This window comes from Ziziphus jujuba, chromosome 2, assembly GCF_031755915.1.
Source record: "Ziziphus jujuba cultivar Dongzao chromosome 2, ASM3175591v1".
Taxonomy (NCBI): Eukaryota; Viridiplantae; Streptophyta; class Magnoliopsida; order Rosales; family Rhamnaceae; genus Ziziphus; species Ziziphus jujuba.
In genome coordinates, this window is record NC_083380.1 from 1,410,517 (window position 1) to 1,482,605 (window position 72,089).

The 72,089-nt window shown below is 33.3% G+C and overlaps 2 protein-coding genes, 1 long non-coding RNA gene and 1 pseudogene across 5 annotated transcripts; 3 read left to right on the forward strand and 1 right to left on the reverse strand.

Annotated features, from left to right (window-relative positions):
- The first annotated feature begins 2,259 nt into the window (after positions 1–2,259).
- LOC125422373 (putative disease resistance protein RGA1) lies at positions 2,260–5,498 on the forward strand. The gene is made up of 2 exons (XM_060814451.1): positions 2,260–4,649; positions 4,763–5,498. The coding sequence occupies exons 1-2, from the start codon at positions 2,260–2,262 to the stop codon at positions 5,496–5,498; spliced, it is 3,126 nt and encodes a 1,041-aa protein (XP_060670434.1).
- Positions 5,499–18,214: 12,716 nt separating this feature from the next.
- On the forward strand, positions 18,215–24,469 carry LOC107417549 (uncharacterized; annotated as a pseudogene).
- A 697-nt stretch (positions 24,470–25,166) lies between these two features.
- On the reverse strand, positions 25,167–27,458 carry LOC125422346 (uncharacterized). 3 transcript variants are annotated; one of them, XR_009635685.1, is made up of 4 exons: positions 27,173–27,458; positions 26,940–27,014; positions 26,369–26,657; positions 25,167–26,110 (listed from the first exon to the last, which is right to left on the reverse strand). It is a non-coding gene; the product is annotated as an uncharacterized LOC125422346 (long non-coding RNA). The 3 variants fall into 3 exon arrangements; XR_007240948.2 differs by having other exon boundaries at positions 25,167–26,487; positions 26,577–26,657; positions 27,173–27,454; XR_009635684.1 differs by having other exon boundaries at positions 25,167–26,657; positions 27,173–27,455.
- A 41,173-nt stretch (positions 27,459–68,631) lies between these two features.
- Positions 68,632–71,259, forward strand: LOC107417527 (putative disease resistance protein RGA1). Its single transcript, XM_060814452.1, has one exon. The coding sequence runs from the start codon at positions 68,632–68,634 to the stop codon at positions 71,257–71,259; it is 2,628 nt and encodes an 875-aa protein (XP_060670435.1).
- The last annotated feature ends 830 nt before the right edge of the window (positions 71,260–72,089 follow it).

The window sequence follows — 72,089 nt, forward strand, 5'->3', positions numbered from 1 at the left end:
TGAGAACCCTCCTAGTTAATACTGTTAATCAGGATACTTTTTTGCCTTTTGAATTTTGGTATTGGCTTTTTTGGTAATCATTCCCCAACTCATTTAAACAGCTAATATTGTCCCCTTTTTTAATAATATTTTTCATCATATTTTGGATAGAAGTTTAAGATGCATGACTAGCTAAATGACCCTAATGGGACTGGATTTCTCGTATAAACGGGGACGGGAACGTACCCTATGATTTGGTGTGCGTGAGAGGCACAGTGTTGAACCAATTTTACTTGTCAATAATAAATGAAAGTTTTGGTCAAAATAATAAATGAAGGCTACAAGGATGATTTATGTCATATTCATGTGAAAGGAGATATGCAAGAATAGTTCATCTATCAACACACTCGCTTCATGTGTTTTCATCCATGTAAAGTAGGGTTGCAAGAAGAATTTACCAAACATGGTTGATTAATTCTTCTTCGTTGTGCAGAAGGAGTGAGAATTGCTAGAAAAATTTTGTGTCATAATCCATGTGAAAGGAGGGTAGCAATTATAAGTAATTTATGTCATATCCATATGAATATGATGGTTACAAAAATAATTTACTAAACCTACACTTTATTCTTGTTTGTCATTCATGTAAAATGAGGATAGCAAAAGGTAATTTATGTCATCCACATTTATATATATATATGAATGCGGGTTGCAAGAATAATTTACTAAATGTACGCTTTATTCTTGGTTGTCTTTCATGTAAAACGAGGTTTACAATAATAATAAACTAAACACGCAAAAAAAAAAAAAAAAAACTAATTAACATGCTTGATTAATTCTTGTTTGTCCACCAAGTCAAGAAAGGGTTGCAATAATAGATTCTACATATGCACGTACACTTGGTTTTCGTTTGATAGAAGGGATAAAAAAAAAAAAAAATGGAACGAATGAATAAATCTTATATGTATGTACATGAAGATTTTTTAAAAAAAAAAAAATGGAAAAAAAATGAAAAAGTGTCATACAATTAATAATGAAACATCCAAAAAAAGAAAAGAAAAAAGAATAAGATAGAAAATCAATTTGTCATCTTCAATGAAATCTGTTGATTGAAATCCTCAATGTAACAATTTTACACTTTTTCAGCATGTAAAATGCACGTACAAAATCCTTAATGTTATTTTAGACTTTGCTTTAAAATAGTAAATGAGAAACAAAGGTTAATTAGTATTGTTCATGAATTTTGGTTTTGGTTGTGGATGTAAGGGGCATAATATTGAGCCTACCTCACACGTCAACAATATGTCAAAGTTAGAAGAATAATCTTTATCCTTGTGAATGGAGGGTTCTTTATTCTTGTTTGTTGTTATTCATGTAAAGTGATGGTTGTAAGAATAATAAACTAAACACGCTTGATTAATTTTTGTTTGTCAATCAAGTCAAATAAGGGTTGTAAGAATAGATACTAAACATGTGCACTTTATGTTTGGTAGAAGGGACGGAAAAGCGAAAGGAAAGAATAAATGTTATACATATATATATGTGTCTTTTTTTTTTTTTTTTTTTAACAATTAATTCCCCATGGTCTTCATCAGCAAGACGTGGTTTATATCAATTCCTCTTGTGCTTATTTCTTGATGTAATGAGTGTTGGTTTCGTAATCAGAAGATGATTTTATATTAGAAGATGATAATTCATGATAAAGTGAAAATTATGAAATTACATCCATCTACGAATAATTAAGAAAGCAAAGAAATTGGATCTGGCGACCAAAGGATCAAGTGTTCTATACTTATATGATGTTGGAATTTCATTTAATTATAAGGAAATGTAAAACAGAGAAATTAAATATCTGATCTGATTTTATAAAAGAAGATATCGAACTTCCAAAAGTGATTCTTTGGCGCTTGACAAAGAAAAGCTAGCTAGAGAAAGAAAGAAATAATTAACATATACCTTATATTTGATTTTGTTATTTTTCGGATCAAGGACTTAAATCTGAAATGCAAAGCAGGAAGGAATGAATACGTTACTTTTATGGCAATCAAAGCTTTGTTAGTGTTACTTTTTGTTTATATGGCACGCAATAGATTCCTAGCTTTTACTTTCTTATAGTTACTTACGATTGAAGCAAATTTCTAATTAGCTCCATGTATATATTTGGCAAAGGGAGATCATATCCATCTCTCTCTCTCTCTCTCTCTCTCTCTCTCTCTCTCTCTAAAACTTTGAACATTATCAATACATTTAACTTAACCTCCATTCTACCTGTTCAACCAACTAATGGCAGAACCAATTGTCTCTACCGTTGTTGGGAATATCATTGGACGGTTGAGCTCTGAAGCTGTGAAAAAAATTGGATCTCTATGGGGAGTAAATAAGGAGCTCGAAGATCTCGAAAAAGCCATTTTAAGCATCAAAGCACTGGTTGTTGATGCAGAGAAGAAGCTGCAGGATGTCCATGACAATGACAGAAATCAAGTTAGAAGGTGGCTGAAGAGGCTAGAAGATGCTATTCTTGGTGCTGATGACTTGTTGGACGAATTCTCCTCCTATGAGGCTGAACGACAAATGGGGATCATGGTTGATTGTAAGGAGGTGACAAAGAAGATATGTACCACTTTCTTCTCAGTCTCGAATAAATTACTAGCTGGCTTGCGTCATGAAAAAATCAAAAGTATGCATGATAGACTAGTTTCGATTAAGGATGATAGAGAATTCCATTTGGAGGAGAATAATACAATTAATGTCACTCTTTCTGACGATGAGGGCAGAGAAAAGATGGCAATCATGGAATGTCTATTGGATCCCAAAATTAATGAAGAAAATAATGTATCAGTATTTGCCACGATTCATTACTGGTCGTCCGACAAAAATGCACTTGTTAGGGGAGTGTTTGATGATGAGAAGGTCGTAAATCATTTTGATTTAAGAATGAGGTTTGACATCGCTGATTTAAATTTGAATGAGAGAAGAGTCATTGGAGGAATATTAAAATTTGATTATGATGAGAGCATAGAGATGGATCAGTTACATAAGGTACTTTGTGAAATAATAAAGGGAAAACGTTATCTCCTTGTACTCAATAATATAGATAAAAGCAACGGTGAAATATGCGGGAAAAGTTTGAAATCTTTATTATTAGGCGACTGTGCAAATGGGAGTAAAATAATAGTAACTTCATTGGGAATAAAAGCTGTTGCAGATTTTGTGAGTGCAGTGGAACCATATATTTATAAGAGACCGTTAGATCCCGAAGAATCTTGGAATCTATTTAAAAATGTGGTTTTTAAGAATAATGGACAGGAGGAACAGGAGGAGGCAATGATAAATAGTTCCAAAATTGTGGAAATTGGAAAAAGTATTGTTGAGAGATGTAGAGGGAATCCTTTTACCATAAGGACGATTGGGAGCATGTTGTTGTTGGATATGGAATCTGAGAATAAGAATAATAATAATAATAATCCTGCAGAAGCAGAATATTGGTTCTCCAGCTTTCTGGAAAATTTCTCAAAAATCCCTCAACAAAATATTAATGCGTTACTAGTGCTAAAACTTGGTTGTTATGATATTCTCCCATTGGCTTTGAAACGTTGCTTTCTCTACTATTGTAGATTATTTCCTAAAGGATTTGAAATAGAAAGTGAAACCTTAATAAATCTTTGGGTGGAACAAGGGTTTATTTATTCTGACTCATCATCAGAAAAATCTCTGGAGGATGCGGGTTATGAGCACTTTGAATATCTCTTGCAGAGGTACTTCTTTGAATTTACCAAGAGGGATGAATATTTCCGGTGCAGCTCCTTTCGCGTGCCGGACCCTATGCATGAGCTTGGAATTCTTGTATCGGGAGCGACAAGATCAACTCAATGGGTATCTTTTGAATTAGTATCATCATCAAAAATTCCAACTTCAGTAGCGTTTCAAGCAAAAAGACTTCGAGCATTAAGTGTTTTGCCTAACGATCAGTTGCGCAGGAAAACTGAAGAGGGACTAAATCAGTCGATCTGTGATAAGATTATCTCAAATTGTAAATTGGTACATCTGTTGGTTTTGCATAATTCAGGAATGGAAATGATGCCAGATTCTATTGGTAAGTTGAAGCATCTAAAATATTTGGATATTTCTGGGAATCCGGATATCGAGGCATTGCCCAATTCAATTGCAATGCTTCATTGTTTGATAACGCTGAAGTTGTCCTCATGTTACGGACTCAAAGAGTTGCCAAGAGATATTAAGAAACTAATCAGCCTCAAACATATTGAGATTGATTGGTGCTACAGTTTGACTCATATGCCTCGTGGACTGGATCAGCTAACTCAGCTTGAGAAGTTATCAGAATTTGTGTTATTGAATTATAAGAAGGGTAATATTGGAAATTCATGTTCCCTAAAAGACTTGGTGAAGCTAAAAAATTTGAGAGGAGAGCTAAAAATTAGAAGTTTGGGAAATCTAAAAGAAGATTATTCTGACAAAATATTGAAGGCAAAAAAGCATCTTACATCCTTAACACTGTTTTGGGATTTCACTACTAATGTGGGGGTCGATAATGCAGCAGTTGAAAAGCAAATGGAATGCCTGGAGCCACACCCAACTATTTCAGAATTAGCTTTAATGGGATATAAGGGTATCAAGTTTTCTGATTGGCTTTCTTCTCTAAGAAATTTGACACGGTTTTCATTGAGGAAATGTAATTGCCAGCATCTATCTCCCCTAAGTCAGCTCGGATCTCATGTTGTATTAATACTAGACCAGATGACTAATTTGGAGTATATCATCTCCAAAGACGTCGCCATAACACTAGTAGTGCTGGAAAATATTTATTAAGATCCCTGGTAGAAATTAGGCTTACAGAATTGCCTAATCTAGAGGGATGGTGGCAAAAAGAACATTCTACATCATCATCATCACTGCCATCATTTGGCAGACTGGACAAATTGGTCATTGAAGATTGCCCCAAGTTGCATTCCATGCCACTCTACGTGAATTTGAGGGATTATCTAGTGTTGGATAATACTAGCTTCGACACATTCCAACACACAATCAATGCTCCTCAGAGTGATAGCACCTTGTCTCCCCTTTACCAGTTGAATACTTTGTGTATCATTGGGATCAAGAAGCTTGACATTACCCAGTGTGATAACATCACGTGGGAACGCCTTCAAAGACTACGCTTTCTGAGATTGGATTATCTACCAAAACTAGACAAGCTCCCTGAAGGCCTGCAACATCTTACTGCACTCGGAGAACTCCATATTTGGCGCTGCAATATCAAAACTCTTCCAGAATGGATAGGGAATTTCAAGTATCTTGAAAAGCTTGGAATTTCAGTTTGTCCTTATTTGAATTCACTGCCTCAAGCACTAGAAAGCCTCCACGAATTAGAAACACTGGAGATTGATGATTGTCCCATCTTATTCCAAAGATGCCAAAAGGAAACCGGTAAAGATTGGGATAAGATCAAACACATTCCAAATATGAAAATCCACCGACCTCAATCTTCTCTCTCACCTCGATTTTAAATTTTAATTATAAGGTACGTACACGTTTTCTTTTTAAAAAAAAAAAAATTGTATTACCTACTTTTTTTCTCTTATAATTTCTTGTTTTATTTGTACTCATTACTTTGATTTTATATATCTCTCTAATTTTTATTATATAACTTTAGTTAATTAATTAACTCTTCTGTACCAGCTTCAACAATGATCTACCGTAACACCATTACCAAAGGACAAAGATTGACATGGAGATGGAAATTAAGAAAAACAGAGGAGGTGAGAAAGCTATTTTTTCACATTGACAAAAACAGAGGGAAGTTCTCCCGCAGAAAAACCCAAAGATCTCAAATAGATTTTTCTAAAATTAGCATCGTATCCTAGCCTTACATGTGTCAATTTCTTAGTCACTATACACAAAAATTTGATCAACTCTAGTTAAGGTTACAAACCCATGGTTATTTTAGTTTAGTCCCTTTATTTTATTTTCAGGTTTCTAATCTTTATGAGTGTATTGATTTGATGTGGTAATACAATTCTTACACGAATTAAGTATTACTATTAAAATTTAAATATTATTTGTGATTATATACTTCTTTGATTAAGAGTTTCAGTGACCACACACTTTTGTTGATGGGGGCCTAATTGTATATATTGTATCAATTCAATCATTATCATAATTGTTCAGGGGTTGCATATTTGAAAACATGTTAACTTGATCCTCTGTTGCAGACTTGATGACCTCAAGAATTCAACCATATTTTCAAAATTTTTTGGTGTTGCCATAGTGGAAGAAGTTAGTTAACTAGTAAGATATACATTTACAGCTTTTCTTCCCATTAAAATTTTCCTTGTGCTAGTGATAGTGATTTCTTCATGCACTGAAGCATAAGTTTGTGTATTATTAATTTGTTCATATACTAAACATTTACAAGTCTGATCTCTAAACAGGTTGATGAATTCTCAGAAAAAAAACTGTTATTAGCTCGACTAAAAATGATTGATTTATGTGCACCAAAGAGTGAATGTCGACACCGATGATGATTGAATAGAAATATGAAGGTGGACAGCCAACTTACCTTGGTAACCATACTCTTTTTAAGGCCCTAAATTAGATTTACTATAATTTTTTTCCTAATATTCCATGCAAATGAGGAGCTTATGTATTCCAAATTCTACTTTTCTTTTAGCTCTCCATACATGATGAGCCTAAAAAAGATTCAACTTACAACTATTCTCTTATATCAATTCTGAAGAATGCATATAGACTAATTTGGTAACATTGGAGAGGGTTGTGCTATCTTATTGCAAATATGTCAAAGGAAGAGGGGCCTCATTATTCCTACTTGTTCTGAAAATTTTTGTGCCTTTAGTAAAATTTATCTCTTATTAGCTCTACACTATATACTTGGCTGAATCTATTAGCTGCCTGCATTTTGACTGAATTTCTTTACTAAAGTTGTTTCATTAATCAAGTTGTTTGATAAAGAATTTCAATGACCACACACTTTTGTTGATGAAGACCTAATTGTATTTGTAACGAAGACCTAATTGTATTTGTTGTATCAATTCAATCATTATCATAATTGTTCAGGGGATTTCATACTTGAATAAAGTCTGATTTAATCCTCTGTTTGCAAAACTATTGTATAGAATTAATCGAAGTTGATGACCTAAAGAATTTAACTATATTTTCATTGTCGTTTGGCACCACAAAGGTGGTACAAGTCAACCAGTAAATTTAGTTATACTTTACTTCTTTTATTCCTATTAAATGTTTCATTCTGCATGTACTTCATGAATCTTAAGCTTAAGTTTGTGTATTAATTAATTTGTTCAAATACTAAGTACTTGCAAATCTGATCTCTAAACAGGTGTTGAAATCGTTGAAACAGAACTGTTACTAACTCATGTGAAAATTATTGATTTAAGCACCAAAAAGTGAATGTTGACATGGATAAATGAAGAGAAATATAAAGGTGAAGGACCAGCTTACATTGTTAACCGTACTCTTAAAGTAGAATTTCTATAATTTTTATTGATATTGCATGCAAAGGAGGAGCTTATGTGTACCAAATTCTTACTTTTTTTTAGCAAAAAAGGTTCAACTTCAAACTACTCTGTTTTATCACCTCTGGAGAATGCTTTGCTTATCTTGGTAACATTTAGACAGGATTGTGCCATCTAATTACAAATATGTGAGCCTACTAATTCAAGAGGTTCTATATAAACATTGTTTGAGCTGCTCATTTATCTCTGTAACATTCCTACTTATTCACAAAATTTGTATGCCTTTAGTAAAATTTATTTCTTATTAGCTTTACTTCATATACTAAGCTAAATCTGTTAGATGCCGGCACTTTAACTGCCAATTTAATTAGTCAAGTTGTTTCTATAATCTATAAGTATTATAATTTGCTTGTAAAACTTTTGGCTTGAGCTTAGTGTGCTTATAATTGTGGTTTTTCATGCCTTGTTCAATAATATTGTTTGATTGATACAAACTGGTTTAGCTTACTTTCAACATTTCCATGTATTTTGCTTCAAAGTCAACCAAATCAAGCTGCAATATGCATGGCTTTTAGTTTTGCAAGATGTAGATGCAAGGAATTTCGAAGAATTGATTTGTGGTCTTCAAGTCATCTATGAGGTTAAAAGCATAAGTTTGCTTTATTAAGTTTACATATGTGCTGTGCATGTATGACAACATGAAAATTTCTCATAATTAAGCACTAAAGAATATTTTGTGACCATTTGAATTTGTGCACAGTAACGCCATAATTAGGGGTGTGCATATGGATCCAACTTCTTCTAATATTACAGTGCTGCACCAAGTGACATGGTTTGCATTATTATCTTGAGAGTATTGTATGCTTTATCTTATTTTACTCTGAAACTTAGAAGCATACCTAATTAACTGATTTTTCAATTGAACTTTACGGAATTGAGGCTACTGGGGATGATTGTGCAGCAAGTTGATTGAGTCTGTTTGTATTGATAGACAAGTTGATTTCCATGCTTTCCAGCTAAACCAACTCACTTTGGTAACAAGTTCTTTTGGTTTTTTTTTTTATTTATTTATCCTGATGTATAAGCTTTGAGCATGTTCGTTTTGTTTATATAAGTTATAACCTCAAAAATCACTTTGAAAACTTCGTAGTATGGTACTGTACATCTTTACTACATATTACCATATACATAAATAATTTTGGTATGTTACTATACATTTTTAAAAAAATTTATTTCTAGGTTGCTAATCTTTACAAGTGTATTGAACTGAAGTGCAAACAGAGGTTTGAGATGAAACATATATATTCATTGGTAACACAATTCTCATATGAAATAAATAAACTGTTAAAATTTAAATATTTTTTGTTATTATATACTTTTTGATAAAGAATTCCAATGACCTTACACTTTTGTTGATGAGTAACTTATTCTATTTGATGTATTAATTCAATCGTTACCATAATTGTTTATGGGTGGCTTGCATAGTTGAACTCATTCTAAATTAATCTTCTTTTGCAGAACCTGTTAAAAAAATAGGACCAAAAAAAAAAAAAATTCAAATTTGATACCTCAAGAATTCAACTATATTTTCAAAATTGTAGCGCCAACAGTGCAAGAAGGCAACCCGTATGATGTAGTTATACATTTACTGGTTTTCTTCCCATTGAAGTTTTCCTTGTGCAAGTGATAGTTATTTCTTCATGCATGGAAGCATAAGTTTGTGTTTTATTAATTTTGTTCAAATACTAAACAATTACTAGGCTGATATCTAAACAACTTTGTCAAACTAAAAAAAGCCTATCAAAAGTTGATTTCTATTCAAATGCTATTTTTGGATAGGCACACTCAATCCTCTGGGGGTTTGTTTGTTTCATTAGACTGGCTAGGTCAGGACAGGACTGTATCCCAGTCCGGTGTTTGATAACAACATTTACTGCATGGGACAACTTGACCTATACAGTGAATGAGTCCCACTTCCGCAGGACTAAACTGACCCGTCTCCCCCCCTGGGTCAGTTTTGTCCCAAACTCACCGTCCCATTCTCTCCTCTTTCGCTAGTGTCTCTTGCCAAAGAAAGTCCACCAGATCGTGTGTCTCCTGTGACCGATCATATCTGTCCTGGTGAACCGTCCTCTCTCTCTCTCTCTCTCTCTCTCTCTCTCAGATTTGCTGTCAGGACCCGTCTAAAATTCTTCATCGGAACCTTAGACAAGTCCTGATTCCAAGGGAAACCCTGCCGTAGGAAAATCCGACAGCATCTACCTTAAGGGTAGAATATGCCAAAAAAGAAATTACCTGCACGAAAATGCACTCCTATATGGTACCACCTTGTCTCTTCCACCTTACTATAAATAAGTTCCACAACTGACAGCACTTTGATAACAAATTATATAAAAGGCATATAATAGAATTAATTTAGTAAATAATCAATTAAAATATACCATCATAGATTCTCGTCTGCTCACACCACCCACTTAGCGCTGCACATGTCAAATACACTTCAAATATTGTTTTTACAAATATGCCAATGCGTAACATAGAAAGAAAGGTAAAACAACATCACATTAACAATAAAAAAAACAATAACAAATGTTTTAATGATAATGGTATTAATGTAACTTGCTTGAGGGCTATCATATTCCCATACATGCCCGAGGGCGATCACCTATCCAAAGGCTATCACATAACCACACGTACCCAAGGGCTATCTCACCTACCCAAAGGCTACCATTTGTCCGAAGACTATTATACTTGCCCGATGGCTATCTTTCTTGCCCGTAGGCTGTGATATTTGTCCGAAAGTACCATATGATAATAATAATAATAGGAACAATAACAAAATTAATATTAAAGATCTAATAATAATGTTAATAAAAATAAAAATAATAATCAATATTATTTATTAAAATCTCCATAACTAAGAATAGCAACTACGATAATACTTAATAATAGTTTTGTTAATAAATACCATTGATAATAACAATGATAACAACTATAATTATAATAATGATAATAATAGAAATTGGAATTATAATAAAAATAATCATTATAAATAATAATAACAATCCCGATAACAATAACAAATAATGATTAAATAAATAGTTAAATACAATTAATAGTAATAAGAATATAATAACATCGATTAAGAATATTAGTAAGAAATTAAATCACAAATAGATAACATAACATAAATACATAAAATCATATCTTAAAATCCATAGCATAAAATAAAATATGTACCCTCGTAATGGAGATACGTACGATACCTTCTAACGTGCTACGTAATCCATGAGTCCAGCTGTCATCGGCACTCTGCTACCAATACAAACCAGGGTGGTTGCCTGTATTGGCCGTCCAATCCCCTGGACTTGTAGGCAACATGGTTAGGAGGCTAGCTCTACATGGACCACATTGGTTCGCCGCCTCCGTATGGTGCGGTATATACAGTATAATATCAAATAATATAACATACAAATATGTGTACAAACATATAAAAAATACTTGTTGCACCATACTATATACCAGTGGTGCCCGAAGGTACCCAACGTCCCGAGCACCGACTGACGGGAGGTTAAAGAGAGAAACCTGCATACGGTCGTTTCGATGTCCTGACAACGCCCTGCTTATAACCATCATCCTGGCTATGGAGGGGGGCGGCTTATGGCCACTATATCAAACTTGCCTGCCTTCAAGTCCATAGCAACTCACGGGAGACATTACAACTTGCGCGCTTATCATAATCACATATACAGTACAGAACACCGGTACGTATATGGATGCATCTTAAAAAAAACTGTAAATTTCGTAATATTATAAAATATTAAATTTAGATAAAATATAATCCAATTCATATGCTTTTATCAGATACATAAACAATAATAATAAATAATTAAATATACGGATATTCTTGATCACAATAATTTAATATAATGATTTTTTTTTCTCAAACCTTCAATTCAATTTATACCAAAATTATCATCAAGGCCACATACAATTTCACATACAAGTAAATATACAGAAATACATTAAAGACATAGCAATACAGTTTATGATAACTCATCCATAGATTCTACGTATATATTCGCAAATATATATATATATATATTTATATTTTCACACATTTATATATATATATATATACGGTAAAACTTTTAACAAACAATTTAACAAGCGTAATGTCCAGATACCTACGTATACATACATTTTGATATGCATAAACAAAGGCTTCAACAATACATATTTATATATATATATACCCATTCACACATCTCAATACATATTCACATATCACCATGTATTTATATACATTACCGCATATATATATATATATAATGCATGTATTTACCAATATTCCCATACACATGTATACAGAAAAACACACACACATATATATATATATATATAATATACAATTTAATTTAAATCTTCATTTTTCATATTTAATTTAATAATTTAATAGAAAAAAACAACAACTTCTCAAATACACATCCATAATTTACAAACAAGATATCAATGTGAAGCTGAAAAAGATATGGAGAATACAATTCTGACCTTCGATTGGCTTGAAACCACCGGCGGTGGCCGGGATTTTCATCGGAAGCCGCTGTCGACTTGCTCCACCCTGATACACCATGAACGAGCTTGAATTGGAGAAATTGAAGGTCACCATCAGCTTCAGGGGACTCAATTTAGGGGGAAGAGACCGGGGATGCAGCCTGAAACGGCAGGAATCCGGTGGCCGAACGGGGTGCCTACCATCGGCTTCCATGGCTGTTTCCCAGTGCATTGGCAACTTCCCCAGCGATCGGAGCACAACTCGATGAAGTTTACATAATGGGCTACTAGATGGTGTGGTCGGTGCGACTTGGGTGACCGGGACACGTGGATTCGGCCGGAGAGAGAGACGGTTGCCGTCGGCTTCCACAGCCCGATTTAGGCACGTCGTCAACCGGCCGGCCACAAAGTTTGGCAGCTAAGCTCACCGGCGACTGGGTTACATCGGTGGCCGGCGCGTCTGAGCAATCGGTGGTCAACAATTCAAAAAAATTCGGCCAACTGAGAATGGTAGCGTGAGAGAGAGAGAGAGAGAGAGAGAGAGAGAGAGAGAGAGGGGAAAGGGGATGATGAATAGTACCCCCTCTTTTTTTCCTTTTTTTTTTATATTTTTAATTTAAATTAGATTGGAAATTTGTGTTGATAGGATACTCAAATGGGTTGGTTGTTGGAGTAGCTCTTGGTGACATTGTGATCATAAGGAGGCATGGATGGTTGGTTAAGATGCAACGCAAAGGAAGAAGGTGGAGGAGATATTGAAGAAATTGAAGATCTTACAAAGCTATGAAACTATCTTTGCTATGCATGTTGTTAGTTTTGTTTTTCTTCTTCTAACTCCTGTGTACATATGCTGCTGTTGTAAACTTAGTGTAACGTTTCTATGTTAAAAAAAAAAAAAGGAAAAAAAATTAAAGGAAAAGAAAAGGAAAAGAAATTTTGAAAATAATGTAAAATAAAATAATGATGTACTAGAAAATTTTGTAGATCCATAACTTTCCAGCGAAATGTCCAAATCAGGTGTGCCACTAGTCTATGGACTCGTATCAACGAGTACTTCACAACCGTACATGAGTCAAAGCTCATTTCTATAAAAATAAAAAGTCAACTCCGGCACCCTCGGACAATTTGGACCTCAACTTGTTTTGTCCATAACTTTCAAACCGAAACTCCGTTTTCATTGAGCTACTAGTCTACGAACTCGGGTCGATGCGAACTTCGTGACGGAGTCTTGGTCAACCTAGAATTCTTGCCGAGTCAAAAAGTCAAAATTTGACCCTTCTTGGTCAACGACGGTCAAACCCGATCAACTTTGATTAACTTGAGAAATTTTCAGCATATTTTGGGACGGGGTGTTAGATTCGCACTCTGTCAATCTCAACTAGTTTTTGAAATCTTCGCATTTACAGCCGAATTCGCACCCACACCGTAAACCTAGCACCCACGCCAATATCTCTCAATTAGCACTCTCTCTTGGCTTGCTTCTCTCTTTGCTTTTTCAAGTTTGTTCTTTTTGAGGTTCTTAAATGGTTGTTTTGGATCGTTGATTTAGTTGATATATGTTGATGTGTTGAAGAAGCCTGTCTGATTTATGTGTTCTGTTTTGTTTTTGGATTGAATGTTTCAATTTCATTTCTATTCTAGGGTATGCTTTTCTTGTAATACTTATGATATTTTGTTTATCTTGGATTTGGTGTGTAAGAAAATATTATTTATCTGCTACACACACATTTTCATTCTTTCAATGCATATACTATGTGATACACATATTCAATGGCCGAGAAACCATTCATGGATTTTGTTTTTGATTGCTATATGTATATATATATTTTGAATGGAAATTTTGATTGCTACTTTTTTATCAGCCTTTGTCTAGATATTTTAGTAAGATCTATTCCATGCCCTGTTCTTTAAGGACATGTAGAAAAATATTATGGGAATAAAATGTGTAGTAGAAGGAAAATTATGGGAATAATATATATGTGTATATATATATTTTTCTATATGTAGCAGAACCCTTGTCAAATGTCTTTAAAATGTGTAGTAGAAGGAAAATTATACATTTGGAGAATGTTATTGAAGTTGTAGATGTGCATATATCAAATTGGTTTTTTAGGAGGCCTACTCTTGATGATGATGCATGCCTTAATAGAAGTGCATATAGAATCATTACTTGGTTTTGAAGTGGTAATAGGTATTCCTTTGGAATTCTTTTGTCTTAGCTTGTTTTATACTTGTCTTGATGCCTAGCTAAATCATTGATGGAATAGCTCAATAAGGCTAATCAATAGATGTTCAGTTAAAAAAATATCAATCAATATATATTGATTGCTATTTTCTATTGATGGAATAGCTCAATGATGATGATAAGTGTGTATGGACTAAGGATCTATTAAATGCTTGCATGGATGCTCAAGTAGACTTTTTAGATTTGTTGCTGTGGATTCTGTTTCTTCTTAGCTTTTTATTCCTTTGTGTTTCTAAATTTGTTCAATTGAGTTCATAAAATTTTCTATTAGGAATACCCCTAAAGCTTGTTACTTCTTTCTGTTACAGACCAACAAAAACAGAAAGCCATGGGGAAGCATTAATTATCACCGGTAGAGGCTTACCAGAGGAAGGAAGTAATTTTGGTTATGTAGAAAACCATATTTAAACTTGATTAATGCTTGTCTGAGGTTGTTATTTTCAGAAGGGCTTAGCAATGAATATTTACATGTCAAATTCCATTTCATGAAGAGATGAATATTTTAGATAATTTTGGAACATGTTATTTTCAGAAGGGCTTAGCAATGAACATTTACATGTCAAATTCCATTTCATGAAGAGATGAATATTTTAGATAATTTTGGAACAAATATGTTGCAGTTTAGTTCGGCAAATCTTGCCAAGAATATAAGAATAACATGTTATCTCAGAGTCTAATTATGCATGTAAAGGCAATTATGCATGTAAAAATGTATAATATTTACAATTCTAGTTATAAATACCATTAAATTATTTTTATTTTTAGTTCATTGTTATTTATGACATACTATGTTATAATTTAATTTTAATTTATTTTTAAAATTCTATATTAATATAATTTGTGGGTGTAAAGAAAATATTAAAATTTTGTATATAAATAAAATATATAAGTTTACAACTTTAATTAAATATAATATTTTTTGTAAATATAAATAGAATTTTTAAAAATTTTCACTTAAAAAAATAAAAAAAATTATAAAATAATTCAGTCCAGTCCAATTCTGCACCAAACATGGAATAACTAATACACCATTTAGTCTGGAGCTTCGCCAAACACAGGACTGCACTATTCTATCTTGTCCGATTCGGACCTGTCTTGTCTGATCCTGTCCGATCCGAACCTATCCTGCGTACCAAACGCACCCTGGAGGTTATGAACTCATTCAAGAGTTTATACTTAAACATTGTATGAGCTACTCATTTATCTCTACAAAAATTCATGGTTGTTTTAAAAATTAGTATCGCTTTAGTGAAATTTATTTCTTATTAGCTCTATACTCTATATACTTAGCTAAATCTGTTAGCTGAGTCTTTAGTAAAATTTAGCTAAATCTTTAGTAAAATTTGTTTTCACAGTGAATTTCATTAATCAAGTTGTTTCAATAAGTATTAAAATATGTGAATTTCAGGTTTCATTCTGTAATATTATTTGATTGACATAAACTAGTTTCGCTTACTCTCTACATTTTTTATTTATATTCTGTTCAATGTCAGCCAAATCAAGATGCAATGTGCATGGCTTGTACATAAGTATAGATCAAGGAATATTGAAGAATGGTTTTGAGCTCTTGAGGTCATCAGAGAGATTAGAAGCACAAGTTGGCTTTATTAAACTTAAATATATCATACATATGTGGCCTATATAAATATTTCTCATAATTAAGCACTAAAGGTATTTTGGGGCCATTAGAACATGCAGCTGACTAGTGCCATAAATGGGGTGTACATTTGGATCCAATTAACTTGCTCTTATTTGGCACTTCCTGCACCAAATGATGTGGTCTGCATTGTTATGTTGAGAATATTGTAAGTTTCACCTTATTTTATTTCTAAAAGTTAGAAGCATATCTAATTAAATAATTTGTCAGCCGAAAACTTTGCTGAATCAAAACTACTGGGTATGATTCTGTGGCAGCATCAAGGGCAATTTTGCTTGTGGTAAATGAGTCTGTCAGTTTTGAACGATAGAGAAGTTGATTGTATGCTGTCCAACTAAACCAGCTCACTTTGGTAAAAAGCTCTTCTGGTCATTCATTTGTTCCTGATATATAAGCTTTTAGCATGTTCCTTATATATAACTCAAAAATCACTTTGAAAACTTCATAGTTTTGTCATGCCAGAAATTGGTTTGTGTCACTTTATTTTACACAAATAAAGTGACACAAACCATATCTAAAAGTTAGAAGCATATCTAATTAATATTTGAAACTTCACCTTATTTTATCCTCAAAGTTAGAAGCATATCTAATTATATCTAATGAACTATTTTGTTAGCCAAACTTTGCTATACCAAGACTACTGGGGATGTTTCTGTAGCAGCATGAAGGGCCATTTTGCTTTTGTTAGCTTAGTTTGGAAGTTTTCAAAGAAGTCGATTCTATGCTTTCCAACTGAACCAACACACTTTGGTAAAAAGCTTTTCTGGTCATTCATTTGTTCCTGATGTATAATACTCTTTGGGCATGTTCTTTATATAACCTTGAAAATCACTTTGAAAACTTCATAGCTCTATGATGCCAGTCAATTTATTTGTGTAAAATTGCTTTCTCATTAGCTCCAATTCTGCTTGTATTTCTCTATAAATTATTCTGTAACCAAGTTGTTTCTATAAGACGTTGTTCAAAAAGCTCACACTTTTATGTGAAATATATAGTTTGTGTTGCTAATTAAGTTATATGTTGAATGCAGATATAATGAAAGAAGTAAAACCATCTAGTTTTTCAGCTCAGCATGTTAAGCTATGAGTATTTCTATATATATAGAGGAAGAAGGGAATACCTTGCTTCGGCCAGCAGCACATTACATTGTGAAGGAATACACTACCATGATTTATTGATGAGCGGCTTCTTCATTTGCCAGATGATTGATAAATCAATGATGAACCAATGAGACTTTTGGCAACAATGCATCTACACCTTGTACGTTCAGAGTCTCAATGAGATGATTATAATGAGATTTTCAGGATAGGAACAAATTAACTTTTAACTGAGATAATCAATCAGTCATTAGCTTCTCTAGTTTATTCGAATATTTGTCATGTAACCTTAAAACATCTGTTGCATTGAACTGATCTCTCAAACTGAGAAATCGCATAAACATGTCTGTGAAGTCATTTAACAAACTCAAAAATTAAAACTAATCTGAAAAAACTTAATTTCAACAGAAAACTCTAGAATTTACTATTGAATACATCGTATTATCTGTTATTCACAACGCAGTGTGACAATAAATGATATCTTCAGTTTTGTTTTTTTTGGTAAATAAATGACATCTTCAGTTTGACATTAACTCTGCACTTATAATGAAAGTTAATAGACCTTTTCGACTGCATTCACACACACTTGTCACGATATCCATACATTTACGGAACAAAAACACAGCCCTTCCTCCAAAGGCTGTGTTCCCCCTGCCACTCCAGTAATGCATGACTGTCTAGTAAACAAGTTATAAAAGTTATCTATGAAAGATAATTCTCAATTTTTTTAGGTTGTGTTCGTATTTTTTTTTTTTTTTTCCTAATCTTAAATCCCCAAAGACGTGTGCATCTCATACAAATGCACCTTAATAATTAAAAATGTTGCATTAAATATTTATTAGATTTTTCACATAAATTAAAAAAACTTAAGATTTGACTTTCAAAAACAGGTTAAAAAGGTTATTTCTTTGGTCAATAAATATTTATTGGTATTCATCAAACATCCTTATTTTTTGTTTTACAAAAAACTTTTAACTATCAAATTGTATCAAATTGAGTTTTTTTTTTTTTTTTTTTTTTTTTTTTGGATATAGTATCAAATTAAGTTTTTGGGCCAAGATAATGCTGCCAAATGGACTCTTATACCAAATCAAACCGATATTAGTCTTACTATGAATATTAATATATATATATATATACTAATATTTTTATTAATACTATTTGTATTTATTACCATTGATCTCCCATCTTCCTTCATATGTCTAACTAATACCAACCGTTAGCTTGTAATTTTATCATTCATGATTGATTTATGTGAAAAATGTGAAATTGTGAATGGTTCATTTCCATCTCTCTCTTGAGTCTAGCCGCCGCAGTCTGCACCACACGACCTAAACCACTACGCACTCAGGCACCGCCGGAAAGCCTAAACCCAGCCACCTAAACGACCTCACTTTATCAAACCCAGTCACCTAAACCCACCCAAACTCTTCGACCCCCACGACCATACGACCTTCAGCCAAGCTCTCTGATCCACAACGTCACCGCCTCCAACGCCAAAAATCAGGTTTCAAATTCTCCAAGTTCTTTTTCTTCCACTTTTCTGCACTTTCCCTTTTCTTCTCTCTGCGTTTTTCTTCTTCTTCTTCTTCTTTCTTCCAACTGTTAGCCAATACCCAATTTTTTTATTTTTTTATTTTTTTATTTTTTTTGTTTCTCAGTTAAAAGAAAATGTGAGAGAAGAGAGATTCCTTTAGATTCAGAGAAGGCTATGCCTGATTCTTCTCAAACGTGTGTGATTTTTGTTTTTTAATTTTTTTACATTTCTTGTAGTTTTAGTGGTTGTTCGATGAGAATGCAGGGATTTAGGATGTGGATTCTATGTGAAATTTGGTTCCAGCTTGTGGGTTATGGTTGTTCTGTCTTGGATTCAAGTGCTATGCAGGGATTTAGGGTGTGGGTTATACTAGTTTTGGGTTGGTTCTCGTTAAAGATGAAGATTGAGCAGTAGTCTGAAATAGAAAAAAAACAGAGAATCTTCAACGTAATTTATTTTGTAGGAACTAGAAAAGTTGTCACCTTTTTGTATTGACTCTTCATTGTTTCATGTTCTCAATCTCATTCTCTTATCAAATTATATTTTTTTGTCACAGCTCCATTTTGTTTTTCTGCTTACTCTGATTGGATTGCATTTTCTTTGCAGAAATTTGATCGCGAAACCATGTTTATGCCAAGATACTTGGGGAGAACACTGTTTGCCGCTGCAAAGTCTGAAACTTCTGCAGCTACAGCTGCTGCTTCTTCTTCAGCTAGGACGGTTTACAATCCTCTTGAGGAGTTCTTTGAGGCTGATAGAAGCCCAGATGAAGAAAAACCAGTTCTCTACGGTAAAAAAACCTTTTATCTTTTTTAACTTGGGGCTTTGTTGTTCATTGTTTTTCTTAATTTCGGGTATTTGATTATTGTTTATTCACACTTTTGTTTAATTGAAAATGTTCAATGAAAGATGAGGGGAAAACTAGTGTGTTGTGATCCGGTCAATGAAAATGAAATTAAAAATGAAATTCTGCTTGGGTTTTGGAGCTTTATTGCTGGGGATTTATTGAAACGTATTGTATTGATGATTGCCATCTTTGTTAGCAAGGACCCGGCCTGTGTTTGATTCTCTGAGCGTGTCCTCTGAGAATTTTCTTACCAATTGAAAAACAGGGAAGTGTTTTGCGGGAAACAAAATAAGTCTTTTAAGGAAGTTGCACAAAAAATTGCAATATTATTCAATAAACAACATAGTGATAACATGATATAAATTATAATTCTGCATCGTGTTGATGGGCACATATACAAGATAATCCTCTCAATATTTTACTAGTTATGTACAAAAGTAGCAGTAGCAGAGTCTATGTGATGCATTGTAAGTATGTTCTTATAGCAAGTGTTCTAAAGAATCTGCACCTTTCTGTTTCATAATATATAATTCATTGAATGGTTAGTATTTTGAAATTATTTTCTTCTACTCACTCATACCTAAGGAATTAAACAGTTCAACTTCCTGTGACTCTCTGATACTAGTTGAAATTGTTCATGAAAAATTCCCGATATCTAAATTTTGCTTTTATGATAGTTACTGAAAGTTCTTCTGTTTTTAAATAATTTACTGCTGTCAGGTTGAAGTTGGAAGGCTTCTGAATTGCGCTTGAAGTCTTGGGATGACCTTAATAAGCTGTGGTATGTTTGGTTAAAGGAGAAAAACATGTTGATGACTCTGCGCCAGATGCTTCATGCACAAAATTTTCGGTTTCCTAATCCAGAGAGAATTCCTAAAGTATGTTAGCCTCCTCTTTGCTAGTTTTTTGATACATTTATGTCATTTTTAAGTAGTTATAATCATCCTAGCTAGTAACTAGTATATGTAAGCTGTAGCCAGCACTTGATGTACTTTGAATGCTAAAATGCAATCAAGGTTGTTAGCATTGTATGATACACGATAAGTCTCGTAGGATATGTATTGTCTCGATAGTATTTTGATGGTTACTGTTTGGTGTATTTCTGATACACAAAAATGTGTCAACCGATACTTCCGATGCACCATTGATGCACATAAGACCCCCCCCCCCCCCCCCCCCCCCCCCCCCAAAAAAAAAAAAAAAAAAAAAAAAGAAAGAAGAAGACAGCTTCATCTTTGCTAAAAATAAATAAATAAATCAAGAAGAAACAAAGAATTCATAGGGAAAAGAAACAACGCTTCGACTTCATATTTGTCTTTTTCTTTAATTCAGTTGATATATATGCTTTCTGTTTACAGTTTGTGTTATATAGGAGTCTGAGATATATATGTTTCTGTTTGCAGTTTGTGTTACAATAGAAGTCTGTTATAGTGGGACACTGTATATCATGTATTTCTATTTTCAAAAATAGCAAATAAAGACACTAATTTAACTACATGGTATTCCTTCTTAACTTATCCTTTTTCATCCCCAATTACAATTATTATTTATTCTTCTTAACATTTATTTTAACAGTTCTATAACTAATATGTTTTTTTCTTTCACTCTGTTTTTCATCTTTATGACCGATAGATTTTTGTGAAATGCTAGAGTCATATATTTAGTCCGTTTATGTGGAATGCTAAAGACATGTATTTATTTTTAATACATTATATAAAATTATGAGCGTATCTTACGATATACGGTAGATTTTTTAATCAAAACGCTACAGGATACGATACACATTTTGACACCTGTCAATGCAATAGCATTGCATTATCTAGTCCATTCATTATCTATGATTTGGTAAGGATATTGTAAGGGAATATCTCTCTAAATATTTTTCTTCCCTTCTTAGAACTGGTTTATGTTTTTCCCCATGCTACCCATAAACAGTAGGACCCAGAAAAACTAATTTGTCATGAATGATATTCCCCACATTATTGGTAAATGGTTAGATAAACAAGATCCTTAAGCAATATCTTTCTTCTTATTTTCGATTATTTGTGCTATGGTTTGTGTTGTGTGATGTATCCATACATTGCCTTTAAGGCTTTCAGTCAATTATGCATTCGCAATACTTCCCTCTTTGTAATTTTAACAATTAATGTTTTCAATTCCTGGATCACTTGTTTATTGTTGTTATGCTGTAGTTGCATCTCAGACTAGCTAGTCATCCTGGAAATACTGTGCTTTAAGATTTTCCTGCTATCTTGGTTGCCAGATTTAAAGAAACACAATGAAACATGCATAATAAAACCATTTAATGCTTAATCTATTCAAACGAATGTCCAAGTTTTCTTTATTTTTTAAATTTTCTGTTACAGTACTATTGCTAATTGGATTCTGGGTTATTACTTGCTGATGTAAAACATATTTTAGGTGAGGAAGTCAATGTCCGTATCAAGCATGTACTCACAGAGAGGGCAATTGAAGAACCTGATCCAAGGAGGTCTGCTGAGATGAAGAGGATGATAAATGCTTTGTGGTGGCTTTCTACTAATCTTCCAGAGGCAGTTTTATTGGGCATAATGGTTTGCCAATACGTTGGCTTCTCTTTTTTATTTTATTTTATTTTATTTTTTATTTTTTTTTTATTTCCTTTGAAGTATGTTGAGCCTGTAACTTTTTGGTGATTCACTAGGTATTGTCAACCTGTTTGTACGTTTGCTGATGACTCTTGTCGATCTTCCAAATTACTTTCATACTTGAAATGATGGTCAATAGCAAATTTTCAGCACCACTTGTGCCTGACGGCTCTGTGGAACATGACTCAAACTAACACTCTCTTTTCCTTCTGAAATATCAACAGTTGAGTAGTACAGGGAAGAGAAACCATAGTGAGGTAAGAATATCAGAAAATTTACTGGTAGGTGTTAAGTTTTGAGCTAGAGATTCTTAAGAGAAACCACAGTGAGATAAGGATATCAGAAAATTTACTGGTAGGCATTAAGTTTTGAGCTAGAGATTCTTCTTGGTGCTTGGTTAATATGACATGGACCAACTAAAGCCTAAGGTCTTTTGAGTTATCAGGACCATAACTGTTACTGCACTAGTCAGCGATACAAACAATTCTGAGCCATGATTTGCAGTGGTTTTTATTGTGGATGGTCAATCATATATTCCAATTTCCAACCCATAAACTCACTTAGATGATCTGCTTTGTGTGCAGCGTTCAAAGGAAACAATAAGCCTGAATTCTATGTAATGGGTACACGTAGACATGTCTAGTTTTCTGGGGCCTCAAGAATATAGTCTGCTTATAATTGTTGTGATCTTTTTCTTGTGAAAGTACAATAGTTTAGACCAGTATGTTGCTTTCAATCTCTCTCTCTCTCTCTCTCTCTCTCTCTCAGCCTCTAATGGGTTTCAATGTAGCCTTGGATGATCTGCTTTGTGTACAGGGTTCAAAGGAAACAATAAGCCTGAATTCTGTGTAATGGGTACAGTTAGACAGGTTAGATTTCTGGTGCCTGCAAGAATATAATCTGCCTATAATTGTTGTGTTCTTTTTCTTGTGAAAGTACAATAATTTAGACCAGTATGTTGCATTCAATCTCTCTCTCTCTCTCTGTGTTAGTCCCTTTTAGGTTCCAATATAGTGTTGCGTAGATGGTCTCTCTAGGGCTGTATTCGTGAAAATAATAAAAAAGATTTGTATTTGTCTAGCTAAGATCCTGTTTTGGATCATTCCTATATATAATTTTTTATTCCAATTGATATTCGAAGATTATCAATTTAAGTTGTTTTAATTGAATTTTTTGAATTTAAAAATCATGAATTTAATTTTTGAAGTATATGAATATAAGTTTGATTTTAATACATGCTAATAATTGTGTCCATCTTTCATTCAATAATATTGTTTGATTGACACAAACTGGTTTAGCTTATTTTCAACATTTCCGATGTATTTTGTTTCATAATCAGCCACATCAAACTGCAATTTGCGCATGGCTTTTACATAATAAATCCAAGGAATATTTGTAGAATGGTTTTGTGGTCTTGAGGCAATCGGTGAGCTAAGAAGCACAAGTTGGTTTATTAGCTAAGCACTAGAGTTTTTGTGAACATTTTAATTTGCAGCCCACCAGCACCATAAATGGGGTCTACATTGGAACCAACTTCTTATAATATTGTACCCCCTGCACCAAATGACATGGTTTTGCATTCTTATGTTGAGATTTGTTGAGAATAAAAGCTTGTAAAAAAATTTGAAGCAAATGTATCTAAGTACTCTTTTGAACTTTGTGTTTTTATGTTGAGAATATTGTAAACTTGACCTTATTTTATTCACAAAATTAGAAGAAAATGTATCCAATCAGCTAATTTTTCAGCTGAAATTTGTAGAAGGGCCATTTTGCTTGTCTTACTGAGTCTGGCTGTTTTGACTGATTGAGAAGTTGATTCCATGCTTTCCAACTGCACCAACTTACTTTGGTAAAAAGCTCTTCCGATTATTCATTTGTTTTTGATATATAAGCTTTGAGAATGTTCCTTGTATAACCTTAAAAATCACTTTGAAAACTTCATAGTTCTGTAATGCCACAAATTGGTTTCTGTCACTTTTTTTTTTTTTTTTTTTTTCTCTGTAAAATTGCTCTCCCATGAGCTCCAGCTGCTTGTATTTCTCTGCATATTATTCGGCTACTGAATTGTTTTTTAAGTTTCGCAAAAAGCTTATACTTCCATGCAAAATATACAGTTTGTGTTGCTAATTAAGTTATATGTTTCATGCAGATATAAGGGAAAAAAGTAATATAAATGATATCTTCAGTTTGACATTTGTTATTGTAAAGGTATGCAAGTAAAACCCTCTGGTTTTTCTTCTTAGCAAGTGATGTTATGAGTGTTTCCATATATATATATATATATATATGCATTTGCACAATGCAGTTCCTATTATTCATAAGATGGATTTACTATTTGATTACCATTTTTAGTTTACTCTACTATGACAGTTTGTAATTCACATTCAGTCTTTGAAGCGTGTTAATTTGTACTTAAGGTTCATATTTTTGTTTTTGCTTTTATATTTTTCCCTATTTTAAGTTAAGAATTTACTAAAGTGCCAGTTTTCTTATTCTCATTGATTATTTTGTTTTATCATGTGTTCATCATTTTCCTGATGGAGTTCTATAAATACGTTGGTTCGTTCCATAGTTCCAAGTAGCCATTCCCTAACCAGTAGTTAATTTTTTTCCACCCCTTCTCTTTGAAGCAGGAACAGATGGATTACAAATTGAATGGAATAAAAAGGATATATGAATTTATTAAAATTTTTTCTTGTTTCCTTGGACAATACCTCTCTGTTTTGTATCCTAATTGTGATTCAATCTCACGAGAGGATCAAGTTTTTTATTGGTAGATATGAACGTAATTTTCCTTTTTATTTTTTCCCTTTGTTATGAATTATCATCTTATTTGTTATTAGTCTTTCACTATATTTTCAGTCTCAATGAGACTATCAGAATAGGAACAAATTAAGTTCATGCTGAGATTATCAGTCATTGGCTTCTCTTGGCTATGTGATATAGTAACAGAACAAAAACAGAGCTTTTCCTCCAAAAGCAAAAGATGGAATATTGGATAAGCTTTATTTACATTAATAGCATTAAAAGAAATTGGATAATATTCCGACCACTCAATTTGGTAACACATCTACTGCACAGTGTTAGTCAAATTAAGTTTTATACGATAGTTAAATATGTATTTATTTATTTTTTCTTAATCTAATGAGGGTTTCTTCTTCTGTCTATCTGTTTCGTAATATTGCACAAAGTTTTCATAGATAGATTACGTTGTGCATTGTAAAATAGTTTAGAAACAAATTATATATCTTTGCCCTTCCTAAATAAAAGACCAAAACCATAAGGTAATCTGAAAACCTAGTCTAGCCTGGGAATTCCTGTGAGGTTGATGTTGATTCACCTACAACCAGGGAACCAAAAAAAAAAAAAAAAAAAAAAAAGAAAAAAAAAACTGCAATCATCCTTCTTACTGTAAATGGCGATTTTCTTCTATAGGCTTAGCGTGCGGTAATCACAAATTTTATAGTTGTATCCTTATAAATATGACTAGAAAAAAAGGGGATATAATGGATGAATTTCCTCTTCAGAAACAAGTATTGTAAGGTAATAAAGCACTTGAAAATAGTAGTTAAGAAACAAAATAAAGTTGCTTCAAGCACTTTGAATATGACACATTCAGAATTCTACAAAATGCGTAGAGAAGTAGAGACAAGAGAGGGTAATCAATATGCTGTCCGTGCATCTTTAAATCATGACCCCGCATTCCTTCACCATGTTCTGAGCAACGATCTGCCCTTCACTGGTCGTTCAATGTGGATTATGTTCATCATCTGTTACTCTGTCTCACCTACTTCAATAGCTTTTTAGATTTTGGTTAGACTTATTACAAACATAGCAACCCTTGTTAAGACTTTGTATTAATATGAACACCTTATTTTTCAAAGCACACCCAAAAAATATGATGTACAGAACATGGATTCAATCATTCTCATATTGGAGTAGTCCTTTGTTGCTTTGCCAGACGGTAATCAAGCAGCAGAAGCCACCCATTTACGAGTCATGGCAGTGTATTACTTTGCTAGGATTTACAGTAGCAAAAGCCAAACTGAGAATATCACTCATGAACTGCATTAATCGAATAAATTTATTTAGCAGAAGAATGGAGCAGATGTAGACGCAAAATTCTACAAATTTAGCAACAAACTATATTTACATGAAAATGTAAGCTTTTTGCACGACTTATAGAAAACAAAGTGACAGAAAATCGATGTGGCATCTCAGAACCATCAAAGTTTTTAAAATCTACTTTTACAGGTTATACGTAAAGAACTTGCTCAAAGCTTATATACCAGGAATAAATGAATGATCAAAAGAGATTTTCACCAAAGTTGGTTTAGTTGTAGAACTAGCTAGGAATCAACTTCTTCAGTAGCACAAGCAAAGTGGCCTTTCTCTCTAATGCAGAATCATATCCCCTGTGGTCTTGACTAAGGAAATGTCTTCTGAAAAATTAGTTAATAGATATACTTCTAAGCATTAGAATTAAACAAAACAAGTCCTACATTATTCTCAGCACAAATTGCAAAATAACCTTGTCATTGGGTGCATGCACTACAATACTTCTTCCAGTTGCTTCCAACCGTGCATCCCATTTATGGAGCTAGCTAGTCAGCTGCAAATTCAAATGGTAAGAAAATCTGTAGTGTTTAATTATTAGACACAGGCATGTAGCTGTATATGACGCATGTATTTTTGGTACAATTTGTTGTCCTGGCCTCAACAATAGCATGAAGATTATATATATATATATATATATATATTTCGAGAATTGAACCTTTTTGAGGCTCATACAGGGACAGCTAGCAAAAAAAGAGAATGTGGAATAGACAAGCTACTGTTTTGCACAGCAAATGAAGAAAAATTGTAGCAAATCTACTAATTAGAAAATGATTACCAACTAATTTGGTCCTCATCGTCAGAGCGATTTTTATCCTTTCTTGATCTTCACTTTATCTATTTAAGAACAGTTCTGTTCCAATGATTTGTCAACCAGATTATAAATTAGATTTTTAAGTAATTAGTTAATGAAAAAATTAATTAAATGAATAAATTTATGCTTTAATATGTGAAAGGGACCACTTATAATGAAAATTTTAATGTGAAGAAAAGCAGGAAATATATAATTACCTCTTAATGGTGGCTGACTTCTTTCCATATTTAGGATCCCAATAATATTTATATAACGATGTGTTATTCTTTAGGGCATCATCTTCGCTTATTTTACGAATATGATCTGCAAGATAAGAGAAAATTAAAAGTGGTTAACATATGAAAAACGGCTTAAGGATAGTAAACATTAATGGTACGAAGAATTAATATTAGTAATGACTTAAGGCTTCTAAAATGATCTAGTATTTATCATATACATGGGCAGCAAGGAAGACCTTGGAATTGGTGAAGGAAATATCTGAAATTAGCAATATGAAGAACCGACATTGAGGAAGTATCCGAAAGCTTACAGTTGGTTACCCAAGTGGGCTAAACAAGTTACAGTAGAGAGCTGTGTGAGACACGTGTATCCATAGGAAAAAGTGCCTGTTTATGTGTATATATGTGTATAGAAATAGGTCTTGGTAACAGAGCTAGATTAGCCTCAACATGGTAATGATTTGGATAACTATGAAAAATATAAAATTAGGGCCACCTGAATTAAATACTACGTTTAGGATAACAATCTTATACACTGCAGTCTACAGAGTGTCTGCCAAGCCAACAAAAGAAGAAAAGCAAAGCTCATTTTATTACTATATAAAAGAGTAAAATCATGTTACCTTGAGGTTGCTGACGGTAGAATATTTTCAGTGTATTTAATCCTCTTCCAATCTGCACCAGTTTCTTTTTGGCATCTTTGCAATAAGATTGGACAATCCACAATCTCCAGTGTCTCCAAAAGGAATTTTTTCTTCGGCATGGATTTCAAATTAGGACATGAAAAAAGTCCAAGTCTTTTAAGCTGTTTGGATTTCCCTATATATTCTGGAAGGCTCTCTATGGTACAATGCCAAATCTTGAGTTCTTGCGGGGTGGTAACAACATCTTTAAGCCCCTCGGGAAGATTCTTTAGTTCTGGAAGATTATCAAATCTCAGAAACTGGAGGCTTTTGAGACTTTTCCACACAATCTGATCATGTTCAGAGCCCATGTCCTTGTCCCCAATAATGCAGAGACTTTGCAAATTGCAAAGAGGAGTGGAGGAGCTTTCAGCATTCATTAATGTCTGTTTGACAGAGCTTTCATCTTTCGTTGTATTTATGAATGGCACCAAGCTAGTGTTCTTCAACACTAGCCAATCCTTTAAAGGTAGAGCGGCATGGAACACAACTTGGGGCAATCTTCGATCATCAATCTGGAAAGACGAGGAAATGCCAAAGAACCATCACCTTCTTCCCACCATCCCTCTAGATCAGCCAATTCTGTAAAGCTTACCTCTTCCATTTTTTTGATGAATTCTGTTGACGATGAGGGATTGCTCTCAGAATTGTGATCACCAGACTTGTTGGAGATATACTTCAAATTAGGCATGTTGTCCAGTATCAATACCTTCAAATTGGCTTCAGACCTTGGAGTGTATCTTGAGCCTTATAATTTGCTGCTCGGTCATTGGCATCGAGATCGAGTTCCCAAGCTAATGTTAAAGATTTAAGGTGTTCTTTCCCCTTCAGATTTGCAACCTTAGGATAGTCAACATCAACATTTCTCAAATTTTTTATTTTCAGCTCTCCTCTCAAGTTGTTCAGCGTCGCCAATTCTTCTAGCGACTCCAAATCAATGCACTTTCTATACGGACATTTTGGTACTGTTGGAATTAGTACTCTACTCTCTACATTGCTCCTTTTCAACACAAAATCTGATAAGGTTTCGAGCTGAGTTAGCTTACCAAGTCGAGGAGGCATATGAGTCAAACTGTAGCACCAATCCATCTCAAGATGTTTGAGGTTAACTAGTTTCTCCATATCTTTTGGCAGCTCTTTGAGTCCCTAGCATGAGGAGAGTTTCAGTGTCATCAAATATGGTATCTTGGTGATTGAAGCAGGCAATGACTTGATAGCTTTGTTTTGAGAAAGATCAAGGTATTGTAGCTGCTTCAACTTATCAATGGACTCCAGCACAACTTTGATCCCTGTACAATGCAGCATGAGGAGTAGTTATTATTATACTGCTCCCATCACTAACAGCATTTGATAACAAGTTTTTGAAGTGTAGCCACTTTTCAGTGTCCACATCCAAGCCATCATCAAGTACAAGAAGCAGCCGTTTTCCATCTATTATCTTTCGAAGTTTGTCATGCAATTCACCTTCTTCGAGGTAGCTGAGGCTCTCTGACAAGGCTGCAGAGTCCTTCTTGTGAAGTTGTTCAACGCCAAGCCTGTTCACTTCATGGAAGGCGCTAGGTCCCTCAGATGGTGTGCATTGGTATTCTCTTTGTTGCAGACTCAAGTCGTTCGTCCTGAACATCTTTTTTAGTTGTATACAGAATGATTCCCTCAACAAGTAATCCCATGTTAAATGAGGGACATTAACCCAAATTCGCAAATCAAAGTCGGTATCCTTCTGAGATATTTGCCGTTGAAACAAGTTCAGAGCAAGTGTGGTTTTTCCTAATCCTCCATTACCTACTATGGTCACAACCGCCACATGCTCTTCTCCATTTGTTGTTTTGTCCTTCCAAAGTTGTTCTTCAATAGCCTTTTTATGATCTTCGCCAAGGAAACTAGTTGTTTTGAGTTAATGACCGGTTTGGCTGCCTGAGACCAGAAATTGATCCTGGACTCTCAATTAAAATTTTTAAAAAAAGTCCTAATTTCTTTATAATCTAAACTCTATTTCAAATCCAAATCCTGCATTCTTTTGTTCAAATGTATGGTAAGTATTAAAAAAGGATAAAATACACAAAACCATGATCCCTCAAACTATGAAAATAAAATTACGAGTAGGGACTATGATGATTAAAATCTGCATATCACCCTTACAAAATAAAATATATTTAAATTTTTGCAAAGTAAAATTTAAATAGAACTCATAGAAGAATTATTTCTAGCATTATCTAACTCCTTATGAAAAACTTTATGAGGCTCTTCAAAAGTTTTGCCTCCAAGAAAACTCGTTGTTTTAAGTTTAGGATCGGTTTAGTTGCAAGAGATCAGAATAGAGATAGACTCTCAATTTAAAGTTTTAATATAGTCCTAATTTCTTCATTATCTAATATCTATTTCAAATTCATTGTAATAAAGTAGTTTGATTCACATTGTAAAAATTATTAAATACGCTACATTTTTAATTATTTTTTATATTCCACAGTACCCATTGATAAAAGGTTAGAAATACCCTTAAGTATTAAACAGATATAATCCAAATTACATATATTGTATAGATCAATATCATTCAGGTTATATTTACCACACTCTTAATAGTAGATAAAAAATAAACCTACTTATATAAATCGAAGGAATGTATACACTTCAGCATACATATACTAGATGGACCTATATCGTTCATTTACGTATATAACACTATTAAAAATAAAATGGACATATTTTTATTAGTGTATAAAACGAAAATATGATTTAGTTTCGGCATATGTAGAATAATAATTTTTGTAGTATGAATAAAATTGCCCTTCTTAGAGTCCTTTAAACTATGTAAAAGTTACAAATAAAGACTATGATGATTAAATTTTCTATAATACACTTACAAAATAAAATAATGTTTAAATTTTTTGAAAGTAAATTTTAAATACTACACGAATAAAAAATTATTAGTCAAAAATTGAAAATTAACTAAAAAAATTACCATCTAAAAATACCAAAAAAAAAAAAAACTCTCAACTTATTAATTTTGTATTATTTATCATGATTTCCACAATTATTTTAGTTTTCTATCATTCTTTCACAAAATATATGGATGACATTATATTGTAGCAAAAAAAAAAATTTGTCAAATTTATTTATATTCTTATTTATACTTACATTATTTTATATCATTTTTAGTTGATCATAATATCATATTATTTATCAATTTAATGTAAAATATTTATATAGTATAACATAATGGATATTATAAATATAACGGTAAATTACATCAAACCTCTTTGACTATCTAACTCTTACATATAATCCCCTAATAGTACCCCAAAAAAAAACATATAATCCCCTAATAGTACCCCAAAAAAAAAAAAAAAAAAAACCCACTCAAAACTATCAAAAATTTACAAATCAAATAAAAAGGTGTACATCAAGTTGAAATTATCCTAATAACAAAATCTAAAATTACTTAAATGCTCAAAATAAATAAATTTATTTAATTAATATTAATATTAATTCAAATATTTTGATTTTTGAAGAAAGTAATATTTATATTTTAAAAAAAACTATTTTTAATGTTTTAGTCTTTGATGAAAATATCATAATTGAATATTTTTTGTAGAAAATATTATTTATAATATTGTTTCTGAAGAAAATAATAGTGTTAATATTAAAATAATAAAAAAAATTAATTTCATCCACCTTCACTGAAGTTTAACTTAAATACAATTTGATTACTCAGTTTTCAAAAATATCATCAACCTCCGCCAATTTTTAAAAATTCACCAACTTCTTCTCACATTTTTTCATTTATATTCCTCAACATAATATCATTAAGACCCATTATAAACATACTAGTGTAATTTTTAAAATTTGATGAATTAAATTATAATTAATCCAAATTTTAGGGTTCTAAATGAAATATTTTTTAAAAAATTTTGGATTAAATTATTTGGAAAATTGTATAATAGATATGCCAAGAGAGTGTTTATGTCAAATTAAAATAAATTTTAGCACTCATACCCCATATAGGGGTGCTAATTACAAGTTTTTAAGTGAAAATTTCATTTAAACCTTCTCAATTTTCTCTTAATATCAATTAGGTCCTATGCTTTTAAAAAAACCATCAATTAAACCCCATGTATCTGTTAATTTTAATAAGTAAATTGCTATAATTGTATTTTTATAATATTATTCAATCATAAAATGCTATTTTTTTTTTTTTGGCTTTTAATTGCAAAAATTAACTGAAAGAAACTGGCAAATATTGAAGCTAGTTTACTAAATATAGAAAACTAAAGAGATGTTAATGAAAATTTTCCAAAATTGTGGAGTTTAAGCATAATTATAATAAAATTAAAGGGGTTTAAATAAAATTTGCTCTTTTTCTAAATACGAGATATAAGTCCAAATCTTAAAAAGTCTAGATGAAATATTCTCTAAAAAAGAATTTGGATTAAATTATTCGAAAATGGTATAATTAGTATGCCAAAAAGGTATTTTTGTCAAATTAAAATAATATTTGGCATTCACATCCCCTATATGGGTGCTAGTTATAACTTTTAAAATGTGAGAGATTAAATTATAATATGTTCAAACTTTAAAAGGTTTAGATGAAATATTTCTAAAACAAATTTAGATTAAATCATTTGAAAAATGATATAATAGGTATGGCAAAAGGGTATTTTTGTTAAATCAAAATAATTTTTAATATTTTATTGGTTTGAAGAGGGCCATTTGTTATACATAATGATAGTTGAGGGTTTATTTGTTACGTTAATAGTTTAAGTAGATTAATTGCAAGATTTGGTTTTATATAGTTTGCCCTAAATATAATAAAAGTTTTTTTTTTTTGTTTTTTTTTACTTAAAATACTGTTGTAATCGCTCTTTTTTATTACAAAATTGACATTACGTTAAGGTTTAATTGGACATCGTTCTACAGTAAAGGGGTTATTTATTATATATATATATATATAGTTTGAGAGAGTTATGTATCTATCAAATAATATAGAAGAGTTTTGTATATTTTGCCCTATAAAAGAGACTGCAAGAGAATAAAATAAAATGGATTAATTGCATTCTAGTGTTTTTAATTTTTATAATTTTGCAATTTTAGGCTCTTGACGTTCATAAATTGTTATTTAAACATGATTTACAGTTGTTATTGTAATTTGTGTCATGTTTGACTTTTGGCTAATAGATTTTAACAATTTTCTCATGTATAGTTCACGTTATTGGTATTAAGCTGCAACAAATTTCAAACTAGAATGCATTAAAATATGACGTTTAAAAATGGAATGTACTAATGTTAAAAAAGTTGCAATTTGATATCTTATGTTTAACTCACATGAGATGCTTGTTAACACAGCTATTAGTAAAAAGCCAGTATGGTTCAAATTGCAATAAATTATAAATTGAGTATTTAAATTATAATTTTTAAAAATTGAAAATTTAAATTGTAAAACAGTAAAAGTTAAGAATATTAAACTACAATAATCCCTTAAAAAAAAGAAAAAAATTTGATGTAGAAGTGAAAATTAAGGGAAAAATACAAAAATCCCCTATTTAGCTTTCAAATTTATTTCTAGTTTCCTTATAAACACTTTTTTTTATTTTTTTTTAAAAAAATTCCCCTCCTATTATCTCTCAATATCCAAGTGAGTTTCACGTGCATGCGCTAGTAGGCATGAAATTTATTAGGCTTTTACTAAGGGTCCATTTGATATAGCTGATGAAAATAGAGCTTCAGTCTGTAAAGTTTTGTATAATAGATCTTTTTGAAATAGAATTATTATTAAAAAGTTAATAAGTGTTTGGCTGTAAATAAAAAAGCTGCATTAAATGCTCAATGAGTTTTCTTATAAGCTAAAAAAGCTATATTAAATGCTTATTAAGTTTCCATATAAGCTAAAAAAAAAAAAAGATTTTCTAAAAAAGTATAAAATTTGGCTTTCTCTAAAACAGTTTAACAAAACTATTTTTTTGGTTAACAAGTGTTTGTTGACTTTTGCTAAACACTCTGATTTTTAAACAAAAGAGCTTTTGGCCTTCAAGTAGAGCTTTTGACCCAAAAAAAAAAAAAAAGAAGCTCTGCTAAACAGACACTAAAGCCTGTTTGGTTTTGATTTTGTTAAGCTGCATATTTGTGCATAAAGGAGGTCAAGAATGTAAATCGACAACATGATTTAAATTTTATCTGTAAATGGAAAGGCTTATTTTTTATTTTTTTTAAATTCCAATTTTCTTGTGATATTGGGTTGAAATGGGTTTGATGCATGTTGAATTATCGTTTTTTTTCCCCAAAAGCTTAATATTATTAGTGAATCATCATTTTATTTATATTCTTTTTCTAACAATGCCTAGTAGTCAAATACCAATTTTGTTTGTGGACATAGAATTAAATGTTAACTTAATTAGCCAAGGCTACTTATCAAATACAAATAGTTACAAAAAAGAAAGGTAATTTGTAATTGAGAAGGAAGTAGTTATAGCAGTGCATACCTCATTGTAGATCTGATCCATCAAGTCGTCTGCTTTATACAGTGCATCTTCAGTCCTCACCCTTCTTTTGACTTTAAGGTTTTCGATCTTTTCTTCTTATCTGCATTACCCTGTATACCCTTGATTCTTGAACTAATGGAGTCTTCAAGTAATTCTTTTAGCTTATGCTCATCTTGCAATAGTACATCATCGACTGGCTTTTTCTCTGCACCATTATTTAGAGCCTCCATGATGGGTGAAATGAAGTCTTCAAGTCCTTTCGGCCCCTCTTATTCTCTCATCTGCAAAACTGCATACCTGAGATTCAGAAGGATCGAATCGGTAATGGTAGAGACTGTAGATTCTTCCATGGCTGATGGAAAGAGTGGTTTGCAGAAAATTAAGAGGTTGACCATAACGAGAAAGAGAATGATTTTGATTAGAGAGAGATAAGGTGCTTTCCTTGCTTTCTGATAAGTGAGTTTTAGCTTAGTTATTTAGTCTTCTATAGCTTAATTATTTGTGGAAAACTCAAGCATTTATGGTTATTTTGATATGTTTTTATGTATTTGTGTAGGTGAGCTCTAGAGTACAATTAAGGATAATTTTCATGGTTTTTAAAGCTTTGCGGATCACCTTGGAGAAGAAGAAGGCTCACCATACCTAAACCAAGTCAAATATGCCACCAATTATTCAAGATTTTCAAAATGTTGACTTTCCATGCCTTGAGTTCTAATTTTGACTTTTATTAACTTTGGTCAAATTTGAGTTTTAATGAGAGCATTTACAAGACATGTGCCTTTAGTATAGAGATTTGCATGTGCAAATCATGTGACTCACTTAAACTAGGTATGTGAAAGCCATGTACACATCTAGAACCCTTTGTTCTTGATCTAAAGGTTGGATTTAAGGCTAGGGTTTTAGAGATGATTTGAGGAGGCTTGGTAGAAAAGAAGGGGCCACCATTGGGGGGAGCCACCATTGTTAATAGCTTGGATAAGAGCTAGAGAGCAACACACTCAATTTAGAGAGAGAAAGAGCAAAATCTAGAGAGAGAAAGCTTGGGCTTGGAAGAAGATTAAAGATTGAAGAGATTCCTCTACAAGATTCCTCGTCCTTTGAGTTTTCTCTATCTTATATCACTCTCTAAATTGTATTTGGATATATATATATATATATATATTGTGTTTAACGTGGGTTTAATGATGAATATATGTTCTATTTTGGATTTGGTTTATATTTTGTACATGGATTGTTAGATTTATTATCTAGGGTGTTGATGGAACTTTTATTTGAATTGTAATTGAATGGTGGGTTGATTATTATTGTGCAATTCTATTCTTTTCTTATGTATTCCTTGGATTTAATGTTATAATATGCCTAATTAGATTGGAAATCAATTGGGTATTGGGTAGATCTATAAATTTTTTCCTTGGGAAATGGTTATTTAATAGATTTGTCATCAGGATTACACAAGCCATATTTTAATTAGAGTTGGAAAGCTTAATAAGGAAGTGGGTAACCTAGAAAAGAGGAATTAATGCATGGCTTTTTAGGTTAATTTAGGAAGAATTTCTTGAATTTCCACTAATTACTCATAGATTCTAATTTTCCTAGGGATAAGGAATTGAATGTAATTAGAAACCTTTTGGTTAGAATTAAGGATAGAAATCCAATAGTAATCACCCAAGTTAAGTTCATTTATAAGAAGAATAAAACGGAAATCAGTATCCTAGAGCTTTAGATAATAATATTTGTCATTTCCATTACTTGTGTGAGTTATTTCTCTTGATTTCTTGTCCTATACTTTTGTTTAATTTTAATATTAGCTTTATTTTACATTTGCACTAGTTTTTAGTCATATTGCGTGCCTAAATAAAAAGAATTAATCAATAATTTTGGTACTTAGCACAGTTTCAAAAATCAATTCTCGAGGGAATGATACTCACTCATCATTCTATTACTTGTGCGATCTGTATACTTGCGGAAATCGTCCCAACACTTTCCCTTCTCTAATTTTTTATATGGCCTTCTTATTGAAATTTCCATGCTTCTTTTTATTTTATTTTATTTTAGAGTTAATGCACTTTACTATATCCTTAAGTTTGGGCAAAATTGATGATTAAAAAAAAAAAAAGTTTGGGGAAAGTTTATTCTATGGTCTCTACAATTTTTATTTAAAATTTGATACTTTTAAGTTCCACAAGGTTGCATATTAGTGACAAAACCATGAAATGCTAAGCCTAAATCCATTTTCTTTTTAATTTTTGATCATTAATCTTTAACAAAATAATAAAAAAAAAACTCATCAATTATTGGACAAATAAATAGAAAAAAAAAAGAATTTAGGGTTAAAATTGGATAAACTGTTAGGTTTCATCATGTTTAATGGTATTGTCACCGATACGTAAATTTTTTAACATTTAAAGAGTATCAAACGTTAAAAAAAAGTAATAGAAACCCCAATATGATAAAGTGCTTTGACATTTTATTTTAATATCTATGCATTTTATAGAACATAATTAAGTGACAACAAATTACATATATTTTTAAGCTTTATTGACTTTTCCTAAAGTTTTATTCCACATATATATACAATACTAGGGCCTAATGTATAGGCTATGTGTGACTCAACAAATCAACCACATTACCTGGACCCCGTTAAGGAGACCCACATGTATCTCAATGGCTGGTTGGTTCATAATACTTAGGAATGTCAATTTGACCTGCACAAACTGTAACCCGCGGTGCACCGTCCCTAACGGGGTGGTTTTTCCCCGATAAATCGGGATTGCAGGGCAGTTTTAGGCCTATTATTTAAAACCCGAATCGGGGCCGGGGAATAAAAACCCCGGCCTAAATCCAGCCTGATATATATATATATTTATTTATTTTTCATATGATTTCATTAACCCTAACAAAAAAACAGCCCTTATTTCATTCATTCCCTTCCTTCTTGCTTGCCATCACCTTCACCTCACAAAGACAAAGAGCTGCTGCCGCAACAATCCATTCACCAAGTCGGCGCTGGTGCCACCAAGCTGCCATCAAGCTTACTTGTCGCTTGTATCGGCGACGTTTCTCTGCTTCACAACCTTGCACTCTATTTCTCGCTCAGTCGTTCAAAGCCAGGTGAGGTTTGCTTTCTTGGTTGTTCTTCTTCTTCTATCAATTGAGGTATGCTTTCTTGGTTCTTATTTTTGCTATATAAAATTTTCAAAATGCGTTATTTGGACTTGTTTCATTGCTAAAACTTATATTGTTGTATTTACAATTTACTCAGATAAAATGTTAAAGTCGGGCTTTTTTTTTTCCTTTTTTTTTTGGGTAATAATGATTGCATTAAAGCACAAAAAGCCCTCCTCTAGGGAGAATTACATACGAACTCTTATGGTAGACTAGGCCTCTGTTATACACAAGAAAAAGAGAGAAAATTGCAAGTTTCTAAAATGCAAGTTTCTAAATCGGGTTACCACGTAGCATGAGGTCCCAAAGATAGATCAATTCAGGCTTTGTTTTAAATATCTTGGTGATGAGCATTATTGTTTTGTCCGTGATTTGATTGAATTTGCTATGAAAAAGAGAGTTCATAAGCTTCAGTTAGACTCCACTCCGGGTAAAGTTAATGCTCCAACTTCTGAATACAAGTGTAATTTTCCCAAAAGACTTTTAAGTCCAAAACACATTGGGTTTGAGTCCCTGCAAGTTTGTTAATGTGAATGGACAAGTTATCGAGTGGTTCTTGTCAAATTGTCCAGTTCTTGAACAATTAAATGTGAGTGATTACAAAACTTTGAATGCTTTGAGACTTATCGGTCCATCACTTGCTTTGAAGTAATTAGTAATGCAAGATTGTCCTTTCATTGGAAGAATAGAGATTAGTGCCGTGAACCTTGTTTCACTATACATTCTGAGATGTAATAGAATTAACTTGGTTTTGAGGAATGTACCTAAGCTTGTTGAGGTATCCATGATGGATCGGTTCGATAACTGTGTCATCAAACAGGTTTCATGTTGTCTTTCCCAGCTAGAAGTTCTCGGAGTCAGTCACATTTTAACTCGGGTAAGTTTTTTATGTTATTAATGATAGAGGTTTTTATTTATTTATTTTTTCTTTGTTTGATTATTCTAGTTCCTTACACTTTGATTGGGGTGTCAGGCTTGATAAAGTAATTCCCAATCCTATTAACAAACCTCAAGCACTTGCAATTAGAAGTTGATGATTGCTGCAGAAATGTTTTTATTCACTCACATTCAGTCATGGAAGCATTTCCTCATGTGCAGAGACTTGTGCTAATGTTGTGGTATGAGGTAGGTGTACTTGGTAGATTACATAGAAAACCTTGTGTAGTTCCACTTTATGTAGTATATTCATGAACCTTACAATTTTGTGATTAAAATTTGCTAGTTTAATTTGCAAATTTATGTTTTACCATTATAATGAAAGGAGATTACTAGTTTTATCATCTTGATTAAATGTGCAATTATAAAAAAATGGGAAAAAACCGTCCTATCCCATCCCCGATAGGGGAATCTCCGTCCCCATTCCGCATCTAAATAAACGGGGAAAACCGCGGGGATGGGATGGAAAATTCTCCACGAGGATGGGGATGGAATTTTAAAAACCAACCCCCTTCTCCCTCGTTGACATTCCTAATGATACCGAGTTGGAACTATATATCTAATGGTGAATTATTGTACTTTTGGACTTGACTTACCAATAAAACCATTTAGAGTACATATCTAAGGATAAAAATCCCCTCCTAAAATTGTAATAAAAAAAAATGGTTGGTAATAAGTGCCTAAAAGTCAATTTTTATATTGTATTGTATTTTTTTGATATAGTTTTGGTTGATTATTATTATTTCTCTAAAGCAATTTCCAACTTATTATAAGGTCATTATAAATTATTAAATATTTTTTTTTTTAAATTATGTTTACATCGTCTTGTCTTTTATGAGGTCCCAAAAAAATAAAAACTTACATGGAGTAAAAAATAAATAAATAAATAAATAAATAAAAATTGACAAGTATCATCCAATAAAAAAAAAATCAATATATTTCTAAAGCAATTTCTAACTTCTGTAAGGTCATTTAAAATTATTAAATAGTTTTTTAAAAGTTATGCTTACATGATCTTTTATCAGGTTTGGAAAAAAAAAGAAAAAAAAGAAAAAAAGAAAAAAAGAAGACACTTACAGATAAAACCATTTAGAGTACATGTCTAAGGATAAAAATCCCCTCCTAAAATTGTAATAAAAAAAAAATGGTTGGTAATAAGTGCCTAAAAGTCAATTTTTATATTGTATTGTATTTTTTTGATATAGTTTTGGTTGATTATTATTATTTCTCTAAAGCAATTTCCAACTTATTATAAGGTCATTATAAATTATTAAATACTTTTTTTTTTTAAATTATGTTTACATCGTCTTGTCTTTTATGAGGTCCCAAAAAAATAAAAACTTACATGGAGTAAAAAATAAATAAATAAAAATTGACAGGTATCATCCAATAAAAAAAAAGGGATAAAATCAGAATATATCGTCAAAAATAAAATAAAATAATGTTTTTGGTTTAATAGAATCAAAATAATGTTTTTCACATAATTTTTTTTTATCATGTTTTACATAATACTTTTGAATTTATATTTTCTGCGAAACATATTTATTTCTAATAACATAGTTTTATTTATTTATTATTTTTGGTCCACTTCCTTCCCTCCCACTCTCTACTTTGTAGTCCTTATTTTATTCATTTCACCATTCGCACTTCTTTATATTCCCTATCAAAGACAGGCTTAAGTAACTACAGCCCGAACAAAGCAAAAGACAGACTCAAAGTATATTATAAAAAAATAAAAATAAAAACCAATGCAAAATAATGTTTGACTTAATATTTTCGAATTATGACAAAAAAATTATAACATAATCTTTGATTAACTTCCTTCCCTCTTACTCTCCTAGTCCTTTACTTTATTCTTTTCCCTTTACACTTCCTCCTATGTTCTCTATCGAATTGAGGCCCAGTAGACGACGTGGGATAGATCCATCAGCCCATACCCATGCCCCCTATGCATGGTTCGAATCGTGGGCTGGGTGGGACTAGCGGTAGAATTGGTGTAGAAAATCAGACAAGAAAAAAAAAAAAAAAACGGGAATTTGGCCCAATACCCTTATTTTAAAGGCTTTAATGAAAACTACCCATCTGTTTCCAACCTTTTTTGTTTTACCCTTCTATTTTCAAATATCCCCACATTACCCTTTGCAAATGTGAAAAGGAAGAATAAAGATGTAAGGTTACACCATTTTTCCCCTAAACGGAGCACAAAGACGAAGAGGAAGAGAAAGTGAGAGAGAATGGCGAAGCATTTTGGGACAATCGGAGTTCTTCAGGAGGAGGAGCGAGTGGAGGAAGCATCCAAGGCTTAGCAATCAGCTCTGCCATGCCCTTCTCGGTCTTAGCCTCAGAGTCGATGAGCAGGTCTACAACAAACTCCTCCTTCCTCTTCTTCTTCTGCTTCTTCTTCTTCTCACCACTCCTCCCATTCCTCTGCTTCTCACTGACTCACTGAGACAACTAAAACAATAACCTAATCAAGTGACGATGATCATTCAGCCCCCTTAAATATTCTTTTACTTTTTGTTCCGTTCAGTTTTTTGGGTCTGGTTTTATTTTTGTTTTTATTAGCTGTTCTGGAAATTTTATTGATTATTACAATTGAAAATATTAAGTTAATGGATATTATACATGGGATATAGTAATTGTTCATTATTGAACTTGTTTTTAGAATGCTATTATTTTTGGGTTTTATTATTTGGGGCCAAAATCATATGCATTTTAACTGTTTGTTGATATGTTTTATTGGGTTGCGTGTGTGTGGTAGAAATTATATAATGCTTTTGCTCATACAAATGAAGAGAAAATTGTAGTAATGAAGCTGTTCCATAACCTGTTCTGTTAAAGTCTTGGATGTGTCTATATGCTCAGATCTTCCTAAGATCTTATTATTGGCTATTTCCTATACGTCAATTACGAATTTCAATCTCTAGTTTCTCTAATCTAAGAAAATTTTATCATATATAAATTCATGATATGTTGATATACTTTTAATTGGTATTTTAGGATGATGGATCTATTATATGTATATTTTCTCTTTTTGGAAGTAATGCCCAAGATGGACATTTAGCTGCTGGTCGTAATGGTGTAAAGCGCCTCAGAACTATAAGTTCTCATCTGTTTTACTCTTTGATGTGGTTAGTATTTTTCTTGAGAAAGTTCTTATTCTCTTTGGTTTCTTGGATTCATTTAAATATTCTTCTATTTGCAATTTTCAATATTTTGGTTGCTACTTTTTGAATTTAGATATTAGCGGATTGATGCATTATGGATTTTCTTGTCACATACACCTATCAAAATCAAAAAGGGAATTGATATGAAAGATTCTCAAATCCCTGAAATTTGAAATCCAATAATCTGATAAAATTTAAGTGTAATATTTTTGTAATAAAATGTTTAAATTTTTGATTTTATCAAGCATTAACTCAACATGGTTGTTTTTTCAGAGTCCATAGATTTTGTTTGATAGTATGCCTATTTTTCTAAAGCTTTAATAAATGTTTTGTTTCCCTGTCTAGCTACTTTATCCTTTTGTTACTAGCCTTCTGTAAAGGAATTTTTCTGCGATACCTACTAGTATAAAAAAAGTCACGTTTGTTCTTTTCAGGTCAAACAACCAAATATTTTATCATTCCTTTATAGTATGGAGACTAAAACTTTTTGTGGTAATACAACAAAGGTTACTATCTATATAGTCATGGAGCCTGTTGTTCCACTATTAGAAAAGATCAAGGAACTAAATTTGGAAGGTACATAAAGGTATAAACAATCTGGTCTTCCTGGTTGATATTGGTTGTTTGATTGGATTAATCTAATTGCATGATACACGTAATTCTTCTTGTGCTAAAAAATGTTTTAAGGTACGTGCATTAATCGTGATAGCATATGAAGAATCTTGGAGAATTTAAAACTACCCTTTGACTTTTTCTTTTGAAAATGGGAAATCTAAATCAATATTAGCCACCCGTTTAGTAGGTTATTGGAAAGTCTTCCTGGCCAACTTGGTTTCTTTGATTCATTTAGAGAATATGTTCTATCAATGTGATGTTAACTTTTGTTTTAGTGCTTCTCTTTATTTAAAAATTGAAATTTCCATCTAAATGTAAACAGTAACACGTAATACCTTTTGGTTTCTTTGTATGATTGTGCATACAAAGGACGTGTGCCAATCCTGTTTATCACCGTCTTGAACAATTTTGTAATGATCCTATTCAGAATGGTTTTCAGTGGTTTGGCTAGGAATATAGATTGAAGAAAATGGAGAGGAAAGTGAAGAAAATGAAAAGATTTGGCGCTGCTACAACACAACTATTACAAGAGCAAGAAGTGCTGATTAAGCTTGAGCAAACTTTGAGGAGAATGCAAGTCAATGCTCAGTTAGATCATGTGAACTTGCTTGAGTTTCGGCAGATGGTGATGTGCCAACATCAAGAAATGAGAAATTTAAAAGATTTGTGTCCATGGAATAGAACTTTCATGCGGATGAGTTATGTTGCACCTTTTAAAGGATGCATGGTGGGTGGAATTGATTCTTCCGTTGAAGAGACATGTAAGCCAACCATTGGTGGTTCAATGCAGTTGAGAAATGTTAGTATTGAATTGGTTGTGAGTCAAGTCTTCCACAAGGCTATTTATTGTTCACAAAAGAGAATTAAAGCCATAAATTTCCACTTCATTCCATGAAAGCTGGTTTGAGCATCTAGTTTGATATTTTTTTTTTTCAAAGGCAAAACTTCCAATGGTATTGAGTTACTTTCATGGCTTTTGAAAAATTCTTTTATTTGTTGATATGGTGGATGAATTCAGGTCCAATAGCCGTTTTCTTATGAAGCATATACTTTGTCTTGTACTATGCAATTATTTTGACTACGGATGGTGAAAACATTTTATAAAAAAATGAATACGGATGGTGCATCTGTAATTACCGATGCCAACAGTTTCATCAGTAATTACCGAAGGCCCTTTGGTAATTACAGTTGACAAATTTTTTGACTCCCACAAGTCTCCTAATGTGTGTTTCGTGCAAAAAAATGCAAAATATACGTTCATCAATGATCTTAAAAAGAAAAATCCCCATAAAGTTTGAAAAAAGTTCTAAAATTGTCAAAAAAATTTGATTACCGTAGGGTCTTCTGTAATTGCCAGTGCAATCATTGGTAATCAAATTGCCCTTGTTGGAAAAATTACCAAAAGTTTCATCGGTAATTATCGAATGGCCTTCGGTAATTACAGTTGACAAATTTTTTGACTCCCACAAGTCCCCTAATGTGTGTTTCGTGCAACAACATGCAAAATATACATTCATCAATAATCCTAAACAACAAAATCCCCATAAAGTTCAGAAAAAGTTCTAAAATTGCTAAAAAAATTTGATTGCCATAGGGTCTTCGGTAATTACCAATGAAATCATCGGTAATCAAATTGACCTTGCTAGAAAAATTACCGAAGGTTTCATCAGTAATTACTGAAGGCCCTTTGGTAATTACAGTTGACAAATTTTTTGAATCCCACAAGTCCCATAATATGTGTTTCGTGCAACAACATGCAAAATATACATTCATCAATGATCCTAAACAGTAAAATCCCCATAAAGTTCAGAAAAAGTTCTAAAATTGCCAAGAAAATTTGATTACTGTAGGGAATTCGGTAATTATCGATGAAACTGTCGATAATCAAATTGCCCTTGCTGGAAAAATTACCGAAAGTTTCATCAGTAATTACTGAAAGTCCTTCGGTACTTATAGTTGACAAATATTTTGACCCCCACAAGTCCCCTAATGTGTGTTTCGTGCAACAACATGCAAAATATACATTCATCAGAGATTCTAAACAGTAAAATCCCCATAAAGTTTGGAAAAAGTTTTAAAATTATCAAAAAAAATTGATTACCGTCGGGCCTTCGGTAATTACCAATGAAACTATCGATAATCAAATTGCCCTTGTTGGAAAAATTACCGAAGGTTTCTGTAACATCCCACGTCGGTTGGAGAGGGGCACGAAGTGGTCTTTATAAGGCTGTGGATACTTCTCCTTTCAAGGCGCATTCCCATGAGGGGAAGTACACCCGTGAGGGGCTAGGTAGCTGGGGCTAGGAGGGCCTTGGGCCTGAACCCGGTGAACCCAAAGCGGACAATATCTTGATGCGGGTGGTACTGGGCTGTTACAGTGGTATTCAAGCCGGACCTGGATTGGTGTGCCAGCGAGGACGCTGGGCCCCAAGGGGGGAGGATTGTAACATCCCACATCGGTTGGAGAGAGGCACGAAGCGGTCTTTATAAGGCTGTAGATACCTCTCCCTTCAAGACGCGTTTTGACAAAACCTTGAGGCTAAGGGGGAGAGAGGGAGTGAATCCTGGGCTAAAGAGGACAATACCTTGATGCGGGTGGTACTGGGCTGTTACAGTTTCATCGGTAATTACCGAAGGCCCGACGGTAATCAAATTTTTTTGACAATTTTAGAAATTTTTCCAGACTTTATGGGGATTTTGCTGTCTAGGATCATTGATGAATGTATATTTTGCATGTTGTACGAAACACACATTAGAAGACTTGTGGGAATTAAAAAAATTGTCAACTGTATTTACCTTCATTTTTATAATGAAATAAAGTTCTATTTAGCATGTTCTTGGTGTAAATACACATTATCAAAGGTTGTATTGAATTGTGGTGAGTTCAATTGAAAAAATTGACAACTGACAATTACCGTTGATCCATCGGTAGATTTTCCATCAAGTAGTAAAAGAATTAATTGGATTACCGACTTTTTTCATCAGTAATACCGTTTGCCCGTTGGTAATGAAGTTAATTTGTCATTTTTTCACTTCTTCCAACCCTTTTTTTTTAATTTTTTTATACTTTGTTATTTGAATTAATGTATATTAATCCAATCCACGTACAAAAGTAATTAATTTCATTGCTACTACATGCAATTCTGTATAATATCAAATGTTTAATGAATCTAAAGCCTATAAACAAACACCTGCTGAAGATGTTTTAAAAGTTTTAGCAACTCTATTTTGTCATCTTTAAAGGGCAAACAATGAAATATAATCTAGAGGTTCCATGTACATATAGAGCTGTTAAACATCAATTAAAAATAACATAAAAAGCTATGACACCTGTTGCGACATTACAAAGACACTAATATTTTACAGCGAATAGAAAAATACAAGTGACAGATATCTCAAAATAGGTAATAGCAACATATCAAATGTTCAATTTTTAAAACAATAAGTTTTTGGTTCATCAACTCAAGGCTAATATTAGTAGTACTTCTCAAAATTAAGAAAAGCTACAACCATGCAAAAAGAAAAATAGATGCGAGGAATTTATAGACACATCTGTTTAATGACTTCGCCCCAAAACTTACTATGCGAGTTCCTATAATCTTACAGTTAGAAGCATAAATTAAGGACAACATCGGATATGGTGAGCTCACTAATATGTTGAAAGTGTTCGGTGGTGTTGCAAAGATGGAAATTGAATGCCAAAAGACCAAAGCCAAAGGTCTAACTCCACACTAAGCACCTAAATACAAAAGATAAATAAATAAATAAATAAAAATAATGGCAAAACACTGAGAAAACAGAGAGAAAGGTTATATATACTATTGGGGGAAAAAAAAAAAGGAAAAGAAAAATAATAAAAGGACATACATTGATCTAAACAAAAAGAGTGAAAATCATTGAAATACCAAAAGGAAATATAGTAGCACGTCGAAAACGGAGCTACGGTTTGAAAGTTATGGGCAAAACAAGTTGAAGTGTAAACTGTCTAAAAGGTGCCGGGAGTTGACTTTTTCTTGTGATGTAATTGTGAGTTGACTCTTGTATGGTTGTAAAGTACTCGTCGATACGAGTTCATAGACTAGCGGCACGCTTAAATCGGACATGTGGTTAAAAAGTTATGGACGTTTGAAGTTTACCGGATACCGTATTATTTTAATGTTTTTGGGTCGTGAACAGTGAAATGCCACGTGTCAGTTTCTGATTGGTCCACGTGGCATGAACAGTGTCACGCAGGGTTTTAATTTTGAAAAACTCTCGGGGAAGAGAGAGAAAGAGAGAGAAGAGAGAGAAAGAGAGAGAGGAGAGAGAAAGAGAGAGAGAGGACCCGCCGGCCGCCGGTCATTTTCACGTTTTTCCGGCCTAGTTACTGTACACTCGCCGGCCAGGCAGATTGCCCACCTCATTTCCGGCAAAACCTCCAAATTTCACGGCGAACGGCCGCCGGACGCGCCCGGATCGGACGTCCGAAGTTTGGCGGCGATTTTTCCCCCTCCACCGCCGGCCACCGCGAATCGGCACTATTCCGGCCGATAAACAGTACACGCGCCATACACCCAGCATCCTCTCCTCAAGTCCGGCCTACCCACCAAAAATCACGGCCATCGGACCACCGACGCGCCGGGATCGGAGCGTTTTCCGGCGAGGGGTCGAAAATCTTCAAACGGTGATTTCTCCGCCGTCCGACCTCCGTTTTGCTCACCGTCGGTCCCGTTGGATTGCTCTCCTCACGATCTACAAATCTGCAAAATTTCACAGCAAACGGCCACCGTCGGAAATTACTGTTCCGGCGACGGTTGCCGGTGACGTGGCGGCCTGCCGGAAAATACTGTTCCGGCGAGTACCCGAAAATTTCGGCCAGCTCCAGTCCGCAGTGTTCGACCTCCTGAACCAAAATCCGACTTCCGTTTCCACCAATTCGCGACGGTTTGGGAGAATTGCGGAGCCGAAACCCGAAAAGCTTCCCGATAAAATTCAAACCCCGTCGGGTACGATCATCGGAAATTAAGACCGGATCTGTGATTAGCATCACTCGAGCTTCGATTCGGTATATGATTCGTAAATTTTAGTTATCGTTGTGTTTTGACCCCCCGGGTACCGGGTATTATTTACCCGAATAAAATATTAATTTATTTGACTGTCTGTGAATTTTGTTCTAGGAGCACCGGTGAGTCGTAGAATTGATCCCGTAGTGGATCATGGGTTAATTGCGTGCTCCAGGTGAGTGACCCACCTTCAAATTAATTTTGGGGAATTTAATTGATGAATATATTATGTGTGAATTAAATATTTGGAATTTAATATCTATGTGCCAAATATTTATTGGATTTATTGTAGAATTATTTATGAATTTATTGGATTTAAGAAAATGCGAATTCTACAAATTTATGCCATGTGGAATTATTTTATGGTTTTGAGGATTTTGAAATTGGTGTGGTTTTAATGGTAAATTGGGCATGATTTGATTTTCAAATATTTCAAAGAAAATATTTGGTTATATTGGTGATTTCAATTTTTATAAATTATGCCCATGGAATATTATGAGATTTGATTATGATATTTCGAGAAATTATTTATGCTATTGGGAAAATGTGGATATTTGAATTGATGGATTTGGAAGTTGGTGGATTTGAAAATCATGGAATTTATGGTATGGATTATAAGGAAATTGTGGAGAATTTCCCGGTTCAAGCGGATGGATTATGCCCGCTATGCTTATGAAAAATGTGAAATTTGTTTTATGATTTAAATTTATGGATTTTATAATTTTTAGATGCACCGTGCACGTACTGGTGTTCTGATTATGTGATATGGTTAGTGTGCACACGGTTGTGATTAGCGCGCAGGTGGGTGTGATTAGCGCGCAGGTGATGTGATTAGCGCGCAGGTGGGTGTGAGTAGTGCGCGGTTGATATTATGAGGGTGTCCTGTGGATGCCATCGGAGAGGGCGGCCACCCCCCTTTGGCCGGGACACCAGGTTAGCAGCGGCGCTGTGGGACGCCACGCGACCGTATGCCGGTTTCTCTCTATAACCTCCTGTCTGGCGGTACCTTGGGACGCTGGGTACTGTTGGCGCCACTGGTATATAGTGGGTGCATCAAATGATTTTCAAAACTGTGTTTTAAAAATAAAATGTTAATGAAAAATATAATTGTTACCGCTTCTGGTATTTAATTGATGTCTTGGTTTTCGGGGAATATGAATAAAGGGTTTTGTGAAATTGTTTTAAAAGGGGAACCTTTCCAACTGAGAGAATTGTAAGGGTTTTGAGAGAAAATATTATTTCCAAATAATTATTATTTATACTTATTACTGTGATATTATATGGTATAGTAGTAGGGTCGCTCACTGAGATGATTAGCATCTCACACTCTTAAATTCCGTTCCTCTAGGTACCAGGTTGTCGGTGTTCACTCGGAGCGGACTTGATCTTCCTCGCTGTTTTAGTTCGGCAGTACCCTGTTATTCTTTTATTGCAGTTGTAATATTTCTTTCACTCTTGTTGTATTTATTTTGCACTGGATTACTGTATTTATTTTTTTAAGTACTGCAATTTGTGGAACCAATTTGTAGTTTGTGGGAGGAATAAGGGGATATTTTTGAAGTGTGTTTTCAGTGCAGGTAAATTTGTGGTAAGTAAATCCCTTAGGGGAGGTGCTGCCGGATTTTCCGTTGGAAGGTTCGGTGGTATTTCCCTGGGATCAGGGCTGTCTAGGGTTCCGGAGGAGGAATTCTGGACGGGTCCTGACACTAGAAGCCTAGAACATTTAAAGGAAGTCAATATACAGAAGTAGTTTCATTTACATATAGCCATAGAAACTTTTTATGTAGCCATCTAAATGTATTTTTCTATGTAACAACTTGGTACATATGACATAAAACCTTAAAACAATGAGTTTTCAAACAAAACCTTACATGAATGCATTACAAAGCAAGTGTTGTGTGTTAAGTGACAATAGATATATCTTTCTACACTCATGTAACCTTTTATAAAGGGGGTAACCCAATCAAGCCCAAGCATGTGAAATTTCAGACAACATTCCTATAGTATTAGACTTACAAACCTATATTAATCATAATGAGAAACAAGATCATATGCAATTGAATAAGAAATTAACTTATTTCTTAAATAAAATAAATGTTGTTTACCTTAACTTTGTAGTCAGGATAGTCATTGAGAGCCTTAAGCAAGGATGGAGTGTTGACCGTAGCAATCCAACGAGCAGCAACAACTATCCCAGAATATGCAAAAGCCAGAACCAAATTGCTTATCCCACCATCATGCAAAATAAAAGAGAGGAAAGGTACCACTACACCACTAGCTGCTGTTAGTGTATCTTTGATGCTATGGGTTCCACGAATCAATAAAAGGAAGTATTTTGAATCTTTATCAAAGGAAGCATTTTGAATCTTTATCACATATAATTGTGAAAGTAGGCTTCAGGAGCTGCAAGCATTATATTACTCAATAACTGATATTAACCCACATCCAAATCTAGATCAGAAAGCCTGATTCAAGGGTAATTTAGGCATTCTGATTAAGAATGATTTGAAGCTATACATACCCCAGCTTTGGGCTTCTGAAGGAGCACATCTTCTTGAGAGTAGCCGGTGGATTCTAAAAACACCAGGAACGGCTTCTTTGAGAAAAAGAATATACACTTGCAACTTGCAGATACAATGCCTTAAGAAATAATTCAATTCAGCAATTATTTCAGGCCTTTGAGCTCTACACTGTTGGTATCAGCATATAAATTTGCAAGTTGCAAATTACCCTACAATGCACCAATTACATATCAAGGCCATCGATATAGCAATATTAGCTAAGAATTCACACAGAAAAAATTAAAAAGACGTAAATTTGATTTTCCATGGAGGAAAGGAAAAAAAGGGTGGAGCAGGATTTTTAATGGGATTATTTGTGGGTTTTCTTAGGCAAGAAGAAAGAAAGGAAAGCAGAGGTGCAGGGACTCGGAATTATTGGCTTTGAGAATGAGAAAAGGAAAGTAAAGTAATTTTTTGTTTTTATTAGGGGCAAAATAGGAAGCAAGGGGTAGATAAAAAAAACTTGACAAAGAAGGGGTAAATATCATTAACCCTTTATTTTTGTGGGTATTGGGCTAAATTCCCCCCCCAAAAAAAAGTACAAAATAAAAGACAGGCTCAATAAGCCTGAGCAAAGCAAGACTCAAATTCTCTTAACTTTCTTCTTTTGCTTGTTCTGTTTTAAGTTGAAAAATCCTTGCCTCTGACTCCTACTCTTACTATTAATTTTCAACCTTTGCTCTTCTTTCTTCACAGCCAAACACGAACTAATATGGAGCTACCCATTCCCAACAAGCTCGAGAAGCTTTGGGACTTATGGGATATATGGCTCATTGTTCTGTTAAGCCTCATACTGCAAGTTTTCTTGGTACTATTCGCACCTTTCAGGTAAAGAAGCAGAAACAATTTCCTTCTCATGTTGATCTGGTCCGTATATTTGATCACTGATTGGATTGCAGCTGTTACAATGGAACTCAACACCAAAAGCCAGACTGATTCCCGAGTCAAGCCACAATAAAACGAGGACGTTTTAGCATTTTGGGCTTCTTTTCTTTTGCTTCATCTTGGTGGCCATAATAGCATTACCTCTTTTGCTCTTGAGGATAATGAGTTCTGGTTTTGATATTTGTTTAGACTTCTTTTGCAGGTTTTGGGTGCTGGTTATAGCTTTTTTCTAACACTTCCTAAGAACCAGCTATGCCTTCTTACCATTCTAGTCTTCATTGTTGGAACTATCAAATATGCAGAGAGAACGATTGCTCTGTATCTTGCAAGCTTGGACTGTTTTGGATCCACAACATTGCCTAAGCCATATCCAGGTCCTGACTGCGAAGAGGCCATCGCAATTTACTCCACAACAAGGTCTGTAGAAGTTCTGGAGCAAACAGAGATTACCATGGCACTGAACTGGGAAATTTCAGAGACCGTAAGTTTGCTGTTCATCTGCAAGAAGAGATAGAAAGTAAAAAATATAGATCCTTAAGGTTGAAGATGAACCAGGTAGAGAGAGAGAGAGAGAGAAGAAAGAGAGAGAAACTGATTCACATTTTATTAAGAAACAAAGCGTACCACACAAGCTGAGGCTATTGTCACGTTATATAACACCTCAGTAAGTTGAAAGAAGTTGCTGAGAAAAATTGGTGTGACAAATCAATGAAGAATACGTGTACAGTAGTAAAACTAATAGTAAAACTAATCTCTTAACTAACCTTCTAACTATCAAAATATTAATAAGCTTTAAACAACCAATGGAAAGAGAACAACAAGTAAATGCCACATCATACAAAGAGGACATACAAGTAGATTGCCAGCAAAGACTGATTCGATACGCCCCTGCAGAAGCAAACCTCTTCCTCAAACTATACACTGATGCACCAAGTCAATACGCCCCCACAAAAGCAAGTCTCTTCCAACCTCCAAATAGATCTCTACTTCTACAATTTGTTGAAGAAATTAAGCTGAAATATTTAACGAGTTAAACTGCAGTATCAGCAATATTAAGCTTACTACGAAGAGCAAGAAATCTGTCAGTGCCAAGTGGTTTGGTAAAAACATCAGCAACTTGATCAGCCGTTGGTATGTATCTGATTTCCAAAGTCTTTGCAATTACTTTATCTCTCACAATGCAAGTCCAGCTCAATATGTTTGACACGAGCATGTAGCACAGCCAACAAATTTCAGATGTAATGTGAGCAAAAGCACGATACTCAGCTTCAGTACTGGATCGAGCTACTACCCGCTGCTTTTTGGAACTTCAGGATATGAGATTAGTGCCCAAGGAGACACAATACCCATTTACTGACCTTCAATCATTGATACTGCCAGCCCAATCTGCATCAGCAAAACCTTAAACTTGAAGAACTTTATTTGATATGAGCTTCAAACCATGATAAAGGGTGCCTTTCAGATATCTAAGAATACGTTTACAGGCATCCCAATGATTAACAGTAGGGGCTTGAAGGAACTGGCTTAAAGTACTAACTTAGTATGATATGTCTGGTCGAGTGAGTGATAAGTACTGCAAAGCTCCCACGGTACTTCTGTAAACAACAGGATCTTGAAGAGGATCACTATCAAACTGAAAAAGCTTCTTGCTGGAGAACATTGGAGATGAAATAGGCCTTGCACCATCCATCTTAGTCTTTTTCAACAAATCTAAAATATATTTTGCCTGACATAAAAGCATAGTTGAGCTTGTACGTCTTACCTTTACCCCAAGGAAATAATGAAGACTTCCTAAATCCTTAAGAGAAAAGGCATCATCCAACTGTTTGATTAAGCTAGCTATATAAGTTGGATTATTCCCTGTAATTAAGATGTCATCCACATACACCAAAATTAAAACATAAGCTAAAGCAGTCTTCAAAATGAACAAAGAGTTATCAGCTTGTGAGTTTTGAAATCCAAGACTTTGAAGAAGTGTCTTAAGCTTGTCAAACCAAGCTCTTGGAGCTTGCTTAAGACCATAAAGAGCCTTAGTGAGCTTACAAACATGAGTAGGCAAGGATGAATAAACAAACCCTTCAGGTTGTTGCATATAAACAGCTTCCTTTATGTCTCCATTGAGAAAAGCATTGTTAAAATCAAACCGTCGAACTTCCTAATCATTAGATAAAGCTAGAGTAAGAACAAGCCATATTGTAGCTGGTTTGATAATAGAACTGAACATTTCTATGTAATCAACTCCAGGTGTTTGATTAAAACCCTTAGCCACTAAATGTGCCTTCAATCGCTCAACTGTACCATTTGCTTTAAACTTGGTACGAAACACCCATTTATTACCAACTACATGCATTCCAGGTTCATAAGGGACTAAATTCCAAGTTTTATTGCGCTTGAGGGCTTCAAATTCTAAAGTCATTGCATGTTTCCAAGAAGGATTTGAAAGAGCTTGTGAGACAGTAGAAGGTTCTAAAGGAAAAGAGAGAGCTGTAACAGGTAAGGGATGATGTGTAGCTAAAAGGTTTTTGTTTAAAAATTCCTACTTTAATCGAGTAATCATAGGATGAGTATTGAGAACAGGTTGGGAAGAATGCACAGGTAATGATTGTGAAGAGGAAGAAACTGGTAGATCTTGCTGCAGATTTCTAGGTGTAGGAACTAATGGAGAAGCTGAAATAGGAGGAATTAAAGAATTTATAGGATGAGGAGATTGAGAGATAGCATTAGAAGAAGATGATGTAGATGCGGCTGACCTTCTTAAAACTAACAAAGGAGCAGAAGACTCTGAATCTGAAACTGAAGACTTCACAGTAGGCACCATACTCAACTTATGTAAGGAAACAAAAAGAGGATCTGAAAGGAAAGGAAATTCTTGTTCATTAAAAGTGACACGTTTAGAAATATAGACACGTCCTGAAGAATGAAGGCATTTATAACCTTTGTGGTCAGGATTGTAAAGACACATTTCTGAGTATGGAACTGAAACTTGTTTTTGTTGTAAGGCCGAAGGAAGGGATAGCATGCATAAACAAACACACGAAAAAAATTAAAGTCAGGAGTTTTGTGAAACAGCAATTGGTATGGAATTTGATTTTGTAAAGCTTTTGTGGGTAACCTATTGATAATAAAAGCAGCACAACAAAAAGTATCCCACCAATATAAAAGAGGCATATGAGCATGAGCAAGTAAACTAAGACCTACTTCAACAATATGTCTATGTTTGTGCTCAACACGACCATTTTGAGAATGTAAGTGAGGACAAGGATGACGAAACTGAACCCCAATGGTGGTAAGATAAGGCAAAAAAGAACGATACTCACCATCCCAATAAGCTTGAACAGTCTTATTTTTTCTGTCAAAGTGTCGTTCAACCATGGTTTGAAATTGAATGAACATAGGTAAGGCTTCTGACTTAGGTTTAAGAGGATATAACCAGATATAACGAGTATGATCATCTAAGAATTGAATATAGTAACAAAAACCATCAACAGACTTAACTGGAGCTGGACCCCATAAATATGTATGAATCAACTTAAAAGGTGCTGCAGCTCTTGATCCTGAAGAGGGAAAAGAAATAAGATGCTGTTGACCAAACTGACAAGCATCATAGAAAGATAAATTTGAAATGGTTGAGGTAGAAGAATGTGTGCAAAAAGGTAAAATTTGAGAAAGAACCTGTGAAGATGGATGACCAAATCGTTGATGTAAAATATTAACATCTGCATTCATGTTTGTTGTTGAAAAAGAAGCCAAAGATGTTGAATTAGTAGAAGAAAAAGAAGAAGGTAAAACTAAAATAAAATTGTTTTTATTGATGATAGTAGAATCACATTGTTCAGAGAACATATCACTATCAATAGGCTGTGATGAAGATGAATTACAATTGAAATATGATATTTGATTACAAGGAAAAGTTGAACTAATAGTTGACTTTGAAATAGGAACATTACAAGAAAAATCTTTATTTGAAGACAAAATAAGAGAAGATTCAGTATTACAATTTGCAGCAAGACCAGAAAGCATCTTAGTATCATTGGTAGGAAAAACAAAAGTAGCTGTTGCAGTTTGAAAAGAAGAGTCTGATGAGGAATTGGAAATATTGCCTGGACCATGAGAAGATAGAAAAGTTGAGGAAGAGATGATGGTATGATGATCCCTTTTTGGAAGTATCAATTTGTATAAGCCCTCATCAAGCACACCATTGAGTAGTATAGTCCCTTGATGGTCCTTGAGAACACAAGAGTCAGCAATAAACTCAATTATCAAAGCATTGTCTTTTATTAGTTTAGAAACACTAAGTAGGTTCTTTGCAATTGAAGGAACAACAAGAATATTCAACAGCTTTATTGGAGTACTATTAGTGGGAAGATAAGAGTTTCCAATATGAGAAATAAGTAGAAATTGACCACTACCAACCATTAATTTGTTGTTACCTCGATACTCAATTTATTCCAAAAGAGCATTTCCATCAACGTCTACATGATCTATAGCACCACTATTGTAACAGCCCAGACCACCCGCATGAGATATTGTCTGCTTTGGGCCTAGCCCGTACGGTTTTGTCAAAATGCGTCTAAAGGGAAAGGTATCCACACCCACTTATATGGCATGCTTCGTTCCCCTTTCCAACCGATGTGGGATCTCACAATCCTCCCCCCTTGGGGCCCAGCGTCCTCGCTGGTACATCGATCCGGGTACTGGCTATGATACCATCTGTAACAGCCCAGACCACCCACATGAGATATTGTCCGCTTTGGGCCCAGCCCGCACGGTTTTGTCAAAACGCATCTCAAGGGAAAGGTATCCACACCCACTTATATGGCATGCTTCATTCTCCTTTCCAACCGATGTGGGATCTCACAACTATCAAGATACCAAGCTGGATCAAGTAATGTCATCGGGGAGGCTGATTGACAATGACCACCAAACTTGTCAGATATAACCACAACTAGAGCAGAATTTTGTGGTACTGTAGTTGTTGTAGTAGAATGAACCATGCGGCTTTGGGCTGGTAGAGAGGAAGAAACAGGTCGGCTAGGTGGACCAATTAAAGGTGCAAAAGAAGAAGTAGTGATTGCAACTTAAGGTAAAGTACCAAACTGTAACAGTGGTGGTGTTGGTCTAGAAGGTAGAGGATAGTGAGAAGCAGGCAGTGGAAAAGGTGTTTGAGATGCACAATATGGTGTACCAATTTGAGATCGAATGAAAGAGCCAGTAAAATTACTTGGAGCAGGAGGATATGAAACCTCAGAAACAGTATTACCAACATTTGGTCCCAAAAATGTATTGTCAAATCGTTGATAACACTGAGCTACAACATGACCATAAACACCACAGAGTTGACAAGTTGGTTTTGATCGACCACCACCTCTACCAAAGAAATTTCTTCCTCTGCCTCGTAAGAAATTATTAAAACCTCTACCTCTTGAGAAATTATTAGAACTTCGACCAACAGATTAAGAATCATGCATCACATTAAAAACCTTAGTAGTGGAATCAATTTCTCCAAGAGATGAGCCAATATATTAGGAAAAACTTGGCTGAATAGAGTAAGGATTGGTTACTCCTAAGCCAGAATAAGCCATAAATGGCACCATAGATCCATAAAAAGATTGACGCTCATAAGAACTAAAACCAAGTGATGAAGAAATTGATCCAGTAGCCATGTATGTAGCTTTATGTGTAGCATTATAGTTAATAGCTGAGTTAAGCTCATCCAGTTTAGATGTAAAAGATAAAAGATGATGTTGTACCTCCTCTAAAGAATATTGTTCTAGTCGAATCTCCAAAATTGTTGAGATTGGTTGAAAATCGGAGCCAAGGCCTCCAAGAATGTACATCACCAGATCTGTCTTAGAGACATTATCACCAGCAACTGTTAGGTTTCCAGATAAGGTTTTCATTTTAAGAACATAATCATCAATAGATAGAGCATTTTTCTTGGTGTTTTGTAGCAATTTACGGAAGTGAAGAATTCTAGTTGGAGATCAAGCTGCATATCGATTGGCAATTGCACGCCATAGTTTATATGTTGACTCTTTTCCAAGAAAATGACCAATAACTTCCCTAGCAATTGTTCCTCATAACCAGCCTACAAGAAATTAATCTTGTACCTCCCAATCATCAAGATAAAAAATAAAGCAGCTTGAGGAAGAATCAATGGATGTTGCATCTGATAAGCCAATATTGTTGCTATTTCCCTTTACATATTCATCATAAGAAGAAAAATGCAGAAACTTAGTGAGTTTGTGACCTTTAATCACCGGAAGTACCTTTGATTGCCAAATGAAGTAATTCAAATCATCCAGCTTTATTATGTTGCTGGGAAACAAAGAGACAGTGAGGATTGTATGCGAGTCTGCCATTGATATGGCTCTGATACCAAGATAGAAAGTAAAAAATATAGATCCTTAAGGTTGAAGATGAACTAGGTAGACAGAGAAAGAGAGAAAGAGAGAGAAAGATGAACCAGGTAGAGAGAGAAAGAGAGAGAGAGAGAGAGAGAGAGAGAGAAAGAAAGAGAGAAGAAGAAAGAGAGAGAAATTGATTCACATTTTATTAAGAAACAAATCATACCACACAAGTTGAGGCTATTATCACGTTATATAACACCTCAGTAAGTTGAAACAAGTTGTTGAGAAAAATTGGTGTGACAAATCAATGAAGAACACATGTATAGTAGTAAAACTAATAGTAAAACTAATCTCTTAACTAACCTTCTAACTATCAGAATATTAATAAGCTTTAAACAACCAATAGAAAGAGAACAACTAGTAAATGCCATATCATACAAAAAGGACATATAAGTAGATTGCCAGCAAAGTTTGATTCAATACGCCCCTGCAAAAGCAAACCTTTTCCTTAAACAATACACCGATGCACCAAGTTAATAAGAAGGATCTGAGTCCGATGAACTAAAACTAATGGATCTTGCGGATTCCCTCTTCGACAACTTCAAGGGACTTATAGTTGGCTTCCTTCTAAGTTCCAAATATCAAGAATCAAGCCAAGAATTCTTTCTCCAAAGAAAGCCTGAGGTCAGTTTTAGATTGATAGAGTACGAGCTCAGCTTCATGTACCAAGCTCTCCATACAAAAATGGTAGTGGTGCGAACCAAAGCTGGGATCGTCCTTCGGTTCATAATCTTGCTTTTCTTGGTTGTTGCCTTTATGTTATTCCAGTTTTTAGTTGATAAGGATGAGTTTAAAAAATTCGAACTCATCCTTACTTATTACTTGCTTATTGGAGCTATAGTTGTTGATATTTTCTTAGGAATTAAGCTCATTTTCTCTGATCATGTCCTTATTGCCCACAATAACTGGAAAAAGTACATTCCAGATCGCTTTTTGCAAAGAAGAAGGTGGTCTAATTCAGTTTCTCAATATAATATGATAGCATATTGCCTAGATGAGCGTTGGGTATGGAAATGGAACTGCCAGTTTCTTGATTTTGTTAGAAACATGCTATAACATATGAAAATGATGTGGTTTTCATCGTTGGAGAAAAACATTGATGATCTCAAAAGCTTTATCTTAGAAGAGCTGAAAAACAAATCTTCAAAAGCAAAGACTTTAAGCGAAGCCATGGAGAAGTGTTCACAAAGAGGGGATGGTGCTCTATTTGGTACTCCAAGCTACATCAAGATGAAATGGAGCATCAGCGAGTTTCAATACGCTGAAAGCCTTCTCCTTTGGCATTTAGCTACTGAACTTTGCTATCATGCTGAAAAGAAATCAAACCCAGAAGAACATGATCGTGATGATCGGCAATAGAAATAAAGCTAGGAATACACAAAGAGTAGAAGAAACAGCAAAATCCTATCAGATTATATGTTTTATCTTCTGGTAATGAAGCCAACAATGCTAGCACCAGTTTTGGGCAATTGGTAGGTAGTATTTCAGGATACTTTTGCAGAGGCCAAAAGATACTTGAACAAAGACTCAATATCAGATCACGTGGAAGCCTGCAACCGTTTGATTAATGTAAAAACAAAATTCAGGCCAGCTGCAGTGAAAGGAATAAGAAGTAAATCAGTGCTGTTTGATGCATGTGCACTTGCTCAGCAGCTCCAACATTTGGAAGAAGAAGAATTGGAGAAAGACCAGTGGATGCCAATGAGCAAGGTTTGGGTGGAACTAATGTGTTATGGTGCAATTTATTGTAGACCAATTGTACATCCACAGCAACTGAGTAAAGGTGGAGAGCTACTGACTTTCACTTGGTTGCTCATGAATCATTTGGGTTTGGGTTTATAGTTTAATGAGCAGGAAATGCAAGCAGGAACCAGAGTTGTAACTGTAAAGTGAAGGGCCAATAAATTCATGGAGAAAAACATAAGGGAGTGAGACAGTCACTGGAACCGATTGGAAAAGGCTAAATTAATATATATTTTGTCTTTGAGTTGATCTCAAATTTACTATCTTAATTCTCCTTGCATGTTCATATCTTATTTTTCCTGCGATATATGAATGTTCCATACCTCTTTTATCAATTATTATGTAGCAAGATAATTGCGTAAATAGCTCTGTCTTGTTTTTTCATACCATTTGTATAATTAATAGTCAAAAAGAAAAGAAAAAGAGTGTCATACAATTTGTCAGGACTGCTTAAGATCCCTTACCGAAACCCTACACAAGTCCTGATCTCAGAAAAATCCTACCGGACCTTCCAAGGAAAATCCGGTAGTATTTCCCCTACGGGTTGGATTTACCACAAAATTCCGTGCACGAAAAAAATGCACCTCTAATAATATCCCGTTATTCCTCTTACCTTACTACAATTCATATCTACGGTACTCCAAAATAAACAGGAAACTAGTGCAATATCAAATAAATAAATAAATGTCCATTGTAGTAGACATAGCATTTAATATTACAAATAGTATGAAATTTAATACAATACAAGGAGAAATAAATAATACAAGATGGAAGGAAAAGAAAGGGAAAACTCTCTCGAATTTAGGCAGCGATCAAGAGATGTCGAACTCTTTCCAAACGGTCAACCCCTACTAACATGGGCCTAGGGGAACAGATTTAAAAAAAAAAAAGAGTGAGATGCTAATCATCTCCGTGAGTGACCCAATCTATTAATAATAGTAATAATAACAATAATAAGATAATAACTTAATTAATCAATAATAAATAAGTTAATAATTAAATACTAAACATTTTAAAAAGTATTTTCTTCCAAAACTCTCACCATTTCACTCAATTGGAAATGTCCTCCTTGTAAAAACATTTCACAAATCCCAATATTTATATACCTTGAAAATCAAGAAAAAATTAATTAAATAAATTACAAATAAAATACAATAAATTAAAGATCCAAAATATATAATGAAAATAAGGAGAAATACAAATAAAAGTATTTTTTGTAACAATTACTAAATGATAAATAAATTCAATAACAATCATTAAATTGTAACACATTGTCATAAAGAATAAAACAAATCACAATAAAATTTATAATAATCATCATAAGATAAAATACAATCACAATAAACTAACCAAGCCAATATTTAATACGACATATAACCATGACATTTATTAATCAAGCCAAGTGAATAATCAAGGAATAATAATAAATGAAGTGCAACAAGTCAATTTAGCAATAAAGGGATTAAACATAAAACAAAAATTGATTTCAATAAATAATTTATAAAAATTAAGCTTAATAATTTAATAAAATAATGAGAGACACAGTAGAAAATCTTTTGATAAATCTTAAATTTATCCAAGCCTTGGAAACATGATAAAATATATTTTTGGACACAATTTATATAAACAATAAAATCAATATGAATAAAATTCATGTTAAAACCTCAATTTAAATAAATAATAAAAACACGCATAAAATACTTTTAATTTCAAATATCACTTTGAAAAACATTTAATTTTTGATAATAAATCGGAAAAATATCTTGACGCACACACTATATACCAGTGATGTGCGATAGTATCAAGCGTCCCAAAGCACCGTCTAACGGGGAGGTTACAGAGAAAAAATCGGAATCTAGGCCGCCCTGGCGTCCTAACAGCGCTGCTAAAACTCATAACAATGGGTGGCTACGGCCAATATCAACTTGTCTGCCCTCGGTCCGATGGCAACCGCGGGAGAGTAACCTGCGAGCTCATAACAATGGGCCCCCGAGCTAATCACATCCATAACTACAGAACACTAGTACTGCGTAGTGCGTCTTAAAAACCATATATATATATATATACCATTTTCAAATACTAAAATTTCATCATTACCATTGAATTTAATACCTCTTTTCCAATCCAAATAATCCATATTTCATTTAACCCATCATCATAAATCCATCACGTTAAAATCCATTCTCATAATTTTATTGATGCAAATATACCAAAATCCCAGTGGCATAAAATCAATCCATAAATCTTAAATTCAACTATATATATATATATATATCCAAATAGTTCCAATACTATAAAATAATTTTCGAAATTTGCCTCAATGCATAATAAATTTATTTACTTGTTTTTCTTCAAATCCGTGAAATCAATCCGCTCAAAAATAATATTTAAGCCTCATAAAATTTATATATTCTTAAAACCATGCAGCAAATTTATTATGCGTCAAATCCCCAAAATTTTCTCAACAATAGTTTAATAACAAATAAATTTCCAAATTTCCTCAAAAAATCAAATATAATTAAATTCCATAATTCATCAATATATAATAAATTTAAAATAAGTAATTTCATTCAAATCCATACAATCAATCCATACCAAATATAATATTAAATCACATAAATTCATATATAATTAAAATCATGTAAACACATTTATCATACATCACAATTTCAATAATAACATAACGATAATTAATAAGAATTTAAATCCACAATTCTTTAAATTCCCAAATATATTTTTGGCACCAAAACATATATTAAAAATTATCATAAATTGGCAATATAATTTTAGATGGAAACTTCTCTTAAACATCAAATACATAAAATATATTTTCCAAATATTTAATTATGCAATAGTCCGACAATAAAATTTAATAATTATTCAATTAAATCCTAAATTCATAAAATTCTTAAAATCAAAATATTTCTTAATGCACAAGTAATTTTTATTTACTCAATTTTGGCATCAAAATTCTAAATATAATTTTACTAAATATTTAACACATAAAATTTAATTTTCAAATTAACTCCCGAAAATAATTTGAAGGTGGGTCATTCACCTTGAGCATGCAATTCAATCAAGATCCTTCGCGGGATCAATTTTACAATTCACACGTGCTCCTAAAATATTAACATTACACAACATCGAATAAATTAATATTTTATTCGGATAAATAATGCACTGTACCCAGAGAGTTAACACAAACAGTAACCAAAATTCAAAAATGAGGTATCTATGGAAAGCCAATGAGACAAGGAATACATTACCAACCTCCATTGAGCTCAAAGTCGTCGGGATTGGCCGGAAAGTGAACGGAAAGCTCCGGCCAAACACTCCCCTCCACGTATCTCACAAATGGCTTAGAATTTAGGCAAATGGAGATCATTTTTGGAACCAGGGGGTCAAAAACTAGGGGGTAGGTCTGGTCACACGGTCAAAAACCATCGAAAAATGGGTCAACTGGAGGACCATCGGTTGTCGGTTTTGGACGATCGATCCCGGCTCGTTTGCCGGCCAAATCGCCTAAAATTTGGCCACTGGTATCGTCTAGCCATGGGCTCTCACGCACACCGGTTCGTGTTGCCATCCGGCCACTGAAACACAGCCAAATGACCGGTCAAAAGAGAGAGGAAGGAGGGAGTCAAAGGAGAGAGAGAGGTTTGTGTGTCTCTGTTTTTCACTCTCTCTGTTGGGCTCTAGGAAGCAGAAGGAGAAGAAAAGAAAAAAGAAAAAAAGAAAAGGAAAAGAAAAAGAAAAAGGAAATAAATAAATAAAATAATATTAAAATAATAATATAATATAAAATAACAAAATAGCAATAATAAAATAATATAATATTTAATTATGGTTGACATGTGGCACATATGGTTCACATGTTTAAAAATAATATTTAAATAATACGATATTCGGAAAAATTTTGCAAGTCCATGACTTTCAAATAACATGTTCGAATTGGACGTGCCGCTAGTCTATGAACTCGTATCGACGAGTACTTCACAACTATGTATGAGTTAAAATTCAATTTCACAAGAATAAAAAGTCAACTCGGGCACCCTTGGACAATCCGGACCTCAATTTGTTTTATTCATAATTTTCAAACTGTAACTTCGTTTTCGACGTGCTACTACTTTACGAACTAAGATCGATGCATGCTTTGCAATGGTACCTTGGTCAACCTAGAATTATTGTCGAGTTAAAAAGTCAAAGTTTGACCATTCTTGGTCAACGATTGTCAAACCCGGTCAACCTCGATCAACTTAAGAAATTTTCGATGTATTTTGAGATGGGATGTTACACAATTAATGATGAAACATTCAAAAAAATAAAATAAAACAATAGGAATAAGAAAGAGCCGGCTAAAATAAAATAAAACAATAGGAATAAGAAAGAGCCGCCTTAGGCATATGCTAGGCCCCCATAAAAAGAGGTCCAATTTTTATTTTTTTATTTTTCTATGTAAGCCCATATATAATTTCAATATGTATTTATTAAATAGAATAGAATTTTTTATTTTATCATTATTATTATTATTATTTGCTTTTGGAAACATTAAAATTTTGCCTTTCTTAGAATTCTAGATTAATGATTTATTGCTATATTATCTCTAATTATTTTATTTTTGGAAAATAATACTAATCAAGTCCAATTCAATTTTTGGTTTTTACAATTGATTATATTTTAATGGTAAAAAGAAAATAGAAGAGTAAGAAACATGTTTAATCCTCCTTGTTTATACCATTTTTTTTCTTGATCTTGCTTATTCACTTTTTTCTCTTCTCATTCAGTCATTTTTTTCATATTTGTTTAATTTTGGTACTTAAATTATATAATTAGGATTTCGATTCAAAGGCCCCAAAATAAAAAGGTAAGCTTATTGATTATTATTCATTTTTAAAGAATTTATATGATTCATTCTCACAATATTTATCTTTCTTTTGTTTTCCATGAATTCATGATTATAGTTAATTACCAATTCTTTAATTCATAGAAAACTAACATTTTGAGCCTCTCTAGGGTGTGTTATAATTTTTTTCTTTATATATATATTCAACTAAATTGATTAGAAGTTCACTTTCATATGGTTTCTTTTGTTTTTAAACAATCTGGACCAATTCTTCTTTTAGATACTCTTTAATCAAAATAAAAGTTATATAAATATTTGCTTCTTTTTTTATTATCTTCATGCATATAGTAGTGTAAACTTTGAAGTATCACCAAATTGCAATTAAGTGGCATAAATAAAATTTTATTATTCCTTTTTTTTTTTTTAAACATTTGTCTACTGAAAAATATGAATTTGAATATGAAAAACATACGAAAAAAAATGAAAAGTTAGGTGAATTTATTAAATCCCAAAAAGTGCACCAAAAAAAATTAAATAATTTAGTAATTTTATCAATTAAAAAGAAATGGCTATCAAAACTTGATATAGAAATTTAATTAGTAACTTTGCATTTTGAAAAGCAAGGAAATTATATTTTATATAAATTTAATAATCTTTTTTTGGTAAATATATATATATATTTAATAAAGACCTCAAGTATTATCTTTCGCCTAGCTAAGGTATCAAAAATAGTTGAGAGGGCCATGGAAAATTAATTTGTCTTATTCAGTAAAATCTATTGATTAAAATCCTTAATGTAACAATTTTACACTTTTGAGCTTGTGAATCGATGTACAAAATGTTATCTTAGCCTAATATCGCTTTAAATATGTAAATGAGAAATAACTGTTAATTAGTGCGGTTCATAGGGATTTTTTTTCCTTTTAAATTTTGGTATGTTGTGGATGTAGGCGGTATGACATTGAGCTTACCTCACTCGTCAATAGTATATGAAGGTAATTACAAGAATGATCTATATCATCCGTGCGAGCAGAGGGTTCTTTATTCTTGTTTGTCATTCATGTGTAAAGAAAGAGTTGCAAGAAGACCAAACTAACCATGCTTGATTGATTCTTGTTTTGTACTCAAGTAAGGGTTGCAAGAGTAGATACTAAACGTGTACACTTAATTTAATTTTTGTTTTGTAGAAGGAATGGAAAATGGAAGGAAAGAATAAATCCTATATATATATAAGAAATTTTTTTTTTAAGGGATAGAAAAATGGATGAAAAGAACAAATCCCATATATATATATATATATATAAGATTTTTTTTCTTTTTTTTTTTAAGTGCCCGTGGGCTTCATCAGCAAGACGCGGCTTATATCAATTCCCCTTGTGCATATTTATTTATATAACGTGTGTTGGTTTCATAATCAGGAGATGAATTTATCCAATAATAATAATACTAATAATAATAATAAATAAATAATCAGGTGACAATCGTAATAAAGTGAAAATTATAAAATTACATCCATGTATACGAACAATTAAGAGTGCAAAGAACTTAGATCTTGGACCAAAGTACTAAATGTATGTTATGTACTTAATGATGTTGAAATTTCATTTAATTAAAAGGAAATGTAAAGAAGAGAACTAAAGTATCTGATCTGATTTTATAAAACAAGATATCTAACTTCGAGAGTAATTCTTCACCGCTTGACAAAGAAAAGAATGTTCCATATCTCTTTTCTCAATTAATGTGCGGTGAGCTAATTAAAAAAGAAAGACATAGGAATAAGATAGAAAATCGGTTTGTCATCTTCAGTTAAATCCGTTGATCAAAATCCTCAATATAATACAATTTTATACTTTTTCAACATGCCAACCTATGTACAAAATTATTGTTTTCTTAGCTAATGTTTTAAAAAGTAAATGAGAAAAAACCCTTCTAGTTAATACTTTAATCAGGATACTTTTTTACCTTTTGAATTGTTTTTTTGGTAATCATTCCCCAACTTAAACAGCTAATTTTGTCCCCTTTTTTAATAATATTTTTCATCCTATTTTTGGATAGAAGTCTAAGATGACTAAATGACACTAAACGGACTGGATTTCTCATATAAAAGGGAACATACGCCATGATTTGGTGTGCGTGAGAGGAATAGTACTGAACCAATTTCACTTCAATAATAAATGAAACTTTTGCTCAAAATAATAAATGAAGGCTACAACAATGATTGATGTCATATTCATGTGAAGGGAGGGATGAAAGAATAATTCATGTATCAACACACTCATTTCATGTGTTTTCATCCATGTAAAGTAGAGTTGCAAGAAGAATTGATCAAACATGGTTTATTAATTCTTGTTTGTCGTGCAGGTGAAGTGAGGACTGCTAGAAAAATTTAGGTCATAATCCATGTAAAAGGAGGGTAGCAATTATAAGTAATTTATGCCATAACCATATGAATATGAGGGTTCGTAAAATAATTTACTAAACCTACACTTTATTCTTGTTTGTCATTCATGTGAGATGAGGGTAGCAAAAGGTAATTTATGTCATCCATATATATATATATATATATATATGAATGAGAGTTGCAAGAATAATTTACTAAATGTGCACTTTATTCTTGTTTGTCATTCATGTAAAGTTAGGGTTACAAGAATAATAAATTAAAAATTTAAAAAAAAAATACAGAAAAACTCATTAAACATGCTTGACTAATTCTTGTTCGCCTGTCAAGTCAAGAAAGGGTTGCAAGAATAGATTCTAAACATCACGCACACTTGATTTTTGCTTAATAGAAGGGATAAAAAAAAATGGAACCAATGAATAAATCTTATATGTATGTGTATGAAGATTTTTTTTTTTTTTATATATATATATAAAAAACTTAATTTCATAAGCACTATTGCCAAAAAAAAATAATAATAATAAGAAAAAGTGTCATACAATTAATAATGAAACATCAAAAAAAAAAAAATGAAAAAGAAACAATAAGATAGAAAATCAGTTTGTCATCTTCAGTAAAATGTGTTGATCAAAATCCTTAATGTAACAATTTTACACTTTTTCAGCGTGCAAAATGCAAATATAAAATGTTATCTTAGCCTATTGTTTTAAAACAGTAATGATAAACAACGGTTGATTAGTATTGTTCATGAATTTTGGTTTTGGTTGTGGATTTAAGGGGCAAAATATTGAGCCTCCCTCACACGTCAATGATATGTCAAAGTTAGAAGAACGATTTTTATCCTTACACGTCAATAATACGTCAAAGTTAGAAGAACGATCTTTATTCTTGTGAATGGAGGGTTCTTTATTCTTGTTTGTTGTCATTTGTGTAAAGTGATGGTTGCAAGAATAATAAACTAAATACGCTTGATTAATTCTTCTTTGTCAATCAAGTCAAGTAAGAGTTGTAAGAATAGATGATAAACATGTGCACTTATGGTCGGCAGAAGGGATAAAAAAAACGAAAGGAAAGAATAACGTTATATATATACTTATAAGTCTTTTTTTTTTTCAATTAATTCCACACGGCCTTCATCAGAAAGATGTGGCTTATATCAATTCTCTTATGCTTGTTTATTGATATAAAGAGTCTTGGTTTCATAACCAGAAGATGACTTTATAATAATAATAATAATGATAATAAATAAATAAATAAATAAATAATCAGAAGATGATAATTCATGATAACGTGAAAATTATAAAATTACATCTACCTACGAATAATTAAGAAAGAAATTGGATCTGGGGACCAAAGGACCAAGTGTTTATATACTTACGTGATGTTGGAATTTTATTTAATTAAAGGGAAATGTAAAACATAGAAATTAAATATCTAATCTGATCTTATAAAAAATGATATTGAACTTCCAAAAGTGATTCTTTGGCGCTTGACAAAGAAAAGCTAGCCAGAGAGAGAAAGAAATAATTAAAATATACCGTATATTTGATTTTGTAACTTCTCGGATCAATGACTTACATCTGAAATACAAATCAGGAAGGAATGAATACGTTACTTTTGTGGCAATCAAAGCTTTGTTAGTGCTACTTTCTTGTTTATATGGCACGCAATAGATTCCTAGCTTTTACATTCTTACAGTTACTTACGATTGAAGCAAATTTCTAATTAGCTCCATGTATATATTTGGCAAAGGTAGATCATATCCATCTCTCTCTCTCTCTCTCTCTCTCTCTCTCCCTTTCTAAAACTTTGAACATTATCATTACATTCAGCTTAATTTCCTTTCTACCCGTTCAACCAACCAATGGCAGATCCAATCGTCTCTACCGTTGTCGGGAATATCATTGGACGGTTGAGCCCTGAAGCCGTGAAAAAATTTGGATCGCTGTGGAGAGTAAAAAAGGAGCTCGAAGAACTCAAAAAAGCCATTTTAAGCATCAAAGCACTGGTTTTTGAAGCAGAGAAGAAGCTGCAGGCTGTCCATGCCAATGACAGAATTCAAGTTACAAGGTGGCTGAAGAGGCTAGAAGATGCTGTTGTTGATGCTGATGACTTGTTGGACGAATTCTCCTCCTATGACGCTCAACGGCAAATGGGGATCATGGCTGACTGTAAGGAGGTGACAAAGAAGGTATGTACTACTTTCTTGTCAGCCTCGAATAAATTACTACTTGCTGGCTTTCGTCGTGAAAAAATCAAAAGTATGCATGATAGACTAGTTTCGATTAGAGATGATAGAAAATTCCATTTGGAGGTGAATAATACAATTAATGTCACTCCTTCTGACAATGAGGGCAGAGAAAAGATGGCAATCATGGAATGTCTATTGGATCCCAAAATTAATGAAGGAAATAATGTATCAGTATTTGCCACGGTTCATTACCGGTCGTCCGACAAAAGTGCACTTGTAGGGGAGTGTTTGATGATGAGAAGGTCGTAAATCATTTTGACTTGAGAATGAGGTTTGACGTCGAGGATTTAAATTTGAATGAGAGAAGAGTCATTGAAAGAATATTAAAATCTGCAACTAACAAAGATTATGATAAGAACATAGAGATGGATCAGTTACATAAGGAACTTTATGAAATAATTAAGGGAAAACGTTATCTCCTTGTACTCTATATAGACAATAGCAACGGTGAAATATGTGGGCAAAGTTTGAAATCTTTATTCTTAGGCGATTGTGCAAATGGGAGTAAAATAATAGTAGCTTCATGGGGAATAAAAGCTGTTGCAGATTTTATGAGTGCAGTGGAACCATATATTTATAAGAGATCATTAGATCCAGAAGAATCTTGGAATCTATTTAAAAATGTGGTTTCTAAGAATAACGGACAGGAGGAAGAGGCGAAGGCAATGATGAATAATCCCAAAATTGTGGAAATTGGAAAAAGCATTGTTGAGAGGTGTAGAGGGAATCCTTTTACCATAAGGACAATTGGGAGGATGTTGTTGTCGGATATGGAATCTGAGAATAATAATAATAATAATCTTGTAGAAGCAAAATATTGGTTCTCCAGCTTCCTGGAAAAATTTTCAAGAATCCCTCAACAACATATTAATACGTTACTAGTGCTAAAACTTGGTTGTTATGATATTCTCCCATTGCCTTTGAAACGTTGCTTTCTCTACTACTGTAGATTATTCCCTAAAGGATTTGAAATTGAGAGTGAAATATTAATAAATCTTTGGGTGGCACAAGGGTTTATTTATTCTGATTCATCACCAGAAAAATCTATGGAGGATGCGGGTTATGAGTACTTTAAAGATCTCGAGGACAAGTACTTCTTTGAGTTAACCAGGAGGGATGACTATTTCCGGGACAGGTCTTTTGAAACTATCGGGAGGAAATTCTGCGTGCCAGACCCCATGCACGAGCTTGGAATTCTTGTATCGGGAGCGACAAGATCAACTCAATATGTATCTTTTGAATTAGAATCATCATCAAAAGTTCCAACTTCAGTAGCGTTTCAAGCAAAAAGACTTCGAGCATTAATTGTTTTCCGTAAGGATGAGTTGGGCAGGGAAACTGAAAAGGGACTAAGTCAGTCAATCTGTGATAAGAATACCACAGATTATAAATTGTTACGTGTGTTGAATTTGCATAATTCAGGGGTGCCAAATTCTATTGGTAACTTGAAGCATCTAAGATATCTGGATATTTCTGGAAATCCAGATATCAAGGCATTGCCCAATTCAATTACAATGCTCCATTGTTTGATAACGCTAAAGCTGTCCTCATGTTATGGACTCAAAGAGTTGCCAAGAGATATTAAGAAACTAATCAACCTCAAACATCTTGAGATTGATTGGTGCTACAGTTTGACTTATATGCCTCGTGGACTGGGTCAGCTAACTCAGCTTGAGACGTTATCAGAATTTGTGTTATCGAATTATAAGAAGGGCAATATTGGGAATTCATGTTCCCTAAAAGAATTGGCGAAGCTGAACAATTTGAGAGGAGAGCTTAAAATTAAAAATTTGGGAAATTCAGAAGATGATTATTCTTACAAAATATTGGAGGCGAAAGAGCATCTTAGATCCTTAACACTGTCTTGGGATTCCACTGCTAATGTGGGGGTCGACAATGCCAGTAAAAGTAATGCAACACCTGAAAAGCAATTGGAATGCCTGGAGCCGCACCCAAATATGTCAGAGTTAGCTTTAGTGGGGTATGGGGGTATCAAGTTTTCTGGTTGGCTTTCTTCTCTAAGAAATTTGACAAAGTTTTCATTAAGGCAATGTAATTGTCAGCATCTATCTCCCCTAAGTCAGGTCCGATCTCTTAGGGTATTAATACTAGACCAGATGACTAATTTGGAGTATATCATCTCCAAAGATGTCGTCTTTGACAGTAGTGCCGAAGATAATTTATTAACATCCCTGTATGAAATTAGGCTTACAGAATTGCCTAATCTAGAGGGATGGTGGCAAGAAGAACATCCTACTACTACATCATCATCACCATCATCACTGCCATCATTTCGCAGACTTAGGAGATTGGTCATTGAAGATTGCCCCAAGTTGCGTTCCATGCCACTCTACCGGAATTTGAGAGATTATCTAGTATTGGATAATACTAGCTTCGACACATTCCAACACACAATCAACGCTTGTCGGAGTGATAGCAGCTTCCCTTTCCTCAGGTGGTTGAAAACTCTGTGTATCATTGGGATTAAGAAGCTTGACATTAGCCAGTGCGATAACATCAAGTGGGAACGCTTTCGAAACCTACGCTTTCTGAGATTGGATTATCTACCAAAACTAGACAAGCTCCCCGACGGCCTTCAACATCTTACCAGACTCGAACAACTCCATATTTGGCGCTGCAATATCAAAACTCTTCCGGAATGGATAGGGAATTTCAAGTCTCTTAAAAACCTTGGAATCTCAGTCTGTCCTTATTTGAATTCACTGCCTCAAGCACTAGAAAGCCTCCACAGATTAGAAACACTGGAGATCGAGGATTGTGCCATCTTATTCCAAAGATGCCAAAGAGAAACCGGTAAAGATTGGGATAAGATCCAACACATTCCAAATCTGAAAATCCGCCAACCTCAATCTTCTCTCTCACCTCGATTTTAAATTCTAATTATAAGGTACGTACACATTTTTTTTTTTTAAATTTTGTATTACCGACTCTTTCTCTCTTATAATTTCTTGTTTTATTTATAAGCATTAATTTAATTTTATATATCTCTCTAATTTTTATTGTATAACTCTAGTTAATTAATTTGTCTCTTTTTTGTACCAGCTTCAACAACGATCTACCATAACACCATTACCAAAGGGCAGAGATCCACATGAAGATGGACATTAAGAAAAACAGAGGAGGTGAGAAAGCTATTTTTTCATATTGACAAAAACAGAGGAAGTTGTCCCACAGAAAAACCACAAGATCTGAAATAGATTTTTCTAAAATTAACATCCTTTACTAGCCTTACATGTGTCAATTTCTTGGTCACTATACACAAAAAATTGACCAACTCTACTTAAGGTTACAAACCCATGGTAATGTTAGTTTAGTCCCCTTATTTTATTTTTAGGTTGCCAATCTTCATGAGTGTATTGATTTGAAGCGGTAACACAATTCTTACATGAATTAAGTATTACTGTTAAAATTTAAATATTATTTGTGATTATATGCTTCTTTGATAAAGAATTTCAGTGACCACGCACTTTTGTTGATGAGGGCCTAATTGTATATATTGTATCAACTCTATCATTACTATAATTGTTCAGGGGTTTGCAGATTTGAAAACATGCTAATTTAATCCCCTGTTGCAGAGATTGATGACCTCAAGAATTCAACCATATTTTCAAAATCATTTGGTGCTGCAACAGTGGAAGAAGTTAAATTGTAAGATATAGTTATACATTTACAGCTTTTCTTCCCATTAAAATTTTCCTTGTGC

Bases quoted from the DNA above. Each gene is read 5' to 3' on its own strand.
- LOC125422373 (XM_060814451.1), top strand. From the start codon at position 2,260: ATGGCAGAACCAATTGTCTCTACCGTTGTTGGGAATATCATTGGACGG. The intron at 4,650-4,762 runs GTTTTCATTGAG...TCATCTCCAAAG, and splicing joins TCTCTAAGAAATTTGACACG to ACGTCGCCATAACACTAGTA.
- LOC107417527 (XM_060814452.1), top strand. From the start codon at position 68,632: ATGAGGTTTGACGTCGAGGATTTAAATTTGAATGAGAGAAGAGTCATT.